Source organism: Lepisosteus platostomus, chromosome 2 (assembly GCF_059453375.1).
Source record: "Lepisosteus platostomus isolate fLepPlt1 chromosome 2, fLepPlt1.hap1, whole genome shotgun sequence".
Classification (NCBI taxonomy): domain Eukaryota; kingdom Metazoa; phylum Chordata; class Actinopteri; order Semionotiformes; family Lepisosteidae; genus Lepisosteus; species Lepisosteus platostomus.
In genome coordinates, this window is record NC_142612.1 from 80,737,193 (window position 1) to 80,809,281 (window position 72,089).

General features: G+C 39.0%; 3 protein-coding genes across 8 annotated transcripts in view; 1 reads left to right on the forward strand and 2 right to left on the reverse strand.

Moving 5' to 3' along the window:
* Nucleotides 1-1,238, reverse strand: part of fxr1 (FMR1 autosomal homolog 1) — a 13,296-nt gene extending 12,058 nt beyond the window's left edge. For all 6 annotated transcript variants that reach the window (XM_088622312.1, XM_088622287.1, XM_088622319.1 and 3 more), the window contains exon 1: nucleotides 1,090-1,238. In XM_088622312.1, the coding sequence (XP_088478438.1) occupies nucleotides 1,090-1,140 (51 nt within the window). In that variant the 5' untranslated portion in view covers nucleotides 1,141-1,238. The remainder of the gene's footprint in view (nucleotides 1-1,089) is intronic.
* Nucleotides 1,239-21,994: 20,756 nt separating this feature from the next.
* Nucleotides 21,995-35,621, forward strand: ccdc39 (coiled-coil domain 39 molecular ruler complex subunit). The gene is made up of 20 exons (XM_088622346.1): nucleotides 21,995-22,172; nucleotides 22,669-22,788; nucleotides 23,274-23,420; nucleotides 24,434-24,592; nucleotides 25,018-25,110; nucleotides 25,477-25,605; nucleotides 27,207-27,398; nucleotides 28,032-28,135; nucleotides 28,608-28,740; nucleotides 28,927-29,121; nucleotides 29,654-29,818; nucleotides 30,545-30,682; nucleotides 30,878-31,086; nucleotides 31,453-31,576; nucleotides 31,788-31,947; nucleotides 32,177-32,283; nucleotides 33,209-33,349; nucleotides 33,691-33,870; nucleotides 34,285-34,376; nucleotides 35,217-35,621. The coding sequence occupies exons 1-20, from the start codon at nucleotides 22,083-22,085 to the stop codon at nucleotides 35,401-35,403; spliced, it is 2,865 nt and encodes a 954-aa protein (XP_088478472.1). The 5' UTR covers nucleotides 21,995-22,082; the 3' UTR covers nucleotides 35,404-35,621.
* On the reverse strand, nucleotides 35,496-50,929 carry ttc14 (tetratricopeptide repeat domain 14). The gene is made up of 13 exons (XM_088622358.1): nucleotides 50,778-50,929; nucleotides 50,286-50,469; nucleotides 46,305-46,426; nucleotides 44,175-44,374; nucleotides 42,921-43,005; nucleotides 41,944-42,073; nucleotides 41,601-41,741; nucleotides 39,983-40,054; nucleotides 39,645-39,764; nucleotides 38,621-38,743; nucleotides 38,228-38,345; nucleotides 37,233-37,342; nucleotides 35,496-37,058 (listed from the first exon to the last, which is right to left on the reverse strand). The coding sequence occupies exons 2-13, from the start codon at nucleotides 50,417-50,419 to the stop codon at nucleotides 36,140-36,142; spliced, it is 2,274 nt and encodes a 757-aa protein (XP_088478484.1). The 5' UTR covers nucleotides 50,420-50,469; nucleotides 50,778-50,929; the 3' UTR covers nucleotides 35,496-36,139.
* Nucleotides 50,930-72,089: the final 21,160 nt, after the last annotated feature.

Genomic DNA, 72,089 nt, shown 5'->3' on the forward strand with positions numbered 1-72,089 from the left:
GTGAATTTAACTGCATGCAGTGCCACATATTTTATAAACCAGGCCTCCAATCTTAAATAATTGCTTACACTTATATAGCGCTTTTCTGGACACTCCACTCAAAGTGCTTTACAGGTAATGGGGATCCCGTCCACCACCCCCAGTGTGAAGTAAATGACATTCCCTTCAACTTCCATTATTACGACAAGGGAGATTCCTTTGTATTAGAATCAGAACGGGTTCTTCTGCTTCAACTGTTTATCATAATCAGTTCCCCTAACAACAGTTAGACCCAACCTAAACATATATCAGTCGTTAGACCTGTCACGCTTTATTTCAGAAATACGAAAAGGCCCTTATTAAAAAGATTCGGCACATCTAAGAGCTGGATTATAAAAACAAAAATATAGTTACGTTACTGACAGCTACTGTTTAGTAGCCTTTGACATATTAACAAGGCTAATGGAACAAAGGAATGGAAATGTGCTTTTCCCATCATCGTGCAAATGAAGGGAATGAGATACACGGACGCTTCAGGTGCGTCTCTCAACACATTTGAATCTTCCTGCACTTTTATAAAACTTCTCTTAAACTCACCAGACCTCCAGGCTGAGCAAGTCAACGGATTCAGTACTTAAAAATCCCAGTGACTGCTGATCGTGTTCCACTCATTTTGTATAAAATATTAAAAACTATGCCCACCATTAAAATATCAAAGATCTTGTCAACATGAATAACGTAACAATATAACGAACAATATTAATCCTTATTAAATAACATCTGAGATAGGCCTGTATTAACAAGGGAAAGAATATATCAGTCCAAAAAAGTTCAAATATTTAAGTTTACAAATATATATCCCCAGACTGAATACATAATATGGGTTATCAAACTCTAGAATATAAAAATGCATATATACGTGAGTATGTAAATAAATCATAATGTAACTGACAAAAGATCAGACATTTTTGTGTCCTCGTCAAAGGCACTTTCTTACAGACTTATTTAGCAAGAACAATCCCGTGAAAACAACCTGTACATTTCCGTACACAAAGCTTTCTTCTCCTTTTTAGATAATTTATTTTATCGGAATGATTTGAATGTTTTTACCTTGTAATAAGCTCCGTTGGAGCCACGGACTTCTACCGTCAGTTCCTCCATATTGGCCACGCAATGTACTCTGGGAAAGCATTCTAGAAACTTACACCGTCACAGAGCACCGTGCGTCTGCATAGTGGAGTGTACATACGGAGCACATCACTGCACAACATGTATACACACAGTACATCACTGCACAGAGCACATCATTGCACAGCATGTACACACACAGTACATCACTGCACAGAGTACACCACTGCAAGCATGTATACACACTGCACAGAATGTAAACACACAGTACATCACTGCAGAGAGTACAACGCTTCTCAACATGTATACACACAGTACATCACTGCACAGAGCACACCACTGCAAGCATGTATACACACAGTACATCACTGCACAGAATGTATACACACAGTACATCACTGCACAGAGTACACCACTGCACAGCATGCACACACACAGTACATCACTGCACAGAGTACACCACTATTACTATATACTATTATAGACGATTTACGTCTATATTGGGTGAACCACATAGGAATCACAGTCCTTTTTATACAGTACATAAGCCCCCCCATTTTAGGGGACCAAAAGTAACTGGACAATTAGCTGCTCAGTTGTTTCTTGGCCAGCCGTGTGTCATTGCAATGTTAGTTCATGCACAAGAGAGCTGAAAAAGGGTCTAGAGTTGATTCTAGATGTGGCATTTGCATCTGGAGTCTGTTGCTCCAGATGCAAATGAGGACCAAAGAAGTGTCAATGCCAGTGAAGTTGACCATCATGTGGCTGAAAAATCAGAATAAATAAATCGGAGACATAGCCCAGACATTAGGTGTGTCAAACTCAACTGGTACATTAAGAAGCAAGAACGCACTGGTGAGCTTAGCAAATGACCTGGTAGACCACAGAAGACCACAGTAGTGGATGGCCGAAGAAGACTTTCAATTGTAAAGAAAAAACCCTTTTCAACCGTTGAACAGATCAGGAACACCCTCCAGGATGTAGGCATGGATGTGTCAAAGACTATACCATAAAAAGAAAAATACACCAGCACAACCTCAGAGGGTTCACAAGATGCAAACCACTGTAAGCTTCAAGAACAGAAAGGCCAGGTTACAGTTTGCTAAAATGCAAATAATAAAGTCTGTAGAGTTCTGGGACACAGTCTTATGGACAGATGAGACGAAGATTAACCTGTACCAGAGTGAAGGAAATAAGTGTGGAGAAAAAAAGGATCTGCTCATACCACCTCATCTGTGAAACATGAAGGTGGTGTCATGGGTTGGGCATGTACTGTATGGCTGCCAGTGGACCTGGCTCACTTGTCTTTATTGATGATGTGACTGCAGACAGCAGCAGCAGGATGAATTCTGAAGTGTACAGAGGCATCTTATTTGCTCAGATCCAACCAAATGCCTCAAACCTCATTGGACGGCATTTCACCTTGCAGCAGGACAATGACTCCAAACATCCTGCTAAAGCAACTATGGAGTTTTTCAGGGCCAAAAAGTGGAATGTTCTCGACTGGCCAAGTCAATCACCTGACCTGAATCCCATTGAGCCTGCATTTCACTTATTGAAGACATGACTGAAGGCAAAAAACAAGCAGGAACTGAAAATGGCTGCATTACAGGCTTGGCAGAGCATCACCAGGGAAGAAACCATGTGTCTGCTGATGTCTGTGGGTTGCAGACTTCAGGCAGTCATCGATTGCAAAGGATTTGCAATGAAGTACTAAACACGACAATTTTAAGATTATGTTAATGTGTCCAATTACTTTTGGTCCCCTAAAATGGGGGGAGTATGTATAAAAAGGACTGTGATTCCTATGTGGTTCACCCAATATAGACCTAAATACCCTCGAATTAAAGCTGACATTCTGGACTTTAACCTCATAGTCATTGTTTCATTTCAAATCCAATGTACTGGAGTACAGAGCCAAAACAACAAAAAACGTTTCACTATCCAGATACTTACGGACTGCACTGTACTGTATATACACAGTAGATCACTGCACAGTATATAAACACACAGTACATTACTAAACAGCATGTATACAGATAGTAAAACACTGCACACTTTATAACACTACACAGCATGCTTTATACACACAGAACAACACTGTATAGAGTACATCACTGCTTAGTGTATATATAGACACAGTACATTACTGCACAGTATGTAAACACACAGGCTCCACGGCCGAAACGTTGTGTTCTCTTTCTTCTTTTTTTCAGCATGGAATAAACCTATAACTTGTTCCTTTGCAGTACATCACTGCACAGTACGTAAACACACACTACAACACTTGTGTACCTTTTCACACTGTGTACTGAAAATGGCTGCACATCACTGCACAGTATATCTACACAGTACAACAATATGCAATGTACAGTATATTCACAGTAAAAAACTGCACAGCATACCTCACTGTTCAATGTGTATGCACAAAGTAAAACACTTCTCAGAGTACATCTCCGCACAGTGCATAAACATACAGTACAACAATGCACAATGCTGTCTTCACAAAGAAATGTACCCACAATACTGTACAGCACTGCACGATGTACTGTACATACAGAGTACATCCATGTACAGTACAATAAATACTTATTATAACACTGAACAAGTACTATATACACCACACAGTACAGTACTACGCAGTATGTACTGTATACACACCGTACAGCTTACGGTACACTGTAGCATAGTACAAACTGAATACTACAGGACTACACAGTATAGCACTGCACTGTTCTGTGTATATAATACCTGTATAAATAATTACACACCTGAAGAATGCTCCACAGCCGGAAAGTTCTGTTTCTTTTCTTTCCTTTCAGCGTGGAATAAACCTTTACCTGTTCCTGTACATGCGATATGATGATTTTTCTTTTTACATCATTTTAGGAGATTAGTTTTTCAAAGACGTTGTGATTGATAAATGGAACACCGGTGAAGTTATTATATGTCATAATTTTATTGTAAATATGATCGAATAAAACAAGTTTAATGGAATATACATTATGATTTTTTATTCAGGTGCTTTCACTTTCTTTAACGATTATTACTGCGCCGACAAACACAAAAGCGAATGGAAGTGCTGCCACCTGTCGTGCATGGTAAATATTACAGCGGAATTCAGCTAACGGGATTAAATGGTCAAATTATTCCAACACCGGTCTATGAATGCTTTATAACCTTAGAAAACCCTTGTCAAAATTAGTTTATATAGGATACAACATTTTTTTAAAAAAGATTTTACTATTATTAATTATGTTTACATTTACTAAAAAATAATAACCTCTAAGTGATTACTGGACTGCAGGTAAATATAAAATATAAAAAAAAATATCTGAGAGCAGTGAAAAGCAAATTTAGTTAAATGCAGCTTGTGTTTAGATTATGGATTTCAGACTTATTAAGTATTAATGCCATAGCAATATCTTAAAATTCTAACACTGTTGTCAATTTTAATAGTACAATGATGTACTTTCTTTTTTTCCTTGATTTATTGGAATAAAGTCAGTACTTTACAACCAGTGAGTGTGGAGACTTTGTTAATGCAGCATCTTATGCCTATTAATGGTAAATCTGGTTCTCTCAAATTCCATTGTGCTTTAGGAGTCAGGGACAGCCTAATGGGTCCTCTTTCTACTGAAGACGCTGTGCAACTGAGGAAGGTGCATATTTTGTTACTTCAGTTTCTTCTAATAACTTAAAAGTTTTTAAAGCACAGCAGAGGTGTCATTCACAGTTCCTCACTAAATAGTACACCATGGAATACATTACTGTTAAATATCTCATTAGTGAGTATTGTAACTTATAGCATCTTAATGCCTCTGAGCATAAACATACTTTAAACAAACAAATAGTGAAGTGCTATAAAACCAGAGAATAGTCTTAACAGTGGCAATTGTAAGTGTGACACATCACTTAATAAATTCTTCTACATACAGTGCCTTGCGAAAGTATTCGGCCCCCTTGAACTTTTCAACCTTTTGCCACATTTCAGGCTTCAAACATAAAGATATAAATTTTTTATTTTATGTGAAGAATCACCAACAAGTGGGACACAATTGTGAAGTGGAACGAAATCTATTGGATTTTTGAAACTTTTTTAACTAATAAAAAAATGAAAAGTGGGGCGTGCAAAATTATTCGGCCCCTTTACTTTCAGTGCAGCAAACTCACTCCAGAAGTTCAGCGAGGATCTCTGAATGATCCAATGTTGTCCTAAATGACTGATGGTGATAAATAGAATCCACCTGTGTGTAATCAAGTCTCTGTATAAATGCACCTGCTCTGTGATAGTCTCAAGGTTCTGTTGAAAGCGCAGAGAGCATCATGAAGACCAAGGAACACACCAGGCAGGTCCGTAATACTGTTGTGGAGAAGTTTAAAGCCGGATTTGGATACAAAGCTTGGGAAAAAAGATTTCCCAAGCTTCAAACATCCCAAGGAGCACTGTGCAAGCGATCATCTTGAAATGGAAGGAGTATCAGACCACTGCAAATCTACCAAGACCTGGCCGTCCCTCTAAACTTTCAGCTCAGACAAGGAGAAGACTGATCAGAGATGCAGCCAAGAGGCCCATGATCACTCTGGATGAACTGCAGAGAACTACAGCTGAGGTGGGAGAGTCTGTCCATAGGACAACAATCAGTCTTACACTGCACAAATCTGGCCTTTATGGAAGAGTGGCAAGAAGAAAGCCATTTCTCAAAGATATCCATAAAAAGTCTCGTCTAAAGTTTGCCACAAGCAACCTGGGAGACACCCCAAACATGTGGAAGAAGGTGCTCTGGTCAGATGAAACCAAAATCGAACTTTTTGGCCACAATGCAAAACGATATGTTTGGCGTAAAAGCAACACAGCTCATCACCCTCAACACACCATCCCCACTGTCAAACATGGTGGTGGCAGCATCATGGTTTGGGCCTGCTTTTCTTCAGCAGGGACAGGGAAGATGGTTAAAATTGAGGGGAAGATGGATGCAGCCAAATACAGGACCATTCTGGATGAAAACCTGTTGGAGTCTGCAAAAGACCTGAAACTGGGACGGAGATTTATCTTCCAACAAGACAATGATCCCAAACATACAGCAAAATCTACAAAGGAATGGTTCACAAATAAACGTATCCAGGTGTTTGAATGGCCAAGTCAAAGTCCAGACCTGAATCCAATCGAGAATCTGTGTTCTCAAACGCTCTCCATCCAACCTCACTGAGCTCGAGCTGTTTTGCAAGGAAGAATGGGCAAGAATTTCAGTCTCTCGATGTGCAAAACTGATAGAGACATACCCCAAGCGACTTGCAGCTGTAATCGCAGCAAAAGGTGGCTCTACAAAGTATTAACGCAAGGGGGCCGAATAATTTTGCACGCCCCACTTTTCATTTTTTTATTAGTTAAAAAAGTTTCAAAAATCCAATAGATTTCGTTCCACTTCACAGTTGTGTCCCACTTGTTGGTGATTCTTCACATAAAATAAAAAATTTATATATTTATGTTTGAAGCCTGAAATGTGGTAAAAGGTTGAAAAGTTCAAGGGGGCCGAATACTTTCGCAAGGCACTGTACTTTCATATGCCCCTACTGATATGGTAGCACTTGCACTCTGTGGTCTTTTCTCAAGATGTTAACACTGCTAACTATCTGTTTGGTTCAGTGGTTTCTTGCAGGCCTGGCTGTTCTCTATCTTTCAACCCCAGTCAGCTTTGAGGCTATCTGAACTGAAACGTGAGCCAGGTCTGCCCCTGCCCTTAGTAATGCACCAACAATAATACCTTTTAAATCTGGGCTCTTATATCAGCTTGCTTAGTGGAGCACACCAACAGAGATGATGTCACTTTACACTCTACAGAATTCACTGCACATAGGATGTGCTGGATCACTCCCACTGCTCTAGACAGGTTGGGTCACTCCTATGCTCCTATTTTATGTAGTGGAACACACCAGTTTCTAATATTTTGGAATGGACTTGTGAACACAGCATATATTATATATATATATTTGAAGACCCTAAATCACATCAATAAGAAATGCATAGCACGGGAAATGTCTCAAAGGCCATTATCATACCAGAAGTTATGGCCAAGCACAACATCCTCACTTTCACATTTAAACCAGTTTACAGAGTCTATTATGCTAAGCCTGAACACCAGTGATAGTGATGAATGATTATAAAATACAGTAATCTTCCATGGTACCACCACTGCAATATGACAGGAAAATTTCATTTATCCCACTAGTATTTTTTTCTTATTTAAGGAAGAAAATTACTGGTCTAGTAATCAGATATATAGTAGAGCTGTTCTCTGAGTTAAGCCACTTCTATTTGAATTTCATCTTCCCTTGCATTTCAGAAAATACACATGGATACAGAAACTGTGTCTTTGACAGCTGTTACTGCAACTTTGTAATAGAACATTTTATCATTGAAAACCTTAGTTTTTTAGTATTGTCCAATAAAAATTATTCTGTTTCTAGAATGACTCATTGTAGGTTTGTCATTGTAAGTTTATTTTAGCATAGTATATAGTGTAAATAATTATTATGCTATGGCAGCTTGCAACCACAATTTTAGCTCTAATGGCAAGTCTTTGTAGAGAAAATGAATGAACAGAGCTCAACAGGATACCTTCTAGCAGAGAGAGGATACCTGTGCACCATTTTGTTCAAAATAACTATTATGAATCTGTAGACTTCACAAAATAGGTTTTATGCTAACTGCTATCACATGAAACGGAAAGACATGGTTTTAAAGTCTCTTGAAGTAAGAATTGGAGTTGGATATTTTAGTGCCTTTGTGAAGAGATGTCTCTCAATAGTACAATTGCCTATAGTTAAATTCCCTCTGTGGATCAATTTCCTTTTAGAAGACTTTTATTTAAAAAAAACTCTCACCCACCAGGTACTGTAAGTAAGAACCCAATATCATACACCTTAAATACAGAAACAACATAGCAGTTGTCATTTTTAATTTAAGGTTTAATCAATATAAATTTCCATTTACAACAACACAAAGCTAACCACTTTAAGAAAGGTGTTCAAGGGATCAGGGAAAGAAAAATAAAATCTGTATAAAATGATTTCTGGTGTGCTTTCTTTTAACAATTCTATGAGACAATACATTAATTGTTAGGATATCAATGGATGTGAGACATACTGTAATGAAAGTCTGAAAAAGATAAAGCACGTCAGACACGTGTTGGTCTCACATCTGCACAGACCGTGTAGCTGACAAGTGTTTTCTCAACCATGTGGTCTTCAGTGCCAGGCTGGAGTGAAGAAGGATGTGAAGGACATACAGACAAAACTTAAAGGTAACTCTAAATCTTAAACAAGAAAAAACCTGCAGTTCTTCCCAAAAAAGGGATCAATGTTCAAATGGAAACCTAAGGGAGAGCCCAGAATAAAGCACTTACTGTGTCTGCCGTCAGGCATTGAGGCATTTACAGGGACATAGTCTGGGACTGAAAAGTTGTTTTGTGGGTAGAGCTATAGTTTAACATAAATGCAGAACAGTTTGGCTACTTTGATAGCTGCTGAGTGAAGTGGTGCCTACAGTAGCACTCTCACCTCTACAGTAGTATCTGTTACAGCCTCCATTCACAGCCTGAGATTGGTTAACAAAATGTTTTGCAGTGCCTGTAACTACCAGTGCAGCTGTATTTGAGAACAGCTCGTTTTAATACGGAAGGGTTCTGATAGTTTTTAACTACAGTAAAATAATAAATATATAAATAAATAAAAAAAACATTACACAACTTCAATGAGCTCACAATATATCTAGAAATGAACTGTGTGAGTTTAAGTTGTTTCCTTTTAAGAACCCCCTTCTCTCTTGCAAAGCAAACAGAGAAATAGCTAAAACCTATTACTGTTTGTTCCCCTTGCCTGTACCATTTTCTTCCAATCTGTGGGCCATTTATAGGTATAATTGAAAATTAGCATTACAGCTGTTTTGAGAGAGTAATTTATCACAGTGCATTGTTCATTGCTGACACTTTAGCCCTGGCTCTAACACGGCGATGGTTGCTGGGGTTGAGCCGGGAAAGCAATTCTGCTGTAGTGGTGCATTTTCACTGCTTTGTTGCTAATTGTAGCCTCTTTTCTATTGAATTGTGAGTCGAGTAAAAGAGCTTGTTTGCTCGGCGCAGTGAAGCTGCCAGGGCCGCTCACGCTATTATCAAAGATACTCTTGATCTTTTCAAAAGCAGGAAATAGAATTTTTTTTCTAACAGAGAAAGTAATTTGCGATGCGTCCATTAGTTCTTCATTAAAGCAAGATTAAATTGCACGGCAAATCACATCTGCGTTTGGATGATTAAAGGGTGGCATTTTAGAGGCCAAAACTAATTACGAGTCAAAATGAATGAGAGTGAAAAAAACAGGCATGTTTTTACATTAGATAGTGTGGCTGGTAATTAGATTCAAGCTAATTCCACTATTTCTTCTCCTTTAATGAGATGAGCCTGTCCTCATCTTTTTGTGGGCTGTGCTAACAGCTCAAAATGTATAATTTTGATAATACTGAGAGTTTATTTTAATGAAATTTTCTAGCTACCTGCCACAAGTGACTGTTCTGTCTAGTGCAGAATTATTAGTCCAAGAGGAAAAAGTGGTTTGGTTGAGCATGAGAGGAGAAAGCGTATCTTGGTATTGTGTTTATTTCTGAGAGAGGGCTGGCAGCTGTATTTGTATTTATTTCTTTAACCAGGCATAAACGTAGTGCTAGTGAGGACTAATTTCCAAAACAGACAGTAGTAAAACAATGTTTAAATTAATAAAATTCACACATTTAAAGCTAAGTCTAAGTCTAGAATTTTGGTAGTAATAAAATTAAAACATTAAAACTGCATGCATTTTAGTGGCAACTTATAAATGAATATGAACAAACAACTATGCTAGTTAATTAACACATCTCTAACTAAAAACCATGTGCTTCTTCCATTACTGGGTTGCATGGGAGCCACAAGCAATGAGTGTAAGGCAGGACACACACTGGACAGGACGCAAGTCCATCACAGGACACACACAGACACAAACACAAACAGGCACACACTCACACCAGACTTGGATGTACATGGGGAGTTTCTCCAATCTCCATCACGGACAACCAATATAAGAAATTGTGACTTACAGTTATACTGGACTGTAATTTCAAAATCGGCAACCAAGAAACACCTTTCTGTTCACAGTGTCCAGCTTCCCGGTTATTGTATCTGCTTGCATGTCTGTGCTGAGTAGTTTCTTAAGTGTGTTTCTCATCGTCACACCTTGAAATTATCAGAGCAGACACTGGTTTCATTAAAATTGTATTTGTCCTGATTAAACTATATTCCTTGAATTAATAATTGACTTAATCTTCACTGCTACATGGCTCACACAGTAACTTAAAAATAGTACTGATTATTAATACCAACCAAAAAAAAAAACCTTTTAAAATTCGCATGTGCAGCACTATGAACTCTCATGTCTTTTACCCTTTCCCAAAGATATTTTCCAGAATGTCCAGACAATTTGTACCATGAGGAGGGGCTTGGAACCATGAAGCTGGAACCTAATGATTAAACACAAAACACAACAAGGATCATTTACAAAAACTAGTCAGTACGGGGAAAATAAAACAGAAGACATGTAGATAACCCGTGTGAAAACCCAGGAGAACACACAGACTCCACACAAAAGCTCAACAGTTTGACTTTGAAGCCATGACCCAAGAGATGTGAGACAGCAGCACTAACTGCCATGTTATCATGAGGCCCTCTACAAAAACCACATTCAATTTGACATACTGTACTGTAGGAGAGCACAGTGATAGATGAATCTTCTTTCACATAAATGTTGACATTACATATTTTAGATTCTATGGAAATTATACTGTTTATCTGGTCATCCATTAGATCTATAACACAGTGGAATGGACACCTCTTTTAAACCTTCCTCCCTGGTGCTGTCTGTGCTACCCTTTAATCTATTTTGCCCCATCTGTGAAAAAGAGAAATATTGGACAGAACAAGATATGAACATTTAATTCTTCAGTCAATCCTTCATGTGTTTCACTCTGCCAAGGGCTGAATTCAATAACAGACTGCCTTTGGCCTTGAGACAGAGAGGTGTATAGAAACAGGAAGGCACAGGTTCACCTGATGTTCAGCTGTCTCTGACTGAATGGCAATATACAGTAGTTTATAATTAAATTTCTGTTGCAAAGAGTTATTACAGTCTGAGTAGAATCAGAATCTGTTATTAGAGAGTTTGAATAGATTAAATATAGGCAGCATGTTAATATATGAGCCAAGATAATAGATAATACCATGTTTTAGGCAAAAATATCATTCAGTCCTTTTCTTTTACAACATTTTAGTGTTTAACCATATTCAGCACCAAGGAGAATATAATTGTTTTTGCTCAGAATTAAGGTGTTTGATCCACATACAGTGTTTCCTTTATTTTCCAGAACAGACTACTTTAATAAAAACAGACTTGATGTAATACAGTAGCTAAGAGGAACATCATATTAACCATTGTCTCTGCCCTGTTGTATGCTTATGGGATCAAGTAAATATGCTGACTCACTCAGAAAGAACAAACTGATGTGCCAGCTTAAAGTATCTTCACATCAAAGGTGTCTGTCTTTTTTTGGCCCCCTGAAATTTAAATTTAAATTTGGGGATATATGCAACACCTAGATTAAAAATAAGCAACCAATTATTTCAGGTTTAGCTGGAACCAATTTTATAAACCTTTTAATACATAATGCTGTTTGCTGGGCTTTATAAATATTGACTGATTACTTGTATATGGGAAATTGTTGATTCCCCAGAATTTTATATGCAATGCATTTTCAACAACTGCCAGACCGTCTTTCCTTGCAAAAATATATGCAGTAGTACTAATTTTTAAGCAGAGGAATCATTTTATTTTTGCTGAACCTGGATTTTGCACTGCAGTTCATAGTCGTTCCAGAAATTCAAACCTCATAACATTTCAGCCAAAGCTTATACTAAGCTTGTTAGTATTTCTGATGCTGTCGGTGATATTGCTACAGCATTACCATAAATCAGCAGAATTAACTATGATCTTCACCAGCACGGCTAAAACTGGGTGACAGAAGTTTGCAATATGCTGCACTGAATATTATGATAACACTCTATAATAAATGTTTATAATCTACTTAGGGCTGAGGTTCAAATGCATTTTATATTAATATTTCCCTCCATTAAAGAAAGTCTTACACCCTCATGACCGAGCAAAAGTTGCACATTTAACAAGGAGAATGAGAACATCCTTTAAGGAACAGGAATTTCTCTACATACATATATAATATACATACATTATACATGTGTGAGTATCATATATATAGTATAGAGATATAGAATATGTTAAATGAAGCATTTATCAGCTGAATTGAATTTGTTAATATTTTTTATAAAACAATCTGCTGTGAATTCTAAATTTACCTTTGAATTAATATGTGACATTTTTTTCATTTGAAAATTGGTGTACTATTTATCAACCTAAACCCTATCAACCCAATCCCAAAACATGTTTTTATTTTGTAAAGAAAAATTAAGTATGTACATTCTACTCTTCAGTATAAAAACAGTATTATTTTGTTTTTGGCTGACACACAACTGTGAATTTAAAATTCTCAGGATGTTTCTCATCTCAAGGGTGTTAACTCTGGTGTCCTGGCCAAATTTCCCATTGGCCTTTACCAAGCATGGCCTCCTAATAATCCTCATCTCTGAACTGGCTTCATTACTCTGCTCTCCATCCTGCTAGCTGGTGTGTGGGAAATGTACTGCTGTCGCATCATCCAGGTGGGGCTGCACACTGGTGGTGGTGGAGGGGATCCCCATTACCTGTAAAGCGCTCTGAGTGGAGTGTCCAGAAAAGCGCTATATAGTGTATGAAATTATTATTAATTATTATGGTTGTTGAAGCAGAAATTTTGTCTGAGATTAACATGACAGTTCACAGGAATTAACAGAAGACAGTATTGTAAAATATTTAAATATTATTTTATTGTGTTAAGAAAACTAGTGATTTTTATATACTGTTAATGCATAGACAGAAAAAAAAACATTTTGACTTAAAAACAATAACATTATAAGTGTCCACAGCAAATCCTCTTAAACACATAATAAAACAAATGATATATCCAGCATGTGTATGTGTTTAACAAAGGGTGATATAATACATAGTATATCCAGGAGGTTGTCTTTCAGTGACCTGCAGACTTTATCACAAAGAAGAGATAATCAGTATTCTTGCTATGTAATTTGAGTGCAAAGATTGTTTAAGAGAAAATAAGTGTTAGTACATGCAATATTGTTAATATTGTTGTAGATCTCACCATATGCAACATAACCTCATGCAATTAAAAACCATAAGGCATACTCAGAACTGTGGAACTGTTCGGAGTAAGCATTATGCTTTTTTAACTGGATACTGAGTCCTTACTGTATAAAGAATAAAAGGGAAATAGGAATTTTATCATGAAGAGACCAATGAAATTAGGCAATGTGACTTTGATTCACATCACTTCATTCTTTCATTATTCATTAGTGAATTAATGTCAATTTCCATCTTAATTATGATGATTAAACATTTTAAATCTTTTAATCTAACATGATTAAGATCCAGCTAAGACAATTTAATCAGCTATATTTTTAAATCCCAGAAATCTTGTTGCCCAGCCAAATAGTACAGACTGTTTACACATCATTTGATTTGCATTTGGAACATGTGATTTTGTGTGAACTGAAAAAATGTGCAACTTAATATGTTGAAGAAATTAATTACCTTATGATAGTTCTTTAATAGCAGACAGGAAATCTTTAACTGGTTACTTTTTATTTCTGTTTAACCGGGGACACACTAATGATATTACAGAATACAGTGCATCTCATCAAATCTGTTTGAAAAATCCTAATGTCACTTATGTCAGTCTTTAATGCAAACCAAATGAGTCTTTCCCATAATAAGAAGCTTCCCAGAATTAGTTTCCGTTTGCAGAAAATTGCAATAGGCTGGCACTTTTATCTAAAAATTTCACTCGTGCATAAGCAAAAAACTCATATATTATTTGGTTACATTCCATCAGTACGAGAAATAACATTGTGCAAATTCTATGCATGCTAATGATATATAGAAATCCACCTGCTTTCAGATAAAATGAGTTTAATTTTCTGTTGCCCACTGCCTGGTTGGCCTTTCATAAATTACTTATGCACAGCTATTATTAAAATAGGGGAAAAGCAAATTAGAAAGTCTTCATATCTCTCAACTGGATTTAGCCAAGGCAGGGCTGTAGCAGACAGAGTCAGCGTTTTTACAAATTCTGCTCTCTTGAATTTTTTTGTATCTCTCTATATTTCTGTACCTCTGTTGTAAATGCTGTGACCCCTGTTTTTACAAAATTAACCTAAATCATTTCTATTTTACAAGCTTAATGGAATTCTCAGAATTCTCTAATATACATATATATTCAAAATTATTTGTTGCTTAATTTGAATTTCCCTATCTTCTTTGCTTTACTACTTGTGCATCTGCTGTTGGTCTAATTCTGAAAAGGAAAACCTTCAAATTATAACATTTGAATGATGTCAATCTAATTGAGCTCTTTGAATGCTTATTACCTTATAGGATAAAGAAGAAGAAAACTGAAAAACCCTTCTTAATCCATTGAAATAATGTCAAAATCAGAATAAATTTGCTGATGGTATATGTATGAAATCCTAAAAAATTGAAAGTGCTATAGATACCATAAATCCCACGTGTCAGAAATGGGTTAAAAAGTTATTCCCCAAGTATCAGGCAACACTGATCCAAAAGAGTGGCCAGGAATTACCTAATTGATTATAACGTAGACTGTGAAATTTCCATCATATTTTTCCTCAGAAGCTTTGTGAAAAATAAAAATGTTTTCTTTATTTATCTTTATTAACAAACAAGAGTGAAGAGCATGATACTAAACTAAAAAATTAGTTAAAAAGTTAAATCAGGCCAAACTTAAATAAAGAAGACACGAGACCTGTCGCCATGGATCCATGTGGCCTGCTGCTGCTGTGCAATATTTTCAACAGCTGGTTAATTGAGAAGATGCTATGCCAAAAAAAAAGATTGATCGATTGACCTTTGATATTTCTAGTGCCGAAAAGCACACCTATTGAGGAAACCCGATGTGCCAGTAGAGTCTGGCCCATCTTTGAGGGAGCTGTGTAACATTGATTGAAGGGATCAGACATATTGTTGCAATGTATGTTAAAATACCAGGACCTGCACAAATGTCTGCTAGAATCTAGATCACAAGATATGGAGGCTGCAAATCACTGAACAAGCGAAAATAAGCCCATGCTTTTCCAAATTCAGTGAAGATTGTAATTCTCCACTTCTCCACTTATGAATCAAATGTTGGATTGTGTTCAAAGAGGAAATTAAAGTTCACATGGGGAGAAACAGAAAAGACCACAATGGCACACTCATGCAGTCAAACATCAGCCTCAACTAAGATGGCTTGAACCATCCAGGATGTGGCTGATCTTAAGTGGAAGTGTATTGAAGACAGGAAACAGCAGTTTGTGTTTTATCTGCACAAAGATTTATAGAAGCTTGGAACATCTCGGCCAAGTTTTAAAGTTCAAATCTTGGCTTCCTTCAAGAAGAATCTAGATGAGATTCTCAAATGAATTAGGTACTAGCAACTCAAAGAGCCAGGTGGGCCAGATAGCTTCTTCTCATTCAATACCTTTCTTATGTTTTTTCTTCTTGTCATCTATATTCTATCTCAGAAATACCACTATTTTTGTCATTTCAACTTAATTAGCAACTCATTGCAGATGGTGTAGCTGTCATTTTATGTGTCATGAGACACAAGTTTTATTCTGTTAAACTTTACATGTGGTGCTTTATTTTATCAATTTAACATTTCTCTTGCATACTGCTGCGCTGAAATTGAAATGCAAGAGACCCAGTGATGTCAAAGACACTTCAGGCTGATAGGTAATAGGTAATAGTGAAAATGTCACGCAACTGTCAAAACAGAGCAATTGTCAGGACTTTGGCAGGGAAGGGCTAAAATCAGCCCAGTCTAAACAAGACCGTTCTGTTGTAATGATTTGTTTCCAAGAAAGTAAAAGGAACAAGATTATCTCTGCATAAAGAAGTAATCTGCTACATGTGGATAACAATAAGGCTATGACATGCTGCCCTCTGAAATTCTGGTATCACATTGAGTGCAATGAGTTTTGGTGCTACTGCAGGAACTGAAAGGCAAAGTGCAGAACATTCCTTAATACTCACAAGTGAAATTTGTATTGTTACATTCACCTAATGTGGCACAGCGGAGCTGGACCTGCTGTGCTGTTTGAGTGGAATTTGGATATTCTCCTCATGTTTGTGTGGGTTTTCTCCCACAGTCCAGAGATATGCTGGTACAGTAGGCTCACTGGCTTCTGGAAAAGTTGGCACTGGTGTGAGTTGTGGTACTTTCACACAGGACTTTATATGTAGAATGTACACTACCTACTCCAAACTGCTAAAGGCAACATGCTGATAATATGTAAATATATTATATATTTTTATAAAATGTAAAAGATCTCAATTGCAGAAGTATTCTTGCAATGGCAGCCACTTGAATAGTTTTAATGGTCACTTATTTAGTGTCATGGTCTGCCTGTGTGCAATTAAATCATTCATTTTTTTTCAGAGAAGGTGGGTCTGTCTCTGTAAATTCCAAGACACCGTATTATAACAAATCCATCTTGAAAATTCAGGAACATTCAAATTAATTTGGGGACAAAGCACTAAAGAGGCACAGATCATGAGAAGGTCAATTACCCCTGTGAGTACAGTGGAGTCTATCACTATGAAGTGTGGTGTGAAGTATGCCACCAAGACACTATCCACACCAGGCAGTCGCCCCACTGTGCTCACAGGCAAGCAGGAAACAGATGAGGGATGCCACTGTGAGGCCAACAGTGACTTTGAAAGAGTCCTGTGTCTGACATGCGAGTGATGCACCTGACACAAGCAAAACACAACATATCATGCGGTCAGCACCATCCCAACTGTCAGAAAATGTGGTGGCAGCATCAGGCCACAGAGGTGTTTCTCATCAGCAGACACTCAGAGGCCTGTCAGGAGTCAAGGCAAAATGGATGGTGCAATAAACAGGCAAATACAAGAAGAAAACCTGCTTGCGACACCCAAGGATCTCTAAATGGGTTAGAAATTTACATTTCAAGGGATCAATAACCTGAATCCAAGGCTATGACAAGGAAAGAGCAAATTTCCTTGGTCCAGTCAAACCCTGATGTAAATCCAATTCATGGCGAATGTTAACGATGACGATATTACTGTCCTTACTGTCCCAACTGAAGCACGTTTTCTAGAAATAATGGAAAAGTACACCATCTCACTGTGCATAACTGATAGGACCTATGCAGTAATATTGACAGCAGAAATTGCTATGAAAGATGCTTCCACCAAGTCTTGTTTTAGGGTATACTTACAGTATATACCAACAATATTAAAAATATGTACTGCACATGAAAACAACATACATTTCTGCAAGCATATCAAAATCATGGCACAAGTAAATGTCCTTCAGATTAAGTACAGTATCTTTTACATTACCTTCTTCTTCTTTGTTCAAACATCTCCAGTCTTGACTGGAACCAGTGTAGAGGTTGGGAGTAACTTTGTTAAAGCTTTAAATGTGTGACATATTTAGTAATCTGGATATGAATATTGTTGCAAGGGTGATTTGTGATTGGCTTGATCCTCACAATGTAAGTTTCCTTTAAAAAAACATACTCCTTGTGTTGACGTGCTGAAAGGACTCATATGTTTTGTTAGGAATTGAACCTGAGTTCATTGCCATGTGCTTGCATCCACAGTCTCTAAAGCACTTCACAGGAGAAAGATGCTTTTACCTACCACCACGAAGGCCAGAGCAATAAAACAGTAGGTGGAATTCCATTTTCATTTGTGCAAGTAATGCTTTCTGGCACAATGCCCACTTGCAGGACTCTGTTATTCCTTTATAGAGCTACATTGCTTTGTGAGCCAAGGTAAAGCAAATGTGAACAACTGCTCTTCAGCGTCACATTTATTCCTTTCTAATTAAACCCAGTTTCTTTTCTGTGGCTACTGGAGATATAACAATAGTTATGTTTCAAATGTATAATTTACTTTTATTCTATAATAGAAGTTACAATGCAAAGCTGTAGATTTTTAGAGTGTAACTTTCCTTCCTTCAAGCATGCTCATTTCTTAGTTACTCATTATTTAAAATGTTATGTGTAATTGGCTCAGAAACATAATATGATTGATCATTTTTACTCTTGTGGTATTGGTAGAAATACTGGAACTTATTTAGTACATTTATTTTGGACAAAATCCCAACTTACAGTATCAACATTGCTTATAGTAGTTCTGGACTGTATTACAAACTGATGGCGATATCAGTAGTTGCAGATGTACTGAATTCACTGGAGAGGAGTACTGCTTTACAGGAGCACAGATGCACACAAACCACGTTTTAAAAGGTAAAAGATCTATATAACACCTTCCCTGGGTTTGCCAGTTACACCACAGTGTGTGTGTAACCACTCACTCACTGGAGTAATCACCTATGGTATTACTGCAAATCTGCAGATATTCTCTCCTCAGTCAGTGTGGTGGAACCCAGTGGTGGTTCATGAGTTATGCTGAGGTGTGACGTCATAGTTTGTCTTTAAGTTTGTTTAAAAGATTAAATTTGAAAATCATATTCACCACTTTGTAGCAGTGTTTTTGTGGAAGAAAAACTGTATATCACTCCTCAGTGAGAACCCAGCATGCACGAAGGCAAGACCTGTGTCATCAATGTATTTGTGTGAACAGTATATTTTCTTCACAGGCACAGACACGAACCGCATACAACCTCACCACTATCAACACTTCTTGAGTTCTTTGGATATTTATTTAGCTATGAATCATATTTAATTACTGAGTCAAAAAGCAGCACTTTTCCAGTTAATTTACAAATACTGGTGGGTCATCCAGAAAATGAAGCTGAGAACCACTGATCTAGGTTAATTAGGGATTAAAACAAGTAACTAGAAATGCCACTTGAAAACAGAAAAAAATACTAATATCATCAACCAGGAGAATACATTGCTGTTTTTCATATGTAATTGTAATTGATAAGGAGATCATACACACAAAAGAAATATAAAAACTGTACTCACTGTAATCATAGCTAAATTACCCATCTTGAATGTTGGAACCAAACAGTGTTTTCTAAGTCATTGTTTGGCAGAACAGCACCACCTAGTGGAATCTATAGACTATACCAGAAGTAGTTCAAGTAGGTACTGTAGCTGCGTCTGCATGTGTAGGCTGCAAAGAAACAAGTAAATGTTAATTCCATGCTGAAAAGAGAAAAAAAGAACCACAATGTTTCGGCCACACCCCAAAAAGACTCCACAGCCAAAACGTTGTGTTTCTTTTCTACTCTTTTCAGCATGACTATGTCAGAAGTCAATATCAAGCATCTGCAAGCATTGTTCCTGATATCCTGAACATATCTCAGATATGCAGGTGACGACCACCAGATATGGTGATGGGACTACACCCTGAACGTGAAGACAATTAAATGACACCAATTTAACCAAACAAAATGTCTTTAGATCAAGGAAATTGGAACACCTGGTGAAAACCCACATGAACACTGGGAGAACCTGCAAAATCTAAACTGACTCTGACACAGACCCAGTCTGCAACCTGAGTCCCAAGATCACCAACATCTGCCTTCACCACCAGGCTGTGTAGCAGTCTACAGAAAAACAGAAAATACAGCCACAAATGTACTGTACATACTTCAGATGTTGTTGCCCACCATAAACTTCTGCAAATTCACATCTTGATGCCTGAACACAGCATGTTTCCATGAAAGTGACTAAATCTTTTCTGTAGCAGGTGAACTGACATTTTGTTGAACAGACAAGACATAAATATATATGATTTATGATGACATGATTAATATGTATGATTTATGATGACATGATTAATATGTATTTATTTGATCAGTGTTTGATCAACAGGTCTTTCCTGTGAAAAGACACAGTCATTCGAAGCAGTACAAGCTGTACACCTGTGGCATTTACAGTACTTTGCACCAGGCGGCAGTTGCTGTCTTCTGAGACCTGGTCTCATTCCTCTCACGGAGGCTGACAAGCATGTGGGTCTTAACTGGTCTCTGAGCCCTAGTTGCTAAACACCATCCCATTATTTTTTCATCTGGACATAATTGTCACAGTCTCATCTTGCAAGAACGGCATTGCTACCTAAGCAGGTGTGTGTTATTAGAAAATCGCCGTATCTCCATGAGCCCACTGGAAGTGCAACAGGTGAAATACCAGCACTTGATATATGAGGTACCATGTGATAAGGCTGTAATCAATCATTATAAATGACGTTCTGTATAGATTAGACACTGCTGCCAAGACCATCACACTTGGACCTCCCCACCCGTTGGCTGATTGAACACAGCAATCAGTGTATCATTCTGCACATCTGGAACACAGCTGGAGCTCTTTAACTCAGTGCCATAGATAACGTGGCTCCACTGTTGGAGAGTCCAACACACTGTTGGCACAAAGGTGTTGTTCTCATGATAAGAAAGAAACATTGGTGAAAAGAATGTTTTCACCATTGGTTTCTTTCTGTGTTTGACTTTTTTATGATTTTCACAAGGCTTTACATTCCACAGGTTAAATCACCTCATCACCTCTGCCCAATCAACTCTTTCACTCATGAGGTGATTTAATGAGAATTAAATGATCAAGATCTCTCTAGTGTATGTCAGTCATGAGTGATCACTTAATTGAAATGGCACTAAAAATATTTAACCTTTACCCAGAAGACAGTTATTTTTTCTAAGGAATTCTATAAAAGAGTAAAACATGTCTTTTAATGCTCAATACACATATTTTTATTAACCGCACTTTAAATTATAGTAGGCATGTCTTCTTCCCTGAAAAAGTAATTGATGTTCACCTATCCAAACAAATAGCAGTCAATGCTGTTTAAAATATAAACTAAACAAGTATATCTTTCTCACAATACTCTAATACTTTAGTCAATACTTTAAAGCTTTACACTGTATATACAATATATAATGAATTTATTGTATCCTCTAAGCCAATCAATGTAATTTTTCAAATTTTAAATATAGCTCAGGTTTTCTGCACGTGAAAAGGGTTTAAATGATGTTTTTAATGTAATCAGATTTTGATTGGAAGATCATGGCTTAACTTTTTATTTGATAAAATTGTTTACAAATATAGAAGTGGGTATAATGTATTACAAGATCAGTACACATGGACCCCAGGAATCACTCAGCACTCTGCTAACGTACGGCAACCCTTGTCAACAGATTTTAGATGAGAGGAAGGACTATACTGGGAGGCAGGGTGGCACAGTGGTTAGCATCTCTGCATTGGTTTAATTCCTGGGGTGCTGTCTACGTGGTATTTGTATGTTCTCCCTGTGTACACATGAGTTTACTCCAGGTCCTCCATTTTCCTCCCATAATCCAAAGACATACTGATAGGCTAATTGTCCTCTGGGAAACGCATGAGTGTGTGTGTCTGCGTCTGTCTGCCCTGTGATGGACTGGTGTCCCATCCAGGGTGTATCCTACCTTGTGGAAGTTGCTCGTTGGGGTTTGCTATGGCTCCCCCCTCAGACCCCATATTGGATAAGGTGGTTAGAAAATTGATGGCTGGAAGGATTATGATGATGGATGAAGTTTCACTGGTAGTCAATGTTAGTGTTACACTGCCCTCTACTGGAGGAAATAAATATCTCTGGGTACACTTCCGTCATCCGGGTCCTGCCATTCACCACCGCGGTTGCCAAGGTCTCCGCTGACAACAGTGCAGGAGCAGCGTCGTGCGGAGTCGCGCAGCTGGTTCGGTTCGGCCGGGTCCATCATGTCGGACGCAGTTCTACAGCAGGTCGGATGGGATGAAGGGTTCGCCATTCCCGTGGCGAATGCCGAAAATAAAGCGCTAGAGAATGAAGTACGTAAACTGGAGTGAAAAAACAGAAATTGTGACTATACATTCATACTAGTATTAAAAAGACGTAACGTTTAAACATTTTCATCATTACCGAATATATGTGCACGCTGCATTTTTTTTTTTGCTAGAATATACTGACCTGCTTTTTTAGTTTGTGTACTATTACATTGATATTTCAAATTTATATAACTTGTTGATGTACTGAATTTTACTTGAAAGAAGTTAAACAAATGCTACCAATTAAAACAAATTGGTCGCTTGCTTATTTCGCAGTTGTTTGCAGTGGATTAAAGTTTTTTTTTTCCCCCGCTGTACTGTAAAATATGAAGTTATAGTGAGTTTTTAAGAAAATGTAAAACGTCTTTTCAGCAAAAATAATGGTTTGTTCAGGAGAACAGAGTTGCTCTACTGTAAGTTTAATTTCTTGAATAACAAAACATTGAGTGTTCATTTGGAATGTTACCTCTATTATTTGTCTTTTATGTTTCATTTATAGCTTCAAAAAAAACAAAAGGAAAAGACAAACTTGGAGAACAGGCTCAGTGAATACAAAGACAGAATTCAAGCAATGATTGATCATTTGAAAAATGTCAAGCAAGAGCTGCTACATACACAGGTATAACTTTCTGAATGCGCTCGGCTCACCTATTGGAAGAAATCTGTTTTATTAAACAGATATTTTATATAATGAAGGTACTGGTAGTGAAGATATAAGTATAAGTTAGAAATAAGTATAAGTTAACACTTTTTTAACACAATTTATAAATATACAGAATAAATGTGAATTTCTTTGATTTGAAATATTAGGTTATTCCTTCTACAGATCCCTCTTTAAATCACAACAGTATGATATTTTGTTGATTCCATTCTAGAGCAGTACATCACCCTGTCTTAGAGCAGCTGTCCTCTGATAGACCAGTCACAGACATGAAATGACACTGTGAATAAGGCACTGCGTTTTAAGACGTTTGATGCCCATCTTTCTGAAGTTGTCCAACTTCACTGTTACTGAATGACAATGTGATGCATTGCAAGTCAGAGGCAATACATTTTCCCTTTTTCGAAGCAGGAAGTGACTGTTCAGTATATTTGTGTCTGCAGGCTCTTTGCAGAGCAAGAGAGAAAGAAACTGAATCGGAGGAGCATTTCAGAGCTTTGGCGCAGAGAGAGAAGGGTCGCCTGCAGCAGGAGATTGTGCAGCTGGAGAACAGTCTGGCTGCACTGAGAGAAAAGAGAAACACTCAAGAGGCAAGATTCACAGAAACGCATGCCCACACAAACTCGAGTTTGCAGAGCGTACGCGGTAGAGCACTGCACTAGTCACGCAATGGCGCCATGTTCAACATCCACCTGCTCCTCCTGACTTCCCCCTCAGGCCAGTCTGCTGAATAATGGCCAATTCCCCCATTAAAGGGACCTTCATACTCTTGTAGGATTCACTACAGTTGGCCATTTTATGCGCTTAAGAGTTTTGTAATGATCAGACATTAACTTCAGATACTACATAGTACATTTTTTCTCTGTCTTTGCTGCATTTTTTTTCAATGACTTCGGACTTTTCGAAGTCTGATTGCATCAGGACACTTTTTGTTGTGTAGATGTCATTATATGTAAGATGTATAATGAAGTAAAAGAGGCTAGAGTGATGATGTTAAACCACAGTGCTGGGAACAGACCATTATCACTCCAACAATTTCAGCAGTCACGGAGAATTAAAGCCAGGCAAGGGTTGTCTACAGCTTTAGGCTGGAGACTAGTGTTGCACCTGTGATTTTACAAATATCAGAGAGAGAATCTTTCTGTAGCATAGAAAATATAAAAGCTGGAGTCTATAGTTACTGTTTCAGATTGTAGGAGAGAAATGGTTTATCTTAAATGTTTCCCAATTCTGGTCGAACAGTATCCACCAAGTTACTTTCCAGCGAAACTTAAAAAATGTAGGTTTGAAAAAAGGTAAAAGTCATGCTACCCTTAAAATGGATCTGTTAAAGATGAGATTTTAAACAAGGTCCTTTACACATTGGGAACATTTAGGATCCATCAGTACTTTTGGCAGTTCCAGAAAATGTTAACCCTATGTCATGGTCAAATAAAGCCAAATTAGGTTCCCTTCCTAAATTAGGTCTAAAGCCTAAAATCTGTCATCCTACCTCAACTCTTCAGTGAAAGCATACATTGAAAAAATAAAATAAAACCAGAAGATTTCTGGGATGAAATCAGAGTTGACTATTTTATATGTATTTTGAACCACTTTTTCTTAGAACAACATTTTTAAAGCGACAGAGAAACTGGAGAGGCTGAAGTGTCAGCTGGACTGGGATCAGCAGACGCTGGAGGCCTGGCTAGAAGAATCTGCACAAAAAGACGAGGACTCAATGGCGATCCTAAAATATGCCCAGCAAGATGAAGGGAAAATAAAGGTTTGGTTAATAACATTAAAATGAACAATATCTATAGGAAATATCTATAAGTCTATAGGAAATTCCACCTGTGGCGTCGTCTTTAAGGTATTAACAGTCTCATGGTCTCTTGGGGTCTTAGACTGAGGTTGTTTGCTTTCATTTTTTTTCTCTTTGGTAGCCATCACATTCATTTAGCCTGTTGAGTAAGGCTGCAATACTACGGTTATTCCACCCTTTATCGCTCTACTACATTTTTTCTGAAATAGTAGAAAATAGTAGAGAAAATGCTCAGAAATGTTTGCAAATACTTGTTATTGGTTATTTTCTTGTTTTTAATTTTGTGTGATCCATGCTGGTGGGAGTTTTGATTGCTTGACACATTTTTTATGAGCTGTAGGATTTCTGAAAGTTAAAGAATTGAATATCTCTCTTATGCTCTACAGGAGTTGACTTTGCGGATTGAGAAGATGACAGTTGAAGCAAACCAGAAGCGCAAGATTCTTGATAATGAACTGACTGAAACAATAACAGCCCAGGTGCTTTAATGCTTGATATTACTACAGTTCAGTTGTGCATTCATGTAGATGTCACATCCTAGCTTGCTTCCAGCTCATGTGATGCCCTGCCATGATCCCAAGCATTACTGTTACAGCTGTGAATTGCACAGAGTATCTACTAGGTCAGCTAAGTTTGAGTTAGATAGATAGACTTTATTGATCCCGAAGGGAAATTGAGGAATTACAACTAACTGTTAGGATATTAAATAAAAGGGCAAATAATTGGTGATTAAAAATTTAAATAAGCAGTTACTAAATTAAGTATCGATAGGAAAATATTTTGTACTAATGGTTTCTTAATAATATTTAGTATAGATTAGAATTTGTATTCTGTTTTCCTACCAGATTGAGCTAGACAAGACAGCAGAGGATTTTCGTCAAGCCCACCTGGAAAGGCAGGAGCTGATACGTCAGTGGGAAAACACCATTGAACAAATGAAGAAGAGAGACCAGGAAATGGATCACTGCTCACTGGTAAATGTCATCCGTCTGGGTAGCAGTTTTGAGAAGCAATGAGGATTCTGACTAAAACTGGAAGGTCATGTGTTCGAATCCAATGCATGACATTCCTTTTGCACCCTTGAGCAAAGTGTTTTGCTTGGGTTATGAAATATGCCCTGTTGTACAAAGAGGTGCTAGGTTGTCTTTGTGTGTGAGGATTTGCTTTCAATGATGTGATGAGAGCAAGCCTCACACCTTAAAGACTCAGTGAGAGCTTTGTGGGTAGTACAGGTCAACATCTTTTCTGTTAACGTGGCCATTAGAGCATAATTCAGAAAAGCATTTCTACACCGACATCGTTGTCTTTTCATCTGAAAGTATTCGAAAGGAAAAGTGCATATTTCCTGAAGGTTCTGCTGAGTTTAAGGCAAAAAATTTTTCAGAGTTTACACTTAGCTGATTTTACTGTTTTTTAAAACATGATTTTACTGCTATATCAAAATAAACTTTTTACCTGGAAGTAACGTCATCTGGGTTTGAATGTTATTTAGTTTTAATAATAATAATTAATTAATAATAATTGCTTACACTTATATGGCACTTTTCTGGACACTCCACTCAAAGCGCTTTACAGGTAATGGGGACTCCCCTCCACCACCACCAATGTGCAGCATCCACCTGAATGATGCGATGGCAGCCATAGTGCGCCAGAACGCTCACCTCACCACACATCAGCTATCACATCAGGGGAGGAGAGCAGTGTAATGAAGTCAATTCATGGATGGGGATTTTTAGGAGGCCGTGATTGGTAAAGGCCAATGGGAAATATGGCCAGGGTGCCAGGGTTACACCCCTACTCTTTTCAAGAAACACCCTCAGATTTTTAAGGACCACAGAGAGTCAGGACCTCAGTTTTACGTCTCATCTGAAGGATGGTGCCTGTTTACAGTATAGTGTCCCCATCACTGTACTGGGGCATTAGGACCAACATGGACCGCAGGGTGAGCACCCCCTGCTGGCCCCACTTACAGCTCTTCCAGCAGCTGCCTTAGTTTTTCCCAGGACATCTCCCATCCAGGTACTGACCAAGCTTACACATGCTTAGCATCAGTGGGGCTGTCAGTTGTGAGTTGCAGAGTGCTGGACAGTTTTTAATCATGTTCCTCTGTTTTTCTCATTACCAGCATGCAGATAGATTTGGGAAGGCATTTTTTTTATGAACAGGATCTCAAGTTTTCTCATTTTAAAGTTTACCTGACTGTTCTCCTTAGCCAGGCGAGTTCAGCCAATACAGCATACAAATGTGTTAATTCCTACATTCTGCGTTATGATTTACTTTAAAACCTATTCCCCCTCTGATCTTCTGCCTCTATCACCTATTTCTTGTCAGAGTGACATCAAACTTTGGTTCACATCAAATTCCCTGAGGTTAAATAGTGACAAAGCAGAAATGGTGGATGGCAGGGGCTGTACCTGATTGGCTTAGATTTTATTCTGAATGTTCTTTCTTTTTTCTTTTTTGTCTTTTTCTTTATCACTATGCAGAATGTCCTTGCATGTACAAATTGGGGATTGGCTGAACTAGTGAACCTCAGCATTTGCACAATGAGTTACTGCAGTTGTTGTCTTTGCAGTTACTTGCCCAGGTGAAAAGGGAGATCAGAGAGAGGGATGCTGTCATCAAGGAGAAGAAGAACTTTCTGGAACGTGAGGTGGAAAATAACAAGGAATACGAGAAAAAGATTTCAAGTGCCGAGCGACTGGCTGCTAGACTCAGGCTAGAGTATCAGGAGCAGGAGAACAACCGCATGCAGCTACAGGATGAGGTGGGTAGAAAACCAAATAATTGTGATCAATCCATTTCTATAATGACCAAGAGCTTGGCAACAGGGGGGACATTAACTGCACACAGTAGCCTTGTATGATGGAACAGGTAAAGGTTATTTCCATGCTGAAAAGAAGAGACACAATGTTTTGTCTGTGTAGACTTCTTCAGGTGTGACACCTTTCTTTTCTTAGCATGGAATAAACCTTTACCTGTTCCTTTGCAGACTATGCATGCTGATGCAGCTCCCTACTTGAACTTCTTCAACCTTGCACGATCACCAATATCAACATTCTAGAGACACTACTGTACCATGTTCCGAGTCTCAACTTGATGCCCAGTAAATACCGTTTTATTGCAGGGTTACAAATGAAACAATAATGATGTAGTCTGAATATTGAAGTTCAATTGTTTTTTTCAATTGTAAAATGTTACTTTATGCATCTATTTAAAAAAACAGAGATTTCTGGAAATCATGGAAGACTCTTGGAAATGTTTTGTATTTCAGTATTTCATTTTCTGTTTAACTTCATTTTAACTTTAGAAATAGAAAGAGCTACAAGTGCTTTCTCTCTGAAGTTTCTTAATTTTATAGCAAGTCCTTAACCCATCTTTCCCCTTCATATTTGGTCAGCTGGAAAGCTTGAAGGGGACTGTGGACAGGACAGCCACCGATCTGCAAGCTATGAGATCTCAGTTGGCTAATATGAAGAAAGAAATCCAAGACAAAAATAACAAGTAAGCAAATATATAGTATATAATATGTTTTGGTTAATATATTCATTAACAAAATACAAAAACCCCTTGTTCATATCAGTTGGCTTTAGATACAAATGGGTCATCGGTACTCCAGCATTTCTGCTTTGTATGGTGTCCCTCATCACTGTGCTTGGAGTTACTCCTTAGCTCTTTTCATAATGAGAGCTTCATTTGTAACAATTTAAGTAGACTTATTAAACTGTATTCTTTATTTCCTAATAAGTTCGTTATCAGAAAGTCTCTTATTCTTGTTCCAGGTATTGTTTGCAGTAACCTGTAGCCTGTCCTGGATTTGTGGAAAAAAATGGGATAATATAAAGAAAGAACCTGTGTTCTTGTATTATAGCTAAAGTACCTTTTTGTAACAATGCAGATATACAAAATATTGAATGACTCGAGTAATAATTTTTGGCTGGTATTCTGAGAATTCATTGCTGTCACTATGTGCCAGGCTGAAAGCATCCAGACAGCAGAATGTGGCTCTTGAAGAAAAGCTACAGTACGTGACAGATGCAGCAGTGAGTGTGGAAGAGAGGGCAACACGAATGGAGCAGATGCTGAAGGAAGAGGAACAAACCATTAAGGTTTTTTTCCCCATTGTTTTTTAATGAACTGTTAACATAAGTGGGTACAGAAAATATCAAAATTTAGAAACAACTTTGCCAGAAAATATCAAAGTTAATTTGTTAATAAGTGATACAACTTCCAAAGGCAATAAATGCACATTTCTTTTGTTGGATTTAATTTTTAAAGTTTTTTTGTCCGTGTAGGACATAGACTGTCAGTTACATCGCCTTCGGGAACTGCTTTTCAAGAGGACTCAGGAGTTACAAGACTTGAAGACCAAAGAGAAGAATACAGTGGCTGAGATTTCTGGGAGTAAGGCTGGTCTCTCAAATCTCAAGAGTCGTTTGAATAAACTTGATAATGACTCGCTGAAACAACAGGAGATTATTTACAACCAGGTAAGGTCCAGATATGTCTGTAATACAGTATATACTATAGATCGCCAAAGACAGCAGTTAGCAAATGTATCTCACACTTTCATCTATGGATTTATAAAGCTGCTTATGACAGTACAATCCTGATTTTAAAACTGACCAAGTAATGGTGTTTTCACAACTGAGAGAACAATACTTGGACATTTTCTTTCTTGTATTTCAGAGTAGTATTACGTGGATATAAAAACTGCAGTAATATGACCACAGTCAGAAATATTTTACCCACACTTACACAGTTAAAATTGTGTATGCACGTCCTGTAATAGACTAGCATTCTGTCCAGGATGTACCAATGTCTTGTGCTTCCTTGAGGGATTTTGATGTTGCGATTTTTACCAGAAAAAAGCAGCTTTCCGATAATGGGTGGATAACAAAGAAAAAGCTTACCATTTTTATGTGTGCACTTTTCAAACTAAGAGTGACTGAGAGGGTCTTTTAGATGTCCTTTATTTTGCATAACATATATATATATAATGTTTAATCTGTTGTACAACAGGATTTTCAGATTCAGCTGCTGGAGAGAAAGATGTCTCGGCTTAAGGGAGAGGTGAACACTGAAGAGAAGCAAGCTCTGGAGGCCAGGGTGGCAGAGCTGACCCATTCACTGGAGGAGAAGAAGAAGATTGCCAGCCTGTTGACGGCTCAGCTAAAAAAGCTTCAGGTGATCAGACTCTTCTTTAATAAACAGGTTTCTCTCATCGAACCTTCCAAGAAATTAAAAGCTGCTTCTGAACATGTTATGCAAGCCAAAATATTAAGCCTGGAAGAATTAGTTTTTAATCTTGCTTTTCTCTTGAGCACTGATGATTAGGGTACTAAAGATCCCATGTACCCTATATAAAGACATATTAGAAAACATCCTAAACCTAATTTATAAGAAAATGTCTGATAACCACCACTGATGTCGCATCTGCTTGTAATATAATGTAAAACACACTTAGGACTGCAAAGCCAATGATTTTTGTTGACTTTGTGTTCTGCAGGAAGGAAATAAAAAAATAAATAAAACAATATGTGGACTGGTTCACTATAAACTGTAAATTTGAATGATTAGTCTTGTTTAGTATAGCATGTCTTAGTCTGAGTAGATGCAACAGTGATCTGTTTCCTCCTTTTTTATGTTAAAACTTTACTGTTGTTGTATTGGGTTTTTATTCTTTACCTGAAGTACATCAAAATTTATTTTTCTTCAGTTCATATTATGATAGTAACTCTTAAGTCATACTCAATACACAGGTGTAAATAGAGGGACATATTTTTATCACATTTACATAAAGACATACTAACAGTAATTAAGCATGGAATAAACCTATTACTTGTTCCTTTGCAGCCTACGCATGCTGACGCAGCTACCCACCGTAATTAACTCTTGATTGTTTTTTCCCAGGATGATATACGCTATATAAAAAAAGAGATGGAAAAGACTGGTGCAGACAAGAGTGATCTTACTAGTAAAATTGAGGAACTGAACCTTTTTAATGAGAATTCAGAGAAGGAGCTCAAGAAGATCAGGCAACAAAAGCAGGTAAATTACAATGTACTACAGTATAGTACAGAATTATGTTTTTCTCTTTTTTTTTCCTGCAACATTTTGATACGAATCTCAAAGATTTTAGATGGCTATTAGCACAAAGATTGGCTAGTTGCATAGAATGTCTGGATCCTGCTATAACGTGATGCATTTTCTATTCTTATTGCTTTTTACTGTTTTTAATTATAGGACACGATGGTGGAGGACAACATCCTGAAACTGGAGGTTAAACGCTTGCGGGACTTGCTATATAATAAGGCAGATAACGTTCTCTCCTTAGAGAAGCGGAGACTTCAGCTGCAGACAGCTATGAAAGAAAGGGAGGAGGAGATAAAGGTTCACAGAGATATGCTGCAGACTCAGATCAAGCTTATTGATCAAGAGCGCCAGGGAATCAGGTACATTTCATAATTGTTCAAGCAGTTAAAACTTTCACACCTTTTACACACTTCACAGATGTTGATTAACATTTAATGAAAACACCACCCTAAAAATACCAGTCTTCATTACTTTCATCTCACTAAATGCATGTTGATGTTTTTTGGTATGAAGGATACAGAATAAATGAAGTAAGCTTAAAAAAAGGCATTAACAAAAATCTTGTTAAATCTGCAAGGTTACCTTTTATGTCAACTTCTATGAATAGTTTTCTTAATGTAATAGTTAAAAGTACTTTTGTCATTTTGTCAAGTTACACGTTTTTAAATCATAACATAACACATAGGTACTTGTACTTTTTATTCAATGAAATATTTTAAAATCAGTGCAGAACTACATGAGAGATTTTCCAAAATTGATAAGCTGAAGAAGAGGTACGAGATTTTAATGATTTCCATGGCAGCTCCTGAGGGAGAAGAGGAGAAATCTCAAGCATATTATGTGATTAAGGTAGGTTAAGTACTTTTTCTGAGGTGCACTGTTATTTTTAACTTTTATCAATTCCATTGTAAAATTGTCTCTTGTAAACTTTGCCTTTCTCTCCTTAGCAATTCCCAAGATTAAAAAGGTTCCAAATAACAGGATGTCATCTGCACTTTGTGTATTAAGTCTTGAATGTATGATTTTCATTGCATAATTTTCCAAATTATTTTTCTAACAGGCTGCACAAGAGAAAGAGGAACTACAACAGCAAGGAGATGATTTAGATGAAAAAATTCGCAAAGCAGAGAAGGAAATCAGAGCTTTGGAAAACACCCTTCATGTCATCAACAGCCGTAATACCACCTACAGAAAATCATTCAACAAAGTTACTGAGACAAGTATGCATGAGCACTAAATGCTTGCACTGTAGTATTAATTTCTGAACTTTATAGAACTTGAATCGATAAGAGAAAAAATAAAATATTGGCATAATTTGGTCTTTAGAAATTTGTATTATAAATACCGCATTGCACTCCTTAATTCCAGATACTGTATTATATGAAAGAAAGACTGTTTTTTCTTACTCATTTTGACAGAGAGATGTTTTAAACCCCTTGTTCTTTTCAGGTGAAGAATATCAAGAGAAGGTAAAACTTGAAGAGCAAAGGAAAGCAGTTGAGGAAAAGTACAAGTACAAGCGAAGACAAATCAGAGAACTGCAGGACGACATTCAGGTATGTGTGATTTTGTTTTAAAGTGTCTCTTCCCTACTTGTTAAAATTAGCACTCCCAGCTGCATACTTCTGCAACACAGTATAAACACTTGACTTCTGCGTAACCTGATGGTCTTCATTTTCTGTGTGTAAAGACTGCTTTACTGAGATCAGTGAATAAACCTGAATTAGAAAAAGAACTATGGGTTCAAAATGATATTTCCACTGAACCAATTAAAAAAGTTGCTGGTGAGATTGTTTGTACTTGTCTTGCTCAATGACCTGGAAAAAATAAGATGTACTGTGAAAGGTGTTGTGAAAGGTGGAAAAGTCATTACTGTTAGATCATTACCGATAGTAACTTGAATAGCTACTGTAGGTATATCAAATATTTCAGAATCACAGTAAGTATGTCTTTAATGCAAACTTTAAGGTTTTACTTGTAATCAAGTTTCTTGGAATGAAACAAAAACAGCTTTTTACAATAAGAACAGAATCCTTCACAAGAAACTGCTAGATGAAAAATAATTTTCTAATAACCAAAATTAACTACTTTTGTCAAATGTCTTATTTTTTAACTGTCCCTTCGACTAAGAGGGAACTCTATTATAAGAGCTGTAGCACAGGCTGGAGCTGGGGTTTTAGCTATGGTATTGTCTAAGGTCAAGGGTATAGTTAGGACTATGCTTTCAGTTAAGTTTAGGTTTGGAGATGTTAAGAGTCAGGGTTAGGGCTTTAGCTCTTGAAATGTTAGGGTTGTTGTGGGAGCTAGGATTTAGTATGGTGTTTACTTTGTCAATCTCAAAAGCTTTACTTTGTGATACTTTTTCACCTGTTTATTAGTTTTCAATATTACAAAAGTCTACGCATTTGAAAACTGGCTAATTTTATATTACTCAATGTCAGCAAATTCATTTTAAGAAGCAAGATTTCATTTTTTTTGTAGGGTATGAACAGCACTCTCGACAACCTACTCAAAGAAGAAGCCGCTGAGAATGAAAAAAACGAGAATATGCAATCAAGGATCTTGACACTGAATAGGGAACTGGAGTCGCAGAAGGAAAAATTAGAAAGGGTCACGAAACAGGTGAGCTGACGAGCTTTGGTGTGGGAAGCTGGTTGTCGACGAGTATCTCAGTGATCAGTCCGTGGAAGCCGTTACAAAGCCTGAATAGGTACGGCATCACTGCTTGACATTTGAGGTCCGGCATGTTTGAAAATAAGCTTTCATGCCCATATTTTGCTGTTTTTATTATATGACCACACTAAGACTTAGAATGTTTTTTGTATGCCTCTATGTCACACATATTCATGCCTTTACATCAAAGAAACTGGTATTTAATCAGTCTTTCATCTTTCACTGTTCAATTTCTTACATGACTTATTCCAATTTTCATCACAAATTAAAAATTGTCTCTGTGGTAACAGTGCTCAAAGTTGTCCAGAGAGATTCGTTCTGCCAAGAAAAGCAGAGGAGAGACACAAGAAGAGCGTGACATAGACCTGCGTGAATTAAAGGACTTTAACAGGTCTGTCAACAAGATGCTGCTTGATGTCATGGAAGAACACCCGGACTTGGCATTAGCACTGCAGATGTACTTCCAGCAGGTACCAACCATGAAATTATTTTTGAAGCATGTAAGATAATCCAAGAGTTTGAAAGCGATGTTTTCTAGAAATACAAAAATGTATACTTCGGGTAGATTTTCACTACACTGCTGCTTTAAAGACTTCAGTATGGAAGTACAGTGGATTCCAGTTTACAAATCCATCATGCACATCGCATGTACAAGCAAATTACACATTATACATCCTTATTTGCAACAAACAAATATTCATACATAGAACTGCTTAAGTTGTAAGTTTTTAATCTTAGTTTGAAGTCACCCACAATCATCTTCTAGGTGTTGGAATATTGTCAGAATGTACATACATACTGTACCATTTGTGCGAGATGACATTCTGAAAGTCTGTGCAGTTGTTTCAAACCAGTCTTTCATCTTGCCCCTCCTTCTCTTGAAGGCCAATCTGCCCCTGCCCGTGTCTGCTTCTATGCCTGGTAGTCGGCAGAGCTCTAGGCCTCCTTCTGCTCAGAGCTCTGTGTCCTCCAGAAGGCAAGTAACTGTGCAGTGTTCAGGACATGGCTGCTGCTCTAAGAAAATGGGCACTGCTTTGTAATTTCTCTTCAGCTTAAGTAAATTAAATGCTGACAGTTGGCAGTAGACAGCTGATTGTGTAGACAAACATTTGATTTTGTCTAGATATAAACTAGCGGGTAACTATATAACAAATGTAATTTAAGATGTTCTACAAATGGGAAAAAAATGTATTTGGAAATTATCATTAATTTCACATTATGTAAACCAAATGTGAAAACTGAAAACACTTTTTGAAATCTAACATTTTTCTTAGCATGCTTGTTCCTAGATGACTAATCTAAAAAGAAATGGCTTAACAGACTAGATATTAATAATGATAGGAAACAAACACGTAAAGGGTTATTCTATGCTGAAAATAGAAGAAAAGAAACAACGTTTCGTTTGTGGAGCCTTCTTTGGGTGTCAGCTGAAGGGGTCAGCACCTGAAGAAGGCTTTTCTATGCAGCTGCCTACTTGAATTAATAATGATATGCTCTTCTAGGATTCCATTTTTTTTATTTACACAACACTAAATTTCCATGCCCTTTATCACATGTATGTTTTCCGTTTTTTAAATTAAAGGCAACTGTGCCATATATCAGTGTAATAAAATATACAATATTTATACAATACCCCTGTTTTTACAATTTCCATTATAATGCTATAACCTCATTACGTTAAGCTTAATAGAATTCTATGAAATCAACGCCTTTAACTATTACCATGCATTCCATGAAGTCAAGGTTTTCTATTTGTTGTCTTTTATATTTTCTCATATGAGGTGTGTTTTGCTGATCATGTCTGGTGTGTGTTTAGGGTAAGTTCTTCCAGAAGTGGTCACAGCAGTGCTGCTGCGCAGTCATCACCTGTGAAGACAGTGGACCTGGGACTGGGGCTCTCTGTGACATCACCTTCTATCCAAGCTACATCTCCAAGGCAGTCTCGCCCAAGCAGTGCTGCTAGCAGCAGCAGCAGCATTCGCAGCCAGAAGAGTTTAAAGTAGCGCTCTTTCATTTAAAATAAGAAATACAAATCTAGTTCTAGTTATACTTGGAAAAACAAGTGTATTTTGTACAAATGAAAAAAAGAAACATGTTCAATGGATATTTGATTTATATTTATTACAGAGATGTGCATTTGTCTGATTAAAAAAAAAAGTTTTTGGAATTTGTAATGCAGCACCCATTTGGAGATGAACAATAAAACAGATTTCCACATCAACTTGGCACATTTGTTTTTTCCTTGGCTAGCACAGGATGTTTCCTTCTGTTTGTGGTAGAAAAGCACATTCAGTTAATATGTGCAATAGTTCTTGACAACATTTGTTGGTAGAAACAGTGTAAGAGTTATATATTTTAATAGGAGTTGCATTAAGAGCCTTTCAGCAAGACCTTTATTTCTAGTCTATAATATCACTAATTTCACTGAAAAGCATTTGGCTCCATTTTAATGTGCTGTCTGTCAGAATAAACTGAAAAAATGTATCTTCATTTTCAGATTAATGAAACTGATAATCAGAAATAAACATAACAAAAGCACATTAAGTTCCAAAAAGGAACTCTTCAAAAACAGAGTTGAAGGCATTACAATTTGCTTTACATATGGACTTCAGGAGTTTCAGTCTGTGATTGCAGGTTGATATGTAAATGGTTTTAAGTCATTTACATTTTATTCATGAACTTTTTCAAATGTAAATTACCATTCTTTAAGACTGCACACAGGACGTAAAACAAGAGAATCTATTTTTTCTGTTTAATACTCTTCTCCCTTTCAAATTGAGCAATCTGGCTAAATATATCAAGCAAATTCGATGGTAGATTCTTTTTCACATTGCCTTCAGCAGACTCCTTACCATTTTCAGATCTGCCCGTTGAAGACTGGCTTTCATCTCTCTCAGACCTTGGCCCTTGCATCTCCTCCTCTATCTTAAGACCACTCTTTCTATTTCCAGTTTCTACAGAATCATATCTGCTACTCTCTGATCTGCTGTAACTATATCCCTGGGAAGAACAGTCTTTTGTTTTAATATATCTATCAGATTTACGAGAATACTCAGAACCTGCTGAGGAGGAAGAATACTTTCTGTGTCTTTTTTTCTCTGAGCCAGTATTGAAGTCTTGTTGAATAATATTTCCGTCATCCATCCTCTGAGGAAATTTTACCACATCTCTCTCCCTCCCACTTGATTTTCTGTCACTAGACTTTAAGTTACACTTGGAAGGAAGGTAATATTTATTTTCACCAGAGCAATCTTTTCCTTTGCTACTCTCTGATTGGAGTGGAGCTGAATGAAAAGATTCTTCTTCAGACCTACCTCCACCGTCATCCAAGATCTCAACAGAAGACAAAGACATGGAGCGATGGTACCATCTATCTTTAGCTTGAGATTTACAATCAACTGGTCTGTCTTGCTCCTTCAGCAATTTAGTCACCTCATAGTTTTGATTCAAGAAAGATGCAGATGTGTTCACTGGAGGAGGGCACCACTCTTCTTTGCCATCAAAACTTTTTTCTTCATGTGAAGATATCCTGTGAGAATGTTTCTTGTGGCGGTAACGTTTCTGTTTCTTTTTCTTGGCTTTTCTGCGGCCAGAAGATGAAGAATCTGAAGAACTACTGGTTGAGGAGGAAGAAGCTCTCCTCTTCTTTCTTTTCATTCTGTGAAAGAAGAAATCATCATTGCTCTGCTTAAGATTCACTGAATTGAGTATTAATAGTCCCAACATCCAAGCAAAATAATATAAGAACTCTTCAGTCTCAGTGGCTAAAGAAAAATTGGTCATGGGCATTCCATGAATACATCACAGATTTACAGTAAAATCAAACATTTACCTTTTCTCTTCTTTTAATATCTTACGTAATTTTTCTGCACTTGTCTCCACACTTTTAGATTTTTCCTTTTCTTTTGACGCTTCTTCTTCTTCTTTCAGTTTCAGAGTTTTCTTTAATGCAGTTAATAACCGAGTAAGACAGCAAATGAGTGACGTAAGATGTGCACATATTAGATGTACATGGAAGACATAAATAGCATTTAAAAGGTGTATCGTTGAGGGGCATATTTTATGACATTTAAACAAAAAAGTATTTTTAAGGAGAATTCATTTATTAAAACATTTGAAAAAAATAAGGGAGATTTATGTCAGGTGGGCAAGTTATAAAAGAATGAAATGTTTTTACAATCAAAGGTGGTCAAAAATAGCAAACATTTTTTAAAATGATATGGAAGTCCGAGCAAAATGTTTTACAATTTGAAAAAACAATTCGTTTTAATTTAAAAACCAAAAAATCATTTGTTCCAATATTTGTTTGGAAAATAAATATTTGCATTACCAGATGAAGTTCATATTCCAAATACAAACCATTTTCCATCCAGAGTTCCAATTGTTTTCACCAGGGGAGTGAGTGAGATATTGCAGCATCCCAGTACAGCCAAGGAGCAATGTCCCAGATCACCAAGACATGTACACAAAACAACACTTCATCAGTATTACAACAAATAGACTCCTTTCTTTTAGAATAGGCAGAAACTAATATGTGCTTAAAGTTTCAGGATGCTACCACCCAGACCTACTACATTTTTAGAGAGACCATATTGAATAGTTAAATCTTATGTGAGGAATGAGACGCAGTGGATTACAACTACTAAAAAGAAACAGAACAAACTGGACAAATTACTACAAACGAACTGTAATCCTGTCACCTGTAATTCCATAATTATATGTTCACAATAAGGAAAAAAACTCTGGTTCATATTGTAAGACCACAATGTTATTTCACTATACATGTTAGCTAACAAAAACTGCATTTTGATGATTGGGTAATCTCACCTGGATGTGTAGCTGTATTCTTTTCAAAGCTTCATCTGCCTCTTGGAAACTCTCATCTAAAGTCAGTGCCTTTCTGTACAAGCCCTCTGCAGTCACAAGCTTCTCTTCTGCTTCTAACCTGACGAACAAAATAAAAAAAAACTGAATTACATGCCTCCCAGAGGAACAGAAATATATATAGGTGGATGCATCATAAAACTGAAAACACCATTCATAAAACTGAACCATTCTGTATTTTCCAAATTATTAACAAATATTTTAGGTTAATGTACTTCTTAGAAGTGCAGTAATTTTTTTGCTTACTACTTAAAAATCTGTGGTATGAAATGATATTGAGACGGTTTTAAAAAAGCATATATGTAACATTTCATACAAGCAAAATTAAAAACTTACTGGCCACCTCTTTCTACTAATGTTTGGCAGAGGTATTTCTTAGCATTCCTGTGTGTTGGGCAACTCTCCAAAGCCAGCTCAAAGTCATCAATGGCTTTAGTCAGACTACCCTTTGTTGCATACCTGGAATACGAAACAAGATATATACCAATAAAAAAACTTGGTGTATTTTGCTTTTACTAGTTTAATATATATATATAAAAACATTATATTTATCAGTGGTATATTTTCAAAGTTTGTTGAATACCAATTCACCTTAACATATTAAACATCCAGGGGTACAAATTCAAACAGCAGGCTACATTACTGATGTCCAGAGCTTATTTTGTGTTGGTGCTCATTCCTAGCATCTCTGCTGCATAAATAATTATATCCACTCTATGAGAATGCTGTAGATTGTCATGGGCCTGTCCACTGGGCAAGCTGTAATGGACTCTTTCAAATACATGGGTCAAGTACACATACTCTACAGCTGTAAGGTTAAAAAAACACAGTGCTCTTTATTCACAGAGAGGGACATCCAAGCAAACAAACACCAAACATAAAACCTAAGCTCCACCTGAACTACTAAACAAACTTCTTCACAGAGTCCTTATCTATCACAACTTGGCAGCTAAGCTGCTTACTGACTTCACCCATAAACAATTAGGTTTGAGAAAAAAATGTGTAGACAGACTTAGTCTCACTTTAAGCGTGTCTGAAGTTCTCAAAACTCAATTCATTTCTCAGTTGCTCCTTTCTCCCATCCCTCTGGCGAATGTGCACTGCAGTGGATCTCCGTAAGCTTGCACAACCTGACCAAATAAGACAGCCTTCGCTACCTGCTTTGTAAACTGTCACCTGACTATATTGCTGTTAAGCAATTGGGAGCCACTGGGAAGAGACAGAGCTGGAGCTCATTCCCACAGAGTTCCAGAGGATTCTGAGAATGTTGTCCAGACAGTGGTGTGCTCTCAGATCCACCCACCATTAAATTTTGTTTAAAACGCAGCTAAATACAGAATTTATGTTCAGAAATACTTACAATGCACCACGTGCTACTAATGCTTCCACATTGTTTAGATCTATTTCGAGGGCCTTGTTGTACTCATTCATTGCTTCCACATGGTGTCCCGATTTAAAATGATCAACTCCAATCTTCACACTGAAAGTGACATATTCCAAAGGAAGAACAACACTTTATCCATCTGTACAAAGCACCATCAACACGTACACTACTTCAGAATCATAAATGAAAATAAATTAGTTTGTTAGGAATTTTTCCAACTAATTTTAGCTTAACTATGCTATTTATTGTTTTTATAAAAATCTGGTTTTTACATAAACTAACGCAGTCTGCACACGAAGAGATGACATACATACCATTTCAGTGCCCAGGAAGCTGACTGCTTTTTTCTGATGAATGTTCCATTATCTTCTTCTAAAAAATATTTGCTATAAAAAACAGCAAAAGATTTTTAAAAAGTACATTGGCATTTGTTAAACAGATTGAGCTTGTAGCAAGTCCCCTTCACTTCAGCCCTTTATCGGACCTACCAGGTCCACCTACTTGAGCCATTTATCTGAGTTTGTGATAATAGCACCTTTAAAGGTGGGTTTTCAAAGTGTTTACAGAATGACAACAACAATTAAACAAATACACAAGATATGCACATTCAAAATATACAGGGAGAGTAGACAGTAGATGGGGGTACTGGATATGGTAGGAGCAGAGGGAATTAGAAGAGAGAAGGTTGCGAGGTGGGCAGGAGGACGATAACAGCTCAGACGGGTACTCAGGTGCCAAGCCATACAGCACCTTGAAGTTGAGCATGAGAATTTTAAAGTCGACAAAACCTGACAGGAAGCCAGTGCAAGGACTCCAGGATAGGAGTAATGTGATCACTTACACTAGACCTGGTCAGGATTCTGGCTGCCACGTTTTGGACATAATGGAGTTTGCTCAATGTGGATTTAGAAATCCCAGTGAGTAACGCATTACTTTAGTCAATTTGAGTATCGTCAGCATAGAACTGATAGTTGAGGCCATATGATCTTAAAAGCTGACCAAATGGAAACATGTAAATGCTGAAAAGTAGGGGGCCCAGTATTGAGCCCTGAGGAACACCAGACTTAAACTGAATGCTCAACAAACTGTGACAAACTAAAGCCCAGGTAGGGGGACCCAGCCATGCTCACCCAAAAGTCTGCCACTACATTAGGTACTCCAGTTACTATCTGCCCATGACACAATCCAGTCTAATACTAGGAACTTCAGGAAAACAGCATTAAAGTGAACACTTAATTTGATTCAAACACCTGGGTTGCTGAAAAACTGCACTTCTCCCATTCATTTGACAGCCCTACAGTTGTTTTTAGTATGAATATCATGCTTTTACATGAAATATTCTTGCATGACTAGAAATCAAGGTCCAATTACTTAAAAACGTACCGTGAACCTATAAATATTATACCATATTTAGGGACTAAGGGTATGAATTTGAATAAAACCAATCTAATATACAATGGTAAATACAACAAAAATGGGAAGTAATCTATCAAAACTTAATAGGCACATAGATGAAAAACCACAATCATTTGGCTCAGCTAGCTCATTTGATTGCTAGTAGCTAACTGACCTGAGTGTCTCATCCAGCCGCTCATGTAAGGAACTTCAACAACATGGCTGGACAATTTGTTATAGACATCCACAATCTCTGGTGAAAAGCGCCCCATGTTTTATTTTTTAATGCACTTCTCCTTAATTTTTAATTACGTTCTCTAGTTCATGATCCATTACTTTTTAAATAAACTCCTAAATGATTTGAGATGTAAAAGAAAGGCTTTACATCTGATACATGGTAAAAAAGTGCCCACAATAACACTCTACAATATGATACTTTATGCCACTTTTCAGATTTTCAGACAGAAAGCAGTAAATAAGGTCAGGCTATTATTATGCAAAAAGGTTTATTGGAGGATATGAAAATAAAAAACATACCTCTGTAATCCCCTCATTAATGTAGGGGGTTCTTCTTCACTGATTCCCAGCTTTCCCAAAAGAAACTCTACAGTGGATGGATTGGCGAACCCCAGCTTGTGCTCTAAAACATTCTCATAGCTTTGTTCATTGTTGCTCAAGCTACTTAAGCGGGTAAAAGAACAAAACATGAAAAACTGCATTAAGACATAACTTAAGACAAAAATATATAGGGGTATTCAATAATACCGATTACCTTAAAATAATTAGATTAACAAGCACATTTCACTGTACATTATTTTACAGAACCTTCGTTTATTTCCTTGCAGGAATGTAACTTTAACAGGTACATGTGCTGTTTCACCTGTAATGGGAAGGCATGTCATCAACGCTTATAACACCAAGCTTCAGGTTTGAAAGGTGGGGTGAGATAGAAGAATTATGCAAGGACACTGTCAGCTTCCCATGATAGCGATCAATGTCCTTTACTCCAGCTACAATAAAAAATAAAGAATATGTACAATTAGATACAAGTGAATATCTATAATACATATAAGAATAATTATACAAATAAAATGAAAAATTTATAGTGAATTAACCACCCTTTATCTGAAACAATTCTAATAATTCGTTCACTGTTTAACAAACATTATTAAACCACACCCTATCAATATATTTTTCCAACGTGAAGTTATAATCCAGCTGTTTGTTTAAACAAACCAGGATATTGGTAATAAATTTATGTCTAACAAGTATAGCTTAGCATTAATAAAATGAATTAGTAAATAAAAACATTTCCACACAGCTATACACAGTTGAAAATAGTATGTGGCAGTTAGAAAAATAGAGAATTACAGGTAAATTGTTTTTCATAATTTATAGCACACTTGTCATTTTAAGATTAAACAAATTTTTATTTTATTAGACATTTAGATTCCTAATAAAACAGTTAAAACATCTAAAAAAATAATTTGTTAGCCATCAGTTTTAAATTGAGGCACCCGCATTACAAATTGTGTACCCATGCCTTTTCGCTATTTTTGAAACCAGTTCCTGGCTTCCTTTTCTAGATGTATTTTACTAAAGAACAATGCTTAAAGAACCGATGACTTGAGCTCATTTCTCTATTTATTTTAAATGTGCATTTGTTTTGCTGGCAACTGCACATATAGAACTTTGCACATGAAGATCAATATTTGTGCAGTTAACATGGAAAAACTTTTTCCATCTGCTTTTTGGATGTTGTGCACTCTGCCATATGTTATGGCCCAACATTTTAGCATTTTAAAAAATGGGAAAAGCTATAAACTGTATATGGCATCAAAATAATAAAATAATTACCTCTTATTAGGTCTCCAGTCTGATAGTAGGACAGAGGATCATCATGGTTGCCATGACACGGCACATCTCGTACAGGACAGAGTGCCTGAAAAGGACAAAATTAAAAACAATGTCCACATCAACCAAGAACTCTTGTGTTCCTAAAGCACTCTTAACATCTGCTATGAAGGAGTATTCCACAGTTCTACTAAATTTAGTATGCTTCTAATTAAATGCAGTAAACAGAAAATCAAAGTAAAACTCAGTAACATTATATGTATTTTTTTAAAGTTATTATGCAGAAACAAATTCAGCACAAAGGATGAATTTAGCTTCCCTTCTTTAACAGTGACCCAAACACAGATCCAGTTTCTTCACAAAATGTACATGATTAGTACAGACCCCTGATGACAATGGGTGCAGACTATATGTTAAGCTTTTGGCCCTTTCTCCTTTACTACTCTATTTTCAAGTGAAGACAGTCTTTACTTCTCAGGCGGAGTCCGTCTCATGTATCCACGAGAAGAAAAATAAAATGTAGGATTAAACTACCCCCACTAAAAATTAAAACAATATTGCAAAAGAAGTAGCCTTTATAACACAAAAGTACCCAAAGTTTCCTGTGATGTTCAAGCACTTCCTTCTTTTCAAGCAAGACTGTAAGTCCCATTTCTGAGTAGCTGATACAGCTGACCTGTTCACAGCTCTGATCTTCGTACCTATGAGGTTCTACTGTATTAGGTTTTCTATTGGTTTTCACTTTGGGTTAAGCAAGGTCATTCAATCAAACTGTATGAAAACTATGCTCATTATAGTCCCTATATATCTGCTTGTTTGGACGCAGATTCACTTATTTACACAAGAAAAATATTTGGTGCAGAAACAAATATCAGAAAACAAAAATCTGTATTGTAAGACGGTTTCCGATACTTCTATAACACTGCTTTCATGCTTAGTAATAGGAACATACAGTGCTTAGCTTCAGATTGGTGGGTAAAGTATAAAGCTATACTATAAACCTTAATTAGTATGTCAAAGCAAAAAAACACAACAGATTTATACAGTTTTCACCATGATATGAATACATAGAATATACTTATTATGGACTGAACATAAATTTTACTTTACTTTATAAAATTAGGAAAATAAACAGTAAAACCAGAGACACAGAACATTAGTAATGCCCCTGCACTCCTTCTTCTTAAGGTTGTCCCAGGACTGTCCTTAAGGATGACTCTTTGTCTTGATATGGTCCATCACAACAACAATACTCACTGTTATTTCCAGGTCTTCAATGTCTCTCACAAATCCTCCACCCAAACATATAAGTGTGACAAAGAAGCCAAATTCTCGAATAGACGTGATCCGCCCAATCACAATGTCTCCACGTTCAATATCACGGTAGAACAAGTCCCTTCTTTCACTGAATGGGATATCCATGAACTGTTCCAGAGGTGGCATGATGGAATAAAGGTCTAGGAATACAGAAAAGTAATAGGTGCGTATATAACAATTCCACTCATAAACATGAAATAATTTTACTGTCAAAGACCTCAAATTAGAGGAATAATTAAAACTCAAGTTTGTGTCAAATCATTTTTTCCTGCTGACAGTCACATACGTGATAATGCACTGCATAATCTGAAAGTGTATAAGCAAGGACTTACGAGATATTGTTCAGGGAAAATAAGAAAATACAATTTAACTATTACTTCTCAGACAGGAAGAATCACTTGTTTTGAATTCTACTCTTTGGAAATGACCAGGAAAGCTAGCAAAATCGAAGAGAACCATTAGGTTACTGTGATTGGAACACACTTCAATGATCTCTAAAAACAAATATGTGCTATCAACAATTAAGCTTGATCTCACTGTTTGTCGGGTTAAAATAAAATTTTACTTAATGCAGAAAATTCAACTACAAAAAACTGAAAGCTCACAAGTATGATGTATACAACTAGAGCACCAATGCAAATTTCCAGGATTGTCAGTCTTCTTGTGCATTTCCAATGCCCTATGCTGACAGAGTAAAAGAACTCAACTTTTTTCTGTTTTGAACAAAAACTAAGAGGGAATCTGATAAAAAAATATTCAAAAGCATCAAAGGCACTCACAAATTCAGTGGACTTCAAAATAAGAAACATAAACATAAACACACAACCTGAAGTTTATGGTTAAAACCAAAACCAGGACAAACTCCATTACCCAATCTGTGGGAGGAGTCTGGAACTAATCACCCAGTCATTTTGCTGAAGCTGATACCCTGACAGTTTTCAAGAAACAACTAGCCAATAATCTGGGATCAATTAGCTACTAACTACCAGAAGTGCAGATTGGCCAAATATTTTCCTATTTGGGAATAAGGGTTATGTTCTCATACGAGGATCAGAAAACTCAATACTATCCTCTCTTTTGAAGAAAAAAAATAGACAATACTTAGAATATGACCGAGAGAATAGTTTGAAAAAACAATTGTTTTAAAACGCTGTAAAGATAAGCAAAATTAATGCATCTGAAAGTTCTAGAAGCAATCCAAGCTCTTCTGTGTACATACCTGCACATTCATGAATAACTGCCAATTTTAGACCACACTAGTGTCACTGAGTTAGAGCAGGTAGAAACAGAGTTCATAGAAAGAATACACAGGTTAAAGAGGGGTGCCTCAATAAATTATATTGAATGAACTGTATTAAAATTGATTTCACTTTAAAAGCAAGAGTCGTAGACTGGAACAAACAGCAGAATTTAAATCTTATACACAGGAAAAAACTTTGCACTGGAAAATTTCATATTGGGCTGATTTCATAGGGACTGAAGATCGTTAAACGATGCATCTGTGGCTTGGACATTCAGAAGCGCGGGTGCCATATTTAGCACTATTCAGTAGTGGGGAAGTGTCAAATGAGATAAAGTGTTTAAACACATCTAATCAAAAGCCTTTAACTCCCCAGGTGTAAAATGCTTAACCCAGAAAATACCAGTTAAGATGATGGAAAATACTGTGATGTGAATGTATGAGGCACAGAGTTGAGTCATTTGGCAATTTTAAGACATGGCTTGATGGTGTTATGTCAAAAACAACTTAAAAGAGAAATAGAACAAGTAAAGGTTTATTCCATGCTGAAAAGAGAAGGGACATTGTGTTTCTTTTCTTCTCTTTTCAGCATGGAATAAACTTTTACTTGGTCCTTTGCAGCCTACACATGCTGACACAGCTACCCACTTGACCTACTTAAAAGAGAAATGTCTTGTGATCTACTTCTTCTAACAAACCTGAGGTTTAAACTATACTAGTAAAGAACTCGTTTCTTGCCTTCAGTATCTCAAATATATTCTATGAATCATACAATAAAGTCATGTCTTCTATTAATAAATTGAAAACTACAGAAGTATGTATAACATTACCTTCAGTTTCCTCTTGAATATAATTTACTGCTGTACCAGAATTCCATGAAGGTGCAAACAGAAGATCTGCTTTCCTTGCGATGAACTGTTCCACTGCAACATTGTTACATTCCCTCTCTTTTCTACAGAACACAAACATGTTGGTTTAAGAGGCACAAACAACTTATGAAATGATAGCACAATACATAAGTACAACAAATAATAGACATTAAACATCAATAGTTTTTTTATTGATCACAAAGTCAAAATATATCAGCTGGTAAAAAAACATGTTAATTCTTTGTAATTTGAAAGAACAGAGGTTTCAATCTTGGTTTCCTTACTCAATTTCAATCAGTGTTTGCACTATCTGGCCATCATACAATTTTCTCCTCAACTCAACAGAAGACATTTCTCACTAATTCATGACATCTAATTCACCGTAGATTGGTGCTACAGGTACTTAATATATTAAGAGGTAAATTAAATAATGTGCAGCACCCAGGTTGATGTTGTATTCCATGTTAGGATGAAGTGAGTTTGTTCCTGTATGAAAACCAGTTTATAAGTGCAATTAATTCTAGGAAGTAATAGAAGCCATGGTCACCTTGACACATTAGTTAGATCTATTTCTGAATTACATTTCTGAAATACACACCTCTTAGTAATGAATAATATCTTTTGAATCATATCATTTACTTAAAAATCCTCAAAAATAAAGAACAGACATGGTGTATCTATCCACCACAGCTGACTGCAAAACTTTTAAATGTTTCTGAAAAAACACATGCAAACAGGCTGGCAGGAAAAAATATACTGTTGTCTAAAAGCACGGCAGTTCAATGCGTCCTCTCATTTGTGGGAGATGCTGCCTTTGCATATAGTAAATGCTTTTGAATTCTGATTTCTATTTGAAAAGTACAGTAGGAATGACAGTGCTGAGAAAGACTGTGAACCCCCAATACAGTTACTGTGAACATAACTTCATAGCATGGTACCAGTTTTAATTAAACAAGGTCTTTACTAAAAGGTTTTATAGCTACAAGTTCAATTTTAGTTTTGAGATGCAATGGTATATGATAAGAAAAAAATTAATAGAACCTGTGCATGTAAAAATAATAAATCCCTTAAGTTATAATAAATAATAAAGCACAATTAAGGTAGTGATTATAATCAGGTGGTTAAATTATTGGGTAATTTAGGGAGTCCTGTCCTACACAATGGTCAGAAACCTTGTAAGTTTGTACTTCACCATACAGGTAAACATCATGCCACCATCAAATGAGACTGTGGAGAACAACAACAAAAGAGCGGTTATTGATGATGATGCTCATGAGTCTGGAGAAGGTAACAAATCATGTCTAAACATCTGGGGTTCTATCCACTGCCAGTCAGTGTACAAATGTAAAACATTTGAGACAATGGTGATGTTATTTATTGACTTCAGCTCAGCCTTCAACACAATTATGCCAGGCAGACTGGTGGTCAAGCTCAGGGGTCTGGGCCTCAGCAGCTCTATCTGCAACTGGGTCCTGGACTTCCTGACAGGTAGACCCCAAGTGGTGAGGACTGGAAACAAAACCTCATCCCCTCTGATCCTCAACACAAGGACCCACCAGGGCTGCTGCCTGAGCCCACGGCTGTATTCTCTATTTACACATGACTATGTGGCTAGATTTAACAGCAAGTGCTTCAGGTTTGCTGATGACACCACAGTAATCAGTCTAATCATCTACAATAATGAAATCGCCTACAGGAGCGAGGTAGCAGAGCTGGTGGAGTGGTGCCACAACAACAACCTCACACTTAACGTCGGCAAAACAAAAGAGGTTATAGTGGACTTGAGAAGGCACAGAGGATGTCAAACACCCATCATCATTCACGGGGCTCCAGTCGAAACTGTCAGCACATTCAGGTTCCTCGGCCTCCAGATCACCGAGAGGCTGCGCTGGTCAGAGAACACTGGTGCCATCCTCACTAAAGCCCACAAGCACCTCATAATAATATAATAATAAACTTTATTTTATATAGCGCCTTTAAAGGTGGCTTCTCAAAGCTCTTTAAAGGATGACAACAACAATAAATAAGAATACACAATACAAAATAATCACAATATATAGAGGAGACCGTGGATGGTGGTACTAAGAAAAGCAGAGGGTTGAAGAATGGAACCAGTTAAGTAAAGGCTTTTCTGAAGAAAAGGGTTTTGAGTCTGGATTTGAAGGAGTTTAGAGAAGGTGACTCTCTGATATCCTTGGGGAGAGAGTTCCAGAGCTTGGGGGCATAACAGGTGAAGGCCCTGTCACCCATACAATGTAGACAGGCTTGGGGGACAGTAAGGAGAGCAGAATTAAAAGAGCAAAGGTTGTGAGGTGGGGAGTAGGGCGATAATAGTTCAGACAGGTACTGAAGTGCCAAGCCATGCAGACCCTTATAGGTGTGGATTCCCAAGTCTACACGGAATTTGACCGGAAGCCAGTGCAAGGACTCCAGGATAGGAGTAATGTGAACACCTGCACTAGACCTGGTCAGGATTCTGGCTGCTGAATTCACTTCCTGAGACAGTTAAGGAAGTGGGGCATGAGCAAGACAACACTCACTTACAGTGTGGTATGGTGGAGCCACAGTATAAGACAGAAAAGCCATACAGAGGGTTGTGAGGTCCGCACAGAAAATCACTGGGACTGAGCTACCCTCCATCGACCGGATATATCACGACCAATGCCACAAACGGGCTCGAGCTATACTTCAGGACCCAATTCACCCTGGCCAAGATCAGTTTTCACCCCTGGGTATCAGAACACTGAGGTCACAAAGAACCCCAGAGTAACATCTAAGGATCAACATGCCTCTCTCACAATAACTAAAGCCTATGTCAACTGGAAGTGGCTAGTGCCAAAGTTCATACCTCAGCGATCAGGAAAAGACTGAATAGGAATGGATTTGATGGGAGAGTAGCCAGGTGCCCTACTACACTCTAAAAATAACATTGTCTTTTTAACCCTAACCCTTCTCAAGATTGCCAATAAGAGCAATTGAACGATACACCAAACTACCCAAAGTATGTTCTCTGGGGGCAGTCAAGTCAAAAATTGAACTTGACGGCCATACTGAGAAATGTTTTGTGTGCTCTATACCAAACACCACCATCTAACAGAAGATCCTTGTCCTTACAGTTAAGCATGGTAGTGAGAGCATCATGGTTTGGAGCTGCTTTGTTGCCTCATGACCCAGATGGTTTGTCAGTCATCCTTGGCACAACCATGAATTGGGGCACTGTATAAGCAAATTCTGGAGAACATCTGGCCATCCATTTAACTGAAGCTATGATGCAAGTGGGTCACGCAGCAAGACAATAATCCCGAACATACAACAGAATACAGCTGAGGAAGAGATTTTGAATTTTGGACCTTAACCCCACAACAATGTAATGCTAGGATCTGTTCATATGAATAAACCCTTAATTGTCACCAAGTTGAAGCAGTTCCGTGAGAAAGAATGAGTTAACGGGGTTTCCAGCAGTTTTATACAGGCCAGGTGACCTGTTGTAAAGACTTGCAATTCTGTTAATAAACTAATGTGTTTTTTAAAAATAGTATGCAATCACATTTTTTCACATCTGCCAGGGTGCCGAACAGAGCAGATGTGAACGTGTCCAGAGGGAGATCTGGCCCAAGACGCTGCAAAGAGCTGAACTCTGTTAAGGAACACAAACGCTCTCAAAACAAATCAGTGTATCACCGAGAGAAGGGGAAGGAGTGTTTCGGATTGATTTAAGACTTTTATTTATATCTAAGCACATTTTACGTCTAAAATATACGAGAATATGAACAAACTTATAGAGTTCACAAACTTTTTCTCAGCACTGTACTCTTACACCAGAACTGACATCATAATGCAATAGTAGCCCCTATTATGTGCTTGATTTTCCCCACGGTAAAAAAGCATGTACTCTGAAAGGAAAACTTTAGAAAACAAGAGTTAAAACATTAAAAAACGTACCTCTGATTCAATGCCTTTGAGACATCTCCTGCGATGAATTTAAAACCCGGGTTTTCGAGCTGTTCGCATTTCAAAAGGGAGAACAGGTTGTGTCCGTGATAAGACACCGACTGCCGCAATAGCTCGCTGTCCATCACGAAGCTCCAGCTACCCGGTAAAAGGACATTTCAAAGCACAGGACGTTCTGAAATGCCAAACATGCTAATTATATTTCTGAGATTTACCACGAGGCCAGACAATTGCATGTAACGCACTGAAGCTACGATATAACATAAACTGTCTGTTTCCATTAAATATATAATAATATTTCTTGGGCCGAAAGGAAGAAAGGAAGATTAGTTTCAACAGACTGTATAGTGTATCAGACAAACAACATTTAATGTTAGTAAACATTAAAACATGCGATGCCAAATATATACAACCGAACAGCCAGAATGTAACAAGGCTGCTTTATTCTCTTACAACGCTTAATAGAAACAAAACAATACTTACATGGAACACGAACTGTGGCTTATAAACGCATCATACCGACGTGAAAGCAAAATAAATAAGATGAAATGCGAGAACTTCTCTGGCGACTCACTGCATTACTCTCTAACCGGAACCTCCGCTGCGCAACGGAAGTGTCACAGAGTCCTGGTCCTGCGTAGAGCGGCTCAAAACTAGACTGGAGACATCTCTTTGAGGCAAAAAGGAAAATGTTAAAATTGTGAATGCCGTAGCGAAGTAGACAAGCTACTAGAACAATGGAATTAATGCTTATTATTGTAGAACTTACATTTTCTCTTTTACTATAGGTACGCTGGGCAAACGTTCCGAGGTCAAATTCTTCCAGCACGGGGGTACCTTTAAAGCGGAGACGACGGCACCGAAATTTTTTGGCGCGCCTTCTCTTTAAAGCCCTGGCCAAAAATGAAGACAGTACGTACAGTTATAATTCAAACGGAATTAAAAACTACACATCCCAGTTACCATGGTGGTGCTTGTGATCATTGCGTTTAACCAACGAAACAGGGCGAAAAATCAGTCACATGACTTTGGGGCAGAGTTTCGAAAGCTTAACCTATCAGCAACAAAGCGAAATTTACACGATAGGCTAACCTCAAACTGTCAGTTACACGACTGTGTATGTCGCTTAAGCCACTCCTATTTGGCATTTTAGTTATGGAGGCGAGAAGACGCCCCCCCCCCTCTCTGGGTGCCTGATTTGCTGCCATCTTTAGGAGATCAAAGATAGCTCAATGAGCTAAATGGGCTTTTATAGCTATTTCAGGGGACGTTAACCACGTCTCCTTTTCCACCACTTTGCCTACTTTCCACCAGTTTGTCAAGTGCCTGACCAGAGAAAACAAAACACTGGACTTATTATATGCCAATGCTAAGGATGCATATAATTCCACAGCCCTCCCCCTGGCAGATCAGATCAAAACCTTGTCTTGCTTACACCACTATACATGCCTATTGTCCAGTGCAAACCTGCAACAATGAGGACTGTGAGGATATGGTCTCAGGAGGCTATGGAGGACCTACGTGGTGCTCTGGAGGCCACCGACTGAGATGTGCTGTGTGAACCACATGGGGACGACATACACAACATGGTGGACTGTGTCACTGACTACATAAACTTCTGCGTAGACAACACCATCCCCACCAAAGAAGTACACTGCTTTTCCAATAACAAACCCTGGATCACCAGCGACCTGAAGGCTCTTCTGAATGACAAGAAGAGAGCCTTTAGGAGGGGGGATAAGGAAGAGGTCAAGTGTGTACAGAGGGAACTAAAGCAGAAGTTAAGAGAGAGCAAGGACGCCTACAGGAGGAAGGTAAAGGACAAGCGGCAAAGGAATAGGGTGAGGGATGTATGTAGCAGCATGAGAGAGATCTCTGGCTTCAAACAGGCTGGGAGTGCAATGGAGGGGAACCTGGAGATGGCCAACGAGTTGAACCAGTTTTTTAACAGATTTGATTCAGGGTCCTCTGTGGCTCGACAGCCATCCCCCCACAGCCACAAGCTCCCTAACCCTTCACAGCTGCGACTGCCCAACACCTCCTCCATCCCCCCACAATCATGGCCGTCTACAGCTACAACCCCCGACAGCTACTCACCCACCCATCCCCCACAGCTGCCACTCTCCAACACCACCACCATTAACACCTGCAGCACTGAAAGCACTATGAGCACCATCCCCCAGGCCAGGCTGACCATCACGGCTGACCAGGTGAAGAGGGAGCTGAAGAGGCTGCACCAGGGTAAGGCCACGGGTCCAGACGACATCTGTCCCAGAGTTCTGAGGGCTTGTGCTGATCAGCTGAGTAGAGTGCTCCAGTGACTGTTCAACCTGAGCCTGCGCTGGGAGAAAGTCCCGGTGCTCCGGAAGACATCATGCCTGGTCCCGGTACCAAAGAAAGGGCGCCCCTCTGTCCTCAATTACTACACTGGAGAGGCTGGTCTTATCCCACCCGAGACCCCTGGTTAGCTCATCACTGGACACCCTACAGTTCGCCTACCAGCCAAGTGTTGATGTGGAGGATGCAATCATCTACATGCTGCAAAGGGCCTCCTCACACCTGGACAAGGCTGGCAACATCATAAGGATTATGTTTTTTGACTTCGCCAGTGCCTTCAATACCATCCAGCCCTTACTTCTAAGGAGGAAGCTGGAGGAGATGCAAGTCGATGCCTCCATGATCTCGTGGATCACTGACTACCTGACAGGCAGACCACAGTCTGTGAGACTTCAGAACTGTGTGTCTGAACAGGTAGTAAGTAACATAGGAGCTCCTCAGGGGACGGTTCTTTCTCCGTTCCTCTTCACCCTCTATACCTCAGACTTTAAATACAACTCAAAGTCATGCCACCTGCAGAAGTTCTCAGATGACTCTGCAGTTGTGGGATGTATCAAGGGTGGGCAGGAGAAAGAGTACAGATTTGTGAAGTGGTGTGGGGAGAACCACCTGCAATTGAATGTTGCAAAGACTAAGGAGTTGGTGATAGACTTCAGGAGGAAGAGGGTCCAACCTACTCCTGTCTACATCCATGGGAGTGGCGTGGAGATGGTGGACTCGTACAAGTACTTGGGAGTGCACATCGACGATAGATTGGAATGGTCTAAGAACATTTACAAGGCCATTTACAAGAAAGGTCAGAGCCGACTTTACTTCTTGAGGAGGTTTAGGTCCTTCAATGTGTGTAGTAAAATGCTACATACTGTATGTTCTATCAATCGGTGGTGGCGAGCGCCATTTTCTACGCGGTGGTATGCTGGGGCTCTGGGATTAGAGCAGTGGATTCCAACAGGCTGAACAAGCTCATCAGGAGAGCAAGCTCTGTCATTGGGTCTGGCCTGGACCCCCTGGAGGTAGTGGCTGAGAGGAGAATGGTGTCCAAACTAGAGGCCATCATGGACAACATCTATGTAGATGCTTGTAGAAATGAAGAGCACGTTCAGCAATAGACTGATTCATCCACGGTGTGACAGGGAGCACTACAGGAGGTCATTCTTGCCTTCTGCCATAAGACTGTACAATGCATCCACCTTGCGTCTGGGCAGAGGCAACATTGACAGTGACCTCTTTCTGGACTGAACAGTAAACTGATACATCTGTTCTTTTTCTTTTCCCGTTTTAAAACCGTTTTTGTGCAATTTATGCCAGGGACCTGTACAATACATTTATATTTATTTATAGTCATATTATGCAATACGACTTTTTTGTGTACTGTTCTGTTCTGGTTTTGTTCTGTTCTTTGTGTGTTCTGGACTGCGAGTAACTCTTCTATTTGTATTATTATTATTATTGTATCATTTGTTACACTGTGTCTTTGTTGTCTGTGTTAAGCTGCTGTTGCACTGCAATTTCCATCACGGGATCAATAAAGTATCTATCTAAATCACTTAATCAAATGGCCAAAAGTTTCCAGGAGCACAAGTTCAGATTGTACCTGCAGTTTTGGGCAGTAGGGTGGCGCATTGGGCAGCATCGCTACCGTGTAGCACTGGGGCCCTGGGTTCAATTTCTGGGGTGCTATTGGTGTGGAGTTTGTATGTTCTCCCTGTTTTCAAGTGGGTGTCTTCCAAGTACTCTGGTTTCTTCCCATAACCCAAAGACATATTGATGGGTTAATTGGCATCTGGGCAAACTGGCCAAGGTGTGAATGTGTCTGTGTTTGTGATGGGCTGGTGTCCCATCCAGGATGTTTCCTGTCTTGAGCTTGTTGCCATCCCACCCTGTATTGGAAGAAGTGGTCAGAAAATGGACAGATGGGTTCTATGGGAGTAGATTTTATATTACTTTAGGTGTGAGTGTGTGCCAACAAGAATACACTTTTTTTATTGTAGAGTGTTGTTTGTTGTACTCCAATTACTTAAATTGAATTGATTTTTTTACCTCACTCTAATATCTGTTCAGATAAACTGAGTAAAATCTAATTTGCCATATCTAGAATTTTCAGTTTATCTAGTTGAAATCTACTAGAATGACTTTCAGATATACATGACTAATTTCATGGAAAGACTGCATTAAAATTGATATCTGAATAAATTTGATGGTCTGTTGCACACAGCTAACACTATGCCCTTTGATAATTTAAGTTTTACCACTTCAGATGGAGACCCTTGATTTTTTCAGTTATTTACCTGAATGTGACTTTACTCCTCTTCCATCATTCCTGGCACCACAGATTGCCTTTCCCTTCTAACACTGTAGTCCTCACCACAGCTGTCTGTCTGCCATGTTTTATTCGCTCTCAGTACATCAAAACTGATTGGAGTTTCTGACATTGCTCTTTAATGTTGGGCCTGTTAAGTCTGATGCTCAGGATGACTCAAAATTTCCTTAAACTACAAGACTGAAGTGATGGTTCTTGGCACATTCCTTCAACTAGATAAAGCCAGTTCAGTATTCCTATCTGTGGATGGCACTGTAGTTGAATTTCATTCTAAATTGAAAAACTTGGGAGCAATATTTGATCCAGGCTTGACGTTTGACACACATGTGCAAAATTGTAAAAACCTCCACCTCAGAAATATCACCAGATTACGTCCTATGTTGTCTCTAACTGTAGCTGAAAAGCTCGTCAAAACTTTTGTCTTCTCTCAAATTGATTACTATAACGCCCTACTCACTGAGGTTTCTACAGTAAAAACACACTGAACAAACTTCAGTATATCCAGAATTCTGTAGCCAGAGTCATGACCATGTCTAGTGCAATTGATCACATTACTCTTATCCTGGAGTCCTTGCACTGGCTTCCTATCAGGTTTCATGTCTACTTAAAAATCATCATGCACACTTATTAAGACTCTACATGGCTTGGCACCTCAGCACCTGACTTACGTTCTACTCTCCACCTCGCAACCTTCACTCATCTAATTCTGGTCTCCTGTCTGTCCCCCAAGCCTATTTACACTCTGTGGGTGACAGGGCCTTCACCTGCTGTGTCCCACAGTTCTAGAATTCTATCCCTTCCATGAGCACCTTCAGATCAAGACTCAAAACATTCTTCTTTAGAAGGACTTTTATTTAACTCTTCTTGTATGCCTGTTTGATTTCCCACTGTGTTTCAAATCCTCACTGAAATTGTGCAATTTTGCTGTCTCCCCTCATTTTGTCATATTTTTCTTACTGTAAAGTGCTTCGAGAAGCCACTTTTAAAGATGTGATATAAAATTAGGTGTATTATTATAAGGTTAGTATACATGCAGTTGATGTTAACTGTGAAGAAGTCAACATATTCTGGTTCTGTTATATTTATCTTCTCTGTAAAACTGTGTTGATCTAAATTGCATGCAAACTGGTCATGGGAAACCACTCTCTTAATCTGTAAGTGTAGGAATGTCTGGGGTGTGTTCTTCTCAAACTGCAGTGAGAGAAAGAAAGAGCAATAATGGATCTATGATTATACAGAGTGCTCGAATCTGTACAGGCCAAGTCCACATACTGTAAAAAATCAATTTTGCTCAAAAGCTCAAAAGTAGAATGAATTTATTTAAGTTTATTTTTTTTATATAATTAAAAACTATAAACCGGTATACTGTATATAACAGCACCCAGTTAGAAGATTGTAATAGCAGGTATAAAATACATATTGGAAAGACCAAGAGATAGAAGGAGCAGCAAAGGAAAGTTAAAATGCATCAACTATATTAATACATCAACAAACTTATAATAGTGGAGTGAAGTTGGCATGGAAAAAAACTATTCATGAGCTAGGAATGTACTGTAACATACATGCAGTTATAGGCCATGGCCCAAAAGCCCTCTTTTTTTGAAGAGCAAACATAAGGCCATCATTTTTATTTGTTTTATTTTCTACTTCTTTTCATCTGCTCCGATGGGTATCTCCTCCACTGGGAAAGGCTGATCTTTTCCTCCCCTGTGGATCTTCCACTGGCACAGGTTGAGATCTCTTTCTGTTTTGGCCTTGTCCATTCAATAATGCTTGGTAACAACTTTTAATCCAAACGACTTAGTTTTCAGATACAATCGCTGAGCGGTGCACCGCGACATCAAGGCCACTGCGAATTTGTGAAAAAAAAAAAACAGATAGGAGGTAAAAACCACTTCTCCTAAACCTACCTTGGAACCCAAAATCCAGCCCTGAGCTTAAAAAGTGTGTAACTAGTGTGTGAATGCTAAATCTAAACCTACCGTGGGTGTCAACTAATCATTTCTGCTGTATGAATCTGAACTTCTCAGGGTATAGGATTTTGACATGTTACCCAAACCAAAAGGAATGAGTGGGAAACAATCAAGACAACAAATAGAAGCACTTGCATTTGAATGAGTTTCAAGCATGCTTGGGTACTCGTGTGATCAGAGTGACTCAGTTTTGGAATACAACTGTCGAGTGGTGCACCGGACATCCAGGTACCCCGGAGTTTCTGAAAAAAAAATTTCTGCGATTTTCACGAAACCACTTTTCTTCAACTTGAATTGGGCTAAAAATCCATCCCTGAAAATAAAAATTCTCTGAGTAGTGTGGAAATGCTGATCCTTACCCTACCTGGGGTGTCCACTGAGCATTTTCGCGAACTCTACCTGAAGTTCTCTGGGCATGGGATTTTGACATGTTCCCCAAACCAAAAGGAATGAGTGGGAAACAATCAAGACAACATATAGAAGCACTTGCATTTGCATGAGTTTCAAGCATGCTTGGGTACTCGTGTGATCTGAGTGAATCTGTTTTGGAATACAACTGTCGCGTGGTGCACCGCGACTTCCAGGCACCCCGGAGTTTCTGAAAAAAATTTTCTGCGATTTTCACGAAACCACTTTTCTTCAACTTGAATTGGGCTAAAAATCCATCCCTGAAAATAAAAATTCTCTGAGTAGTGTGGAAATGCTGATCCTTACCCTACCTGGGGTGTCCACTGAGCATTTCCGCAAACTCTACTTGAAGTTCTGTGGGCATGGGATTTTGACATGTTACCCAAAGCAAAAGGAATGAGTGGGAAACAATCAAGACAACAGATAGAAGCACTTGCATTTGAATGAGTTTCAAGCATGCCTGGGTACTCGTGTGATCTGAGTGACTCAGTTTTGGAATACAACTGTCGCGTGGTGCACCGCGACTTCCAGGAACCCCTGAGTTTCTGAAAAAAATTTTTCTGCGATTTTCACGAAACCACTTTTCTTCAACTTGAATTGGGCTAAAAATCCATCCCTGAAAATAAAAAATTCTCTGAATAGTTTGGAAATGCTGATCCTTACCCTACCTGGGGTGTTAAACTGGGCATTTCCGCAAACTCTACTTGAAGTTCTCTGGGCATGGGATTTTGACATGTTACCCAAACGAAAAGGAATGAGTGGGAAACAATCAAGACAACAGATAGAAGCACTTGCATTTGAATGAGTTTCAAGCATGCTTGGGTACTCGTGTGATCTGAGTGACTCAGTTTTGAAATACAACTGTCGCGTGGTGCACCGCGACTTCCAGGCACCCCGGAGTTTCTGAAAAACAATTTTCTGCAATTTTCACGAAACCACTTTTCTTCAACTTGAATTGGGCTAAAAATCCATCCCTGAAAATAAAAATTCTCTGAGTAGTGTGGAAATACTGATCCTTACCCTACCTGGGGTGTCCACTGAGCATTTCCGCGAACTCTACTTGAAGTTCTCTGGGCATGGGATTTTGACATGTTACCCAAACCAAAAGGAATAAGTGGGAAACAATCGAGACAACAGATAGAAGCACTTGCATTTGCATGAGTTTCAAGCATGCTTGGGTACTCGTGTGATCTGAGTTACTCAGTTTTGGAATACAACTGTCGCGTGGTGCACCGCGACCTCCAGGTACCCCGGAGTTTCTGAAAACAAATTTTCTTTGATTTTCACGAAACCACTTTTCTTCAACTTGAATTGGGCTAAAAATCCATCCCCGAAAATAAAAATTATCCGAGTAGTGTGGAAATGCTGATCCTTACCCTGCCTGGGTTGTCCACTGAGCATTTCCTTGAACTCTAGCTGAAGTTCTCTGGGCATGGGATTTTGACATGTTCCCCAAACCAAAAGGAATGAGTGGGAAGAAATCAAGAAAACAAATAGAAGCACTTGCATTTGAATGAGTTTCAAGCATGCTTGGGTACTCGTGTGATCTGAGTGACTCAGTTTTGGAATACAACTGTCGCGTAGTGCACCGCGACCTCCAGGCACCCGGAGTTTTTTTAAAAAAAATTTCTGCGATTTTCACGAAACTACTTTTCTTCAACTTGAATTGGGCTAAAAATCCATCCCTGAAAATAAAAATTCTCTGAGTAGTGTGGAAATGCTGATCCTTACCCTACCTGGGGTGTCCACTAAGCATTTCCGCGAACTCTACTTGAAGTTCTCTGGGCATGGGATTTTGACATGTTACCCAAACCAAAAGGAATGAGTGGGAAACAATCAAGACAACAGATGGAAGCACTTGCATTTGACTGAGTTTCAAGCATGCTTGGGTACTCGTGTGATCTGAGTGACTCAGTTTTGGAATACAACTGTCGCGTGGTGCACCGCAACCTCCAGGTACCCCGGAGTTTCTGAAAAAAAATTTTCTGCGATTTTCACGAAACCACTTTTCTTCAACTTGAATTGGGCTAAAAATCCATCCCTGAAAATAAAAATTCTCTGAGTAGTGTGGAAATACTGATCTTTACCTTACCTGGGGTGTCCACTGAGCATTTCCGCGAACTCTACTTGAAGTTCTCTGGGCATGGGATTTTGACATGTTCCCCAAACCAAAAGGAATGAGTGGGAAACAATCAAGACAACAGATAGAAGCACTTGCATTTGAATGAGTTTCAAGCATGCTTGGGTACTCGTGTGATCTGAGTGACTCAGTTTTGGAATACAACTGTCGCGTGGTGCACCGCGACCTACAGGCACCCCGGAGTTTCTGAAAAAAAATTTTCTGCGATATTCACGAAACCACTTTTCTTCAACTTGAATTGGGCTAAAAATCCATCCCTGAAAATAAAAATTCTCTGAGTAGTGTGGAAATGCTGATCCTTACCCTACCTGGGGTGTCCACTGAGCATTTCCGCGAACTCTAGTTGAAGTTCTCTAGGCATGGGATTTTGACATGTTACCCAAACCAAAAGTAATGAGTGGGAAACAATCAAGACAACAGATAGAAGCACTTGCATTTGAATGAGTTTCAAGCATGCTTGGGTACTCGTGTGATCTGAGTGACTCAGTTTTGTAATACAACTGTCGCGTGGTGCACCGCGACCTCCAGGCACCCCGGAGTTTCTGAAAAAAAATTTTCTGCGATTTTCACAAAACCACTTTTCTTCAACTTGAATTGGGCTAAAAATCCATCCCTGAAAATAAAAATTCTCTGAGTAGTGTGGAAATGCTGATCCTTACCCTGCCTGGGTTGTCCACTGAGCATTTCCTTGAACTCTACCTGAAGTTCTCTGGGCATGGGATTTTGACATGTTCCCCAAACCAAAAGGAATGAGTGGGAAAAAATCAAGAAAACAGATAGAAGCACTTGCATTTGAATGAGTTTCAAGCATGCTTGGGTACTCGTGTGATCTGAGTGACTCAGTTTTGGAATACAACTGTCGCGTAGTGCACCGCGACCTCCAGGCACCCCAGAGTTTTTTAAAAAAAAATTTCTGCGATTTTCACGAAACTACTTTTCTTCAACTTGAATTGGGCTAAAAATCCATCCCTGAAAATAAAAATTCTCTGAGTAGTGTGGAAATGCTGATCCTTACCCTACCTGGGGTGTCCACTAAGCATTTCCGCGAACTCTACTTGAAGTTCTCTGGGAATGGGATTTTGACATGTTACCCAAACCAAAAGGAATGAGTGGGAAACAATCAAGACAACAGATAGAAGCACTTGCATTTGAATGAGTTTCAAGCATGCTTCGGTACTCGTGTGATCTGAGTGACTCAGTTTTGGAATACAACTGTCGCGTGGTGCACCGCGACCTCCAGGCTCCCCGGAGTTTCTGAAAAAAAAATTTCTGCGATTTTCACGAAACCACTTTTCTTCAACTGGAATTGGGCTAAAAATCCATCCCTGAAAATAAAAATTCTCTGAGTAGTGTGGAAATGCTGATCCTTACCCTACCTGGGGTGTCCACTGAGCATTTCCGCGAACTCTAGTTGAAGTTCTGTGGGCATGGGATTTTGACATGTCACCCAAACCAAAAGGAATGAGTGGGAAACAATCAAGACAACATATAGAAGCACTTGCATTTGAATGAGTTTCAAGCATGCTTGGGTACTCGTGCGATCTGAGTGACTCAGTTTTGGAATACAACTGTCGCGTGGTGCACCGCGACCTCCAGGCACCCCGGAGTTTCTGAAAAAAATTTTCTGCGATTTTCACGAAACCACTTTTCTTCAACTTGAATTGGGCTAAAAATCCATCCCTGAAAATAAAAATTCTCTGAGTAGTGTGGAAATGCTGATCCTTACCCTGCCTGGGTTGTCCACTGAGCATTTCCGCGAACTCTACCTGAAGTTCTCTGGGCATGGGATTTTGACATGTTACCCAAACCAAAAGGAATGAGTGGGAAACAATCAAGACAACAGATGGAAGCACTTGCATTTGACTGAGTTTCAAGCATGCTTGGGTACTCGTGTGATCTGAGTGACTCAGTTTTGGAATACAACTGTCGCGTGGTGCACCGCGACCTCCAGGCACCCCGGAGTTTCTGAAAAAGATTTTTCTGCGATTTTCAGGAAATCCACTTTTCTTCAACTTGAATTGGGCTAAAAATCCATCCCTGAAAATAAAAATTCTCTGAGTAGTGTGGAAATGCTGATCCTTACCCTGCCTGGGTTGTCCACTGAGCATTTCCTTGAACTCTACCTGAAGTTCTCTGGGCATGGGATTTTGACATGTTCCCCAAACCAAAAGGAATGAGTGGGAAAAAATCAAGAAAACAGATAGAAGCACTTGCATTTGAATGAGTTTCAAGCATGCTTGGGTACTCGTGTGATCTGAGTGACTCAGTTTTGGAATACAACTGTCGCGTAGTGCACCGCGACCTTCAGGCACCCCGGAGTTTTTTTAAAAAAAATTTCTGCGATTTTCACGAAACTACTTTTCTTCAACTTGAATTGGGCTAAAAATCCATCCCTGAAAATAAGAATTCTCTGAGTAGTGTGGAAATGCTGATCCTTACCCTACCTGGGGTGTCCACTGAGCATTTCCGCGAACTCTAGTTGAAGTTCTCTAGGCATGGGATTTTGACATGTTACTCAAACCAAAAATAATGAGTGGGAAACAATCAAGACAACAGATAGAAGCACTTGCATTTGAATGAGTTTCAAGCATGCTTGGGTACTCGTGTGATCTGAGTGACTCAGTTTTGTAATACAACTGTCGCGTGGTGCACCGCGACCTCCAGGCACCCCGGAGTTTCTGAAAAAAATTTTTCTGCGATTTTCACGAAACCACTTTTCTTCAACTTGAATTGGGCTAAAAATCCATCCCTGAAAATAAAAATTCTCTGAGTAGTGTGGAAATGCTGATCCTTACCCTGCCTGGGTTGTCCACTGAGCATATCCTTGAACTCTACCTGAAGTTCTCTGGGCATGGGATTTTGACATGTTCCCCAAACCAAAAGGAATGAGTGGGAAAAAATCAAGAAAACAGATAGAAGCACTTGCATTTGAATGAGTTTCAAGCATGCTTGGGTACTCGTGTGATCTGAGTGACTCAGTTTTGGAATACAACTGTCGCGTGGTGCACCGCGACCTCCAGGCACCCCGGAGTTTCTGAAAAAGATTTTTCTGCGATTTTCAGGAAATCCACTTTTCTTCAACTTGAATTGGGCTAAAAATCCATCCCTGAAAATAAAAATTCTCTGAGTAGTGTGGAAATGCTGATCCTTACCCTGCCTGGGTTGTCCACTGAGCATTTCCTTGAACTCTACCTGAAGTTCTCTGGGCATGGGATTTTGACATGTTCCCCAAACCAAAAGGAATGAGTGGGAAAAAATCAAGAAAACAGATAGAAGCACTTGCATTTGAATGAGTTTCAAGCATGCTTGGGTACTCGTGTGATCTGAGTGACTCAGTTTTGGAATACAACTGTCGCGTAGTGCACCGCGACCTTCAGGCACCCCGGAGTTTTTTTAAAAAAAATTTCTGCGATTTTCACGAAACTACTTTTCTTCAACTTGAATTGGGCTAAAAATCCATCCCTGAAAATAAAAATTCTCTGAGTAGTGTGGAAATGCTGATCCTTACCCTACCTGGGGTGTCTACTAAGCATTTCCGCGAACTCTACTTGAAGTTCTCTGGGAATGGGATTTTGACATGTTACCCAAACCAAAAGGAATGAGTGGGAAACAATCAAGACAACAAATGGAAGCACTTGCATTTGAATGAGTTTCAAGCATGCTTGGGTACTCGTGTGATCTGAGTGACTCAGTTTTGGAATACAACTGTCGCGTGGTGCACCGCGACCTCCAGTCTCCCCGGAGTTTCTGAAAAAAATTTTTCTGCGATTTTCCCGAAACCACTTTTCTTCAACTTGAATTGGGCTAAAAATCCATCCCTGAAAATAAAAATTCTCTGAGTAGTGTGGAAATGCTGATCCTTACCCTGCCTGGGTTGTCCACTGAGCATTTCCACAAACTCTACCTGAAGTTCTCTGGGCATGGGATGTTGACATATTCCCCAAACCAAAAGGAATGAGTGGGAAACAATCAAGACAACAGATAGAAGCACTTACATTTGAATGAGTTTCAAGCATGCATGGGTACTCGTGTGATCTGAGTGACTCAGTTTTGTAATACAACTGTCGCGTGGTGCACCGCGACCTCCAGGCACCCCGGAGTTTCTGAAAAAAAATTTTCTGCGATTTTCACGAAACCACTTTTCTTCAACTTGAATTGGGCTAAAAATCCATCCCTGAAAATAAAAATTCTCTGAGTAGTGTGGAAATGCTGATCCTTACCCTGCCTGGGTTGTCCACTGAGCATATCCTTGAACTCTACCTGAAGTTCTCTGGGCATGGGATTTTGACATGTTCCCCAAACCAAAAGGAATGAGTGGGAAAAAATCAAGAAAACAGAGAGAAGCACTTGCATTTGAATGAGTTTCAAGCATGCTTGGGTACTCGTGTGATCTGAGTGACTCAGTTTTGGAATACAACTGTCGCGTGGTGCACCGCGACCTCCAGGCACCCCGGAGTTTTTTAAAAAAAAATTTCTGCGATTTTCACGAAACTACTTTTCTTCAACTTGAATTGGGCTAAAAATCCATCCCTGTAAATAAAAATTCTCTGAGTAGTGTGGAAATGCTGATCCTTACCCTACCTGGGGTGTCCACTAAGCATTTCCGCGAACTCTACTTGAAGTTCTCTGGGAATGGGATTTTGACATGTTACCCAAACCAAAAGGAATGAGTGGGAAACAATCAAGACAACAAATGGAAGCACTTGCATTTGAATGAGTTTCAAGCATGCTTGGGTACTCGTGTGATCTGAGTGACTCAGTTTTGGAATACAACTGTCGCGTGGTGCACCGCGACCTCCAGGCACCCCGGAGTTTCTGAAAAAATATTTTCTGCGATTTTCACGAAACCACTTTTCTTCAACTTGAATTGGGCTAAAAATCCATCCCTGAAAATAAAAATTCTCTGAGTAGTGTGGAAATGCTGATCCTAACCCTGCCTGGGTTGTCCACTGAGCATTTCCGCAAACTCTACCTGAAGTTCTCTGGGCATGGGATGTTGACATATTCCCCAAACCAAAAGGAATGAGTGGGAAACAATCAAGACAACAGATAGAAGCACTTGCATTTGAATGAGTTTCAAGCATGCTTCGGTACTCGTGTGATCTGAGTGACTCAGTTTTGGAATACAACTGTCGCGTGGTGCACCGCGACCTCCAGGCTCCCCGGAGTTTCTGAAAAAAATTTTTCTGCGATTTTCACGAAACCACTTTTCTTCAACTGGAATTGGGCTAAAAATCCATCCCTGAAAATAAAAATTCTCTGAGTAGTGTGGAAATGCTGATCCTTACCCTACCTGGGGTGTCCACTGAGCATTTTCGCGAACTCTACCTGAAGTTCTCTGGGCATGGGATTTTGACATGTTCCCCAAACCAAAAGGAATGAGTGGGAAACAATCAAGACAACATATAGAAGCACTTGCATTTGCATGAGTTTCAAGCATGCTTGGGTACTCGTGTGATCTGAGTGAATCTGTTTTGGAATACAACTGTCGCGTGGTGCACCGCGACTTCCAGGCACCCCGGAGTTTCTGAAAAAAATTTTCTGCGATTTTCACGAAACCACTTTTCTTCAACTTGAATTGGGCTAAAAATCCATCCCTGAAAATAAAAATTCTCTGAGTAGTGTGGAAATGCTGATCCTTACCCTACCTGGGGTGTCCACTGAGCATTTCCGCAAACTCTACTTGAAGTTCTGTGGGCATGGGATTTTGACATGTTACCCAAAGCAAAAGGAATGAGTGGGAAACAATCAAGACAACAGATAGAAGCACTTGCATTTGAATGAGTTTCAAGCATGCCTGGGTACTCGTGTGATCTGAGTGACTCAGTTTTGGAATACAACTGTCGCGTGGTGCACCGCGACTTCCAGGCACCCCTGAGTTTCTGAAAAAAATTTTTCTGCGATTTTCACGAAACCACTTTTCTTCAACTTGAATTGGGCTAAAAATCCATCCCTGAAAATAAAAAATTCTCTGAATAGTTTGGAAATGCTGATCCTTACCCTACCTGGGGTGTTAAACTGGGCATTTCCGCAAACTCTACTTGAAGTTCTCTGGGCATGGGATTTTGACATGTTACCCAAACGAAAAGGAATGAGTGGGAAACAATCAAGACAACAGATAGAAGCACTTGCATTTGAATGAGTTTCAAGCATGCTTGGGTACTCGTGTGATCTGAGTGACTCAGTTTTGAAATACAACTGTCGCGTGGTGCACCGCGACTTCCAGGCACCCCGGAGTTTCTGAAAAACAATTTTCTGCAATTTTCACGAAACCACTTTTCTTCAACTTGAATTGGGCTAAAAATCCATCCCTGAAAATAAAAATTCTCTGAGTAGTGTGGAAATACTGATCCTTACCCTACCTGGGGTGTCCACTGAGCATTTCCGCGAACTCTACTTGAAGTTCTCTGGGCATGGGATTTTGACATGTTACCCAAACCAAAAGGAATAAGTGGGAAACAATCGAGACAACAGATAGAAGCACTTGCATTTGCATGAGTTTCAAGCATGCTTGGGTACTCGTGTGATCTGAGTTACTCAGTTTTGGAATACAACTGTCGCGTGGTGCACCGCGACCTCCAGGTACCCCGGAGTTTCTGAAAACAAATTTTCTTTGATTTTCACGAAACCACTTTTCTTCAACTTGAATTGGGCTAAAAATCCATCCCCGAAAATAAAAATTATCTGAGTAGTGTGGAAATGCTGATCCTTACCCTGCCTGGGTTGTCCACTGAGCATTTCCTTGAACTCTAGCTGAAGTTCTCTGGGCATGGGATTTTGACATGTTCCCCAAACCAAAAGGAATGAGTGGGAAGAAATCAAGAAAACAAATAGAAGCACTTGCATTTGAATGAGTTTCAAGCATGCTTGGGTACTCGTGTGATCTGAGTGACTCAGTTTTGGAATACAACTGTCGCGTAGTGCACCGCGACCTCCAGGCACCCGGAGTTTTTTTAAAAAAAATTTCTGCGATTTTCACGAAACTACTTTTCTTCAACTTGAATTGGGCTAAAAATCCATCCCTGAAAATAAAAATTCTCTGAGTAGTGTGGAAATGCTGATCCTTACCCTACCTGGGGTGTCCACTAAGCATTTCCGCGAACTCTACTTGAAGTTCTCTGGGCATGGGATTTTGACATGTTACCCAAACCAAAAGGAATGAGTGGGAAACAATCAAGACAACAGATGGAAGCACTTGCATTTGACTGAGTTTCAAGCATGCTTGGGTACTCGTGTGATCTGAGTGACTCAGTTTTGGAATACAACTGTCGCGTGGTGCACCGCAACCTCCAGGTACCCCGGAGTTTCTGAAAAAAAATTTTCTGCGATTTTCACGAAACCACTTTTCTTCAACTTGAATTGGGCTAAAAATCCATCCCTGAAAATAAAAATTCTCTGAGTAGTGTGGAAATACTGATCTTTACCTTACCTGGGGTGTCCACTGAGCATTTCCGCGAACTCTACTTGAAGTTCTCTGGGCATGGGATTTTGACATGTTCCCCAAACCAAAAGGAATGAGTGGGAAACAATCAAGACAACAGATAGAAGCACTTGCATTTGAATGAGTTTCAAGCATGCTTGGGTACTCGTGTGATCTGAGTGACTCAGTTTTGGAATACAACTGTCGCGTGGTGCACCGCGACCTACAGGCACCCCGGAGTTTCTGAAAAAAAATTTTCTGCGATATTCACGAAACCACTTTTCTTCAACTTGAATTGGGCTAAAAATCCATCCCTGAAAATAAAAATTCTCTGAGTAGTGTGGAAATGCTGATCCTTACCCTACCTGGGGTGTCCACTGAGCATTTCCGCGAACTCTAGTTGAAGTTCTCTAGGCATGGGATTTTGACATGTTACCCAAACCAAAAGTAATGAGTGGGAAACAATCAAGACAACAGATAGAAGCACTTGCATTTGAATGAGTTTCAAGCATGCTTGGGTACTCGTGTGATCTGAGTGACTCAGTTTTGTAATACAACTGTCGCGTGGTGCACCGCGACCTCCAGGCACCCCGGAGTTTCTGAAAAAAAATTTTCTGCGATTTTCACAAAACCACTTTTCTTCAACTTGAATTGGGCTAAAAATCCATCCCTGAAAATAAAAATTCTCTGAGTAGTGTGGAAATGCTGATCCTTACCCTGCCTGGGTTGTCCACTGAGCATTTCCTTGAACTCTACCTGAAGTTCTCTGGGCATGGGATTTTGACATGTTCCCCAAACCAAAAGGAATGAGTGGGAAAAAATCAAGAAAACAGATAGAAGCACTTGCATTTGAATGAGTTTCAAGCATGCTTGGGTACTCGTGTGATCTGAGTGACTCAGTTTTGGAATACAACTGTCGCGTAGTGCACCGCGACCTCCAGGCACCCCAGAGTTTTTTAAAAAAAAATTTCTGCGATTTTCACGAAACTACTTTTCTTCAACTTGAATTGGGCTAAAAATCCATCCCTGAAAATAAAAATTCTCTGAGTAGTGTGGAAATGCTGATCCTTACCCTACCTGGGGTGTCCACTAAGCATTTCCGCGAACTCTACTTGAAGTTCTCTGGGAATGGGATTTTGACATGTTACCCAAACCAAAAGGAATGAGTGGGAAACAATCAAGACAACAGATAGAAGCACTTGCATTTGAATGAGTTTCAAGCATGCTTCGGTACTCGTGTGATCTGAGTGACTCAGTTTTGGAATACAACTGTCGCGTGGTGCACCGCGACCTCCAGGCTCCCCGGAGTTTCTGAAAAAAAAATTTCTGCGATTTTCACGAAACCACTTTTCTTCAACTGGAATTGGGCTAAAAATCCATCCCTGAAAATAAAAATTCTCTGAGTAGTGTGGAAATGCTGATCCTTACCCTACCTGGGGTGTCCACTGAGCATTTCCGCGAACTCTAGTTGAAGTTCTGTGGGCATGGGATTTTGACATGTCACCCAAACCAAAAGGAATGAGTGGGAAACAATCAAGACAACATATAGAAGCACTTGCATTTGAATGAGTTTCAAGCATGCTTGGGTACTCGTGCGATCTGAGTGACTCAGTTTTGGAATACAACTGTCGCGTGGTGCACCGCGACCTCCAGGCACCCCGGAGTTTCTGAAAAAAATTTTCTGCGATTTTCACGAAACCACTTTTCTTCAACTTGAATTGGGCTAAAAATCCATCCCTGAAAATAAAAATTCTCTGAGTAGTGTGGAAATGCTGATCCTTACCCTGCCTGGGTTGTCCACTGAGCATTTCCGCGAACTCTACCTGAAGTTCTCTGGGCATGGGATTTTGACATGTTACCCAAACCAAAAGGAATGAGTGGGAAACAATCAAGACAACAGATGGAAGCACTTGCATTTGACTGAGTTTCAAGCATGCTTGGGTACTCGTGTGATCTGAGTGACTCAGTTTTGGAATACAACTGTCGCGTGGTGCACCGCGACCTCCAGGCACCCCGGAGTTTCTGAAAAAGATTTTTCTGCGATTTTCAGGAAATCCACTTTTCTTCAACTTGAATTGGGCTAAAAATCCATCCCTGAAAATAAAAATTCTCTGAGTAGTGTGGAAATGCTGATCCTTACCCTGCCTGGGTTGTCCACTGAGCATTTCCTTGAACTCTACCTGAAGTTCTCTGGGCATGGGATTTTGACATGTTCCCCAAACCAAAAGGAATGAGTGGGAAAAAATCAAGAAAACAGATAGAAGCACTTGCATTTGAATGAGTTTCAAGCATGCTTGGGTACTCGTGTGATCTGAGTGACTCAGTTTTGGAATACAACTGTCGCGTAGTGCACCGCGACCTTCAGGCACCCCGGAGTTTTTTTAAAAAAAATTTCTGCGATTTTCACGAAACTACTTTTCTTCAACTTGAATTGGGCTAAAAATCCATCCCTGAAAATAAGAATTCTCTGAGTAGTGTGGAAATGCTGATCCTTACCCTACCTGGGGTGTCCACTGAGCATTTCCGCGAACTCTAGTTGAAGTTCTCTAGGCATGGGATTTTGACATGTTACTCAAACCAAAAATAATGAGTGGGAAACAATCAAGACAACAGATAGAAGCACTTGCATTTGAATGAGTTTCAAGCATGCTTGGGTACTCGTGTGATCTGAGTGACTCAGTTTTGTAATACAACTGTCGCGTGGTGCACCGCGACCTCCAGGCACCCCGGAGTTTCTGAAAAAAATTTTTCTGCGATTTTCACGAAACCACTTTTCTTCAACTTGAATTGGGCTAAAAATCCATCCCTGAAAATAAAAATTCTCTGAGTAGTGTGGAAATGCTGATCCTTACCCTGCCTGGGTTGTCCACTGAGCATATCCTTGAACTCTACCTGAAGTTCTCTGGGCATGGGATTTTGACATGTTCCCCAAACCAAAAGGAATGAGTGGGAAAAAATCAAGAAAACAGATAGAAGCACTTGCATTTGAATGAGTTTCAAGCATGCTTGGGTACTCGTGTGATCTGAGTGACTCAGTTTTGGAATACAACTGTCGCGTGGTGCACCGCGACCTCCAGGCACCCCGGAGTTTCTGAAAAAGATTTTTCTGCGATTTTCAGGAAATCCACTTTTCTTCAACTTGAATTGGGCTAAAAATCCATCCCTGAAAATAAAAATTCTCTGAGTAGTGTGGAAATGCTGATCCTTAACCTGCCTGGGTTGTCCACTGAGCATTTCCTTGAACTCTACCTGAAGTTCTCTGGGCATGGGATTTTGACATGTTCCCCAAACCAAAAGGAATGAGTGGGAAAAAATCAAGAAAACAGATAGAAGCACTTGCATTTGAATGAGTTTCAAGCATGCTTGGGTACTCGTGTGATCTGAGTGACTCAGTTTTGGAATACAACTGTCGCGTAGTGCACCGCGACCTTCAGGCACCCCGGAGTTTTTTTAAAAAAAATTTCTGCGATTTTCACGAAACTACTTTTCTTCAACTTGAATTGGGCTAAAAATCCATCCCTGAAAATAAAAATTCTCTGAGTAGTGTGGAAATGCTGATCCTTACCCTACCTGGGGTGTCTACTAAGCATTTCCGCGAACTCTACTTGAAGTTCTCTGGGAATGGGATTTTGACATGTTACCCAAACCAAAAGGAATGAGTGGGAAACAATCAAGACAACAAATGGAAGCACTTGCATTTGAATGAGTTTCAAGCATGCTTGGGTACTCGTGTGATCTGAGTGACTCAGTTTTGGAATACAACTGTCGCGTGGTGCACCGCGACCTCCAGTCTCCCCGGAGTTTCTGAAAAAAATTTTTCTGCGATTTTCCCGAAACCACTTTTCTTCAACTTGAATTGGGCTAAAAATCCATCCCTGAAAATAAAAATTCTCTGAGTAGTGTGGAAATGCTGATCCTTACCCTGCCTGGGTTGTCCACTGAGCATTTCCGCAAACTCTACCTGAAGTTCTCTGGGCATGGGATGTTGACATATTCCCCAAACCAAAAGGAATGAGTGGGAAACAATCAAGACAACAGATAGAAGCACTTACATTTGAATGAGTTTCAAGCATGCATGGGTACTCGTGTGATCTGAGTGACTCAGTTTTGTAATACAACTGTCGCGTGGTGCACCGCGACCTCCAGGCACCCCGGAGTTTCTGAAAAAAAATTTTCTGCGATTTTCACGAAACCACTTTTCTTCAACTTGAATTGGGCTAAAAATCCATCCCTGAAAATAAAAATTCTCTGAGTAGTGTGGAAATGCTGATCCTTACCCTGCCTGGGTTGTCCACTGAGCATATCCTTGAACTCTACCTGAAGTTCTCTGGGCATGGGATTTTGACATGTTCCCCAAACCAAAAGGAATGAGTGGGAAAAAATCAAGAAAACAGAGAGAAGCACTTGCATTTGAATGAGTTTCAAGCATGCTTGGGTACTCGTGTGATCTGAGTGACTCAGTTTTGGAATACAACTGTCGCGTGGTGCACCGCGACCTCCAGGCACCCCGGAGTTTTTTAAAAAAAAATTTCTGCGATTTTCACGAAACTACTTTTCTTCAACTTGAATTGGGCTAAAAATCCATCCCTGTAAATAAAAATTCTCTGAGTAGTGTGGAAATGCTGATCCTTACCCTACCTGGGGTGTCCACTAAGCATTTCCGCGAACTCTACTTGAAGTTCTCTGGGAATGGGATTTTGACATGTTACCCAAACCAAAAGGAATGAGTGGGAAACAATCAAGACAACAAATGGAAGCACTTGCATTTGAATGAGTTTCAAGCATGCTTGGGTACTCGTGTGATCTGAGTGACTCAGTTTTGGAATACAACTGTCGCGTGGTGCACCGCGACCTCCAGGCACCCCGGAGTTTCTGAAAAAATATTTTCTGCGATTTTCACGAAACCACTTTTCTTCAACTTGAATTGGGCTAAAAATCCATCCCTGAAAATAAAAATTCTCTGAGTAGTGTGGAAATGCTGATCCTAACCCTGCCTGGGTTGTCCACTGAGCATTTCCGCAAACTCTACCTGAAGTTCTCTGGGCATGGGATGTTGACATATTCCCCAAACCAAAAGGAATGAGTGGGAAACAATCAAGACAACAGATAGAAGCACTTGCATTTGAATGAGTTTCAAGCATGCTTCGGTACTCGTGTGATCTGAGTGACTCAGTTTTGGAATACAACTGTCGCGTGG

Excerpts from the sequence above, each read along its gene's own strand:
- ccdc39 (XM_088622346.1), top strand. The coding sequence starts at position 22,083 with ATGTCGGACGCAGTTCTACAGCAGGTCGGATGGGATGAAGGGTTCGCC. Across the intron at positions 28,136-28,607 it reads ATCCAAGACAAAAATAACAA|GCTGAAAGCATCCAGACAGC; the intron begins GTAAGCAAATAT and ends ACTATGTGCCAG. Across the intron at positions 32,284-33,208 it reads AACTGCAGGACGACATTCAG|GGTATGAACAGCACTCTCGA; the intron begins GTATGTGTGATT and ends TTTTTTTTGTAG.
- ttc14 (XM_088622358.1), bottom strand. The coding sequence starts at position 50,419 with ATGGACAGCGAGCTATTGCGGCAGTCGGTGTCTTATCACGGACACAAC. Across the intron at positions 38,346-38,620 it reads TTAGTAGAAAGAGGTGGCCA|GTTAGAAGCAGAAGAGAAGC; the intron begins GTAAGTTTTTAA and ends TTTGTTCGTCAG. Across the intron at positions 37,343-38,227 it reads GAATACAGCTACACATCCAG|AAAACTCTGAAACTGAAAGA; the intron begins GTGAGATTACCC and ends ACTGCATTAAAG.